The sequence below is a fragment of the Drosophila miranda genome, chromosome XR (genome assembly GCF_003369915.1).
Source record: "Drosophila miranda strain MSH22 chromosome XR, D.miranda_PacBio2.1, whole genome shotgun sequence".
Taxonomy (NCBI): Eukaryota; Metazoa; Arthropoda; class Insecta; order Diptera; family Drosophilidae; genus Drosophila; species Drosophila miranda.
This window is the reverse complement of record NC_046674.1, coordinates 28,706,238-28,773,805: the sequence shown is the minus strand read 5'-3', so window position 1 is coordinate 28,773,805 and position 67,568 is coordinate 28,706,238. Positions and strand designations below refer to the sequence as shown.

Here is a 67,568-nt window from a genome sequence, read left to right as displayed (position 1 = left end):
AAACAAATCAGCAATAACGCACACAAGAAATAATCGATCGGCTTAATTAGCTCTGGCAATTCCACAACAAACAAGAGCCACGCCGCCCCACAGTAAACATTGCAATATGTATATACAATAGATAAATAGTACATGTATCTGCGATATACGTACAAACACATACATATGTGTGCGATATTTGTAGCTTTGGCAACGAAGTCAAAGTCAAAATCCATTTAAGGTCGTCACAAATAAAGTTTTTCGTTTGCTTTTCGTTCTTTTTTGTGCCGTTTTTTCGCTGGTGTCATGCAGAAAAGCGAAATATCATGGCTAAAAACCCTCCGGCCATCCTCCCCCCCTTTGGGGTTTCTTTTTATGTAACGGTCCTTGTTAAGAGTCAATGCTGTCCGCCGCTTCTCCTCCTCGTCATTGGCCAAAAAATACTGTCCGTCATTCAATTAGGCGCTCGATGACAGATTCGTTCGTTGTTGCTGCTTTGTTCTCCAGCGGTTCTTCATTAGAGCTGCGAAGATCGCCGACACCCTGTTTATTCGCGGAAGCTGGACATGCCGAGCTGAGGCAGTAGAAGGGGAAGTCCCTTGGGTACTTGTTGAACGCTATTCCATGCAAATCTCTCCGAAATACTACCCATCTAAGACTGGGAAGTGTAGATGTGGCGTGAGTCAGAAGAGTAACGGACCGAAAAGGCAACAAAAGGATCCCAGAATTTCCCTTTATTTACAACATATCCTAAAGTAGCGAAGAGTGGTGTTCCCCTAGTCGGAATACTTCATGTTATTTCGTGCACCATTTGGTGGCACATGGTGGCCCGTTACACTGGCCAGTCGGTACTCGGCAATCATTGATTAGGGCCTATGCTTGATTCGCCAAATGTCGCTTGGCCAACGAACTCCGTCTCCCTCTCCACTGCAGGGTTTTACTCCGTTTTACTCCCTTGTTTCACTCACCTTTCGGCTGGGATATTCGTTGTCTCCGGCTCAGGGCTTGGTCTTTGGCTGCAAGGGGGAAAGAGAGACGACACAGATTAGTTTAGAGGTGCATTCCCCCTCACTCGGGGGCACTGATTAATGCAATCTTCTCGTTAATTTCCCATTTTCCAATTACAAAATTTCCATTTCCAAAGGAAAGGGTGCTTTTTTTTTGTTGTTGTTGTTTGTTTGTGCCAACTCATCAGCCGCGAGCGAAAGCCAAACGCCAGACAAGACATAATTTCCCATTAGCAGGTTTTTAATGGATGAATTATGGATTATGGCGGATGGCGGATGGCGATGGGAAAACGTGTGGCGGCGTGGAAGAGGAGTGGCAGAGGAGTAGCCTCGCTCTCGGAGAACACCCCATTTAATTTCCCTGGAAACTCCGCGCCTAATCAGATTTCTGTGATGTCTGCCACTTGCCACTAGCCACTCCCTTTCCATCTATCCATCTTTCCATCCGCTAATCAGACGATGCACTCTGCCCATCCTCCTCTTGAATCTTAGATCTTTCGAAATTTGATTTATGCCTCCCTCTGGGCCGGCACTTCACTTGGGATTCCACACGAAAAACCAACTAAAAATTGCTCCATAAAAGCAGTTGAAAGTGAAACTTTTTGTCCACTGATTTCTGTTTCTGTTTCTTGTTTCTGTTTTCTTTTGCATTTCAATTTTTGTTGTCTCTTGTTTTCAATTTCACTAGAAAGCACAAACACTCCTCCCCCCTCCCTCCCGCCCTATCGAAATTCTCAAAGGGAAGAAATCGGTAGCGGCGGCACCTGATCCGCATGAGAAACAGAATGCGTGGAGGCCTGTTCCTGCCAGAAGAGAGAGGCACGCCCCATGGCCTGACAAGTGGTCACGAGGGAGGGAGAAAGGAACAGTGCCAGAGAAGACAGAAAGCTAAATATGATCTCCTGGTCTCAAGCTTCGCCAATCCCAGAGATATCTCCCGAAACTATGTCTCAGACACAAACAAATAACTCGAGCAACAAACTTTTTGCCCGCAACAAAAGGTATCGATCTCTATCGTTTATCGATAACATTTTAAAGCAGTAAAAACAAAAATGGAATGCTTGGAAAAGTAAGCCAAAAATCGATGGCACAGTTTACCGATAATTCGCTAAGATATTGATAGCTAAAATCGATAGGTAAAACTGATAATTAAAAATATCTCTCAAGACTATTTTTGTGACTAATTTTATTGACAATTCATATCGATAATATCCATTCGATACATTCGATGTGCAATTCTTGAATCAACGATAATTTCACTTTGTTTACTGGCTTTATCGATTGACCATTTTTGTGTAGCTTTTAGATCTTCCAACAGTCGGCCTTTTGGACCTTTTCCGGCCTACGAGTAGCGGCCTTTTTTCGCCAAAAGCGGATGAATAGAAACAGAAAGAGAGAGAGGGAGAGAGGGAGAGAGGGAGAGGGAAAGAAGTCTGACACATTGATATGCGGACATTCGTACATTCGGGCACTCCGGGGCGGGCATTAACATACGATGCGATGTGTCTTATGTGCCGTGTGCCTGCCTCAATTAGCGATTCCGCTCAGCTAATATCGGTTTCACCCACCAAAATAAGGGGCGGGTGTACTGCCAGACCGTCGAGGAAGGGGGAGTGGGGGGCGTGGCGTTGCTGGTGGACGGTATTTCAAATTGTTCGAAGAAAGTCTGCCACCGGCCGCTTCCCCGCTTCTCCGTTTCCCCCCGTTTGAAAGTTGAATCCAAGTCTGAGTCCACGGGTCCCCGAGCCACCGAACCACCGAGCCACCGCGTCCCCGAGTTGAATGACTCAGAAGCCAAAATCAAAATAAGAAATAAAAACTAAATTTGTTTTCGGTTTCAGTTTTTATTTTTTTTTATTTTTATTTTAATTTTGTGTTTTGACGTTTATTTTTCGCTGTTTTCATCGTCTGCCCATAAACTTTTTAGGGGGCGGCAGCAATCACAAGGCCTCCTCGGAGCCCGGCTCGCGGCGGCCGTCTCCATGTTTCGGGGAGTAAAAGTTTTCTAGTTTTCTCTGACATCACCGGTCATCGGATTGTGCACCGATAACTGCTGAAATTTACACCTCACTTTTGGTCTTTAATTTGCAGTGAAAAGTGCCATCAAATTCTGCCTCTTCGGAGGGCATTCAGAAAGGGCGCAGGCATTTAAGGGGCATTAGGGCCCATCGTAAAGGCAGGTCGTAAGTCCCAAAGGGCCCACGAGTGCAGTGGAAGCAGCAGGACATTAGCCCTGCCCCTGCAGGAGCAGAGGGGGACGGAATGCAGATGCCGATCGGCTATCCGCCAAGCTATACAACGGTTCCAGTTCCAGTTTCTATTTCTATTCCTAATTTATTCCCTCGATCAAAAATGCAGTATCTTTTTTCGAATTTAATTTAACTTTGAGTGGTTTTAGGGACAGCCCCAGATACAGCCTATAAGGAGGATGGGTTCTAGTTCCAATGTAAAATTAGTCGTAAGATCTGTCTACGTTTACAGCAGAAGAGCAGAGGGTCTGGCAGCTCCAGTCGAAATAAAAAGGCGGGCAATTGTGGGCACTCGTACGAGCTTTGATGGCAGGGGGTGTGGTATTATTATTGCTCGTTGTTTTTGGAAGTGTTTTTCGGAGATTGCATTAAAAAACGTGAGTGCGTGAAATGCTTACGGCAAAGTCAACAACAAAGCATTATTGCTACCTGCCTCACCGCCAGCCCTGCCTCCCAGCCCTTTCCTGCCCCTCAGATAGCGGTTTTCTCAGTGCTTGTTTCTGTTGATATTTTTTTTGGGTAATCATTACAATTGTTGTTGCTGTTGTTGTCGTTATTATTACGAGTGTATTATTGCTGGGGCCTTTTTTCGGGGTCAACCCAAAAAAATAGTATGTCAATGCGGGATGAGCGCCGGATCCAGAGATCACAGAAATGGGAAACGGGAATCATTGTCACATCATAATCTTCCATTTTTGGAGTGCTTTTCATCGAAACTTGTAATCGATAAACGTTCGATATGCGATAATATAATCGACATGTTCGATATTTACGATCCCACGATGTACAACATTCTAAAAATCGATTTTTCGATAATAAAAATCGCTTAAAATCTACAATGCTAGGGCTTCTTCAATTGATCGATTTGTGAATCTTTGAATCGATAGTAAAGCCGTTTAATACATCGATTCCCATTGAATGCTATCAATGAGTAGCGGAGAAAACTCCCAACAGTTAAGGCCTTATCCGGCACGCTGCATCTGTGTACATTCCTCCTCCTTTCGCCTGGCTCTCTTCATGGCACTCTTCTCCTTCACGCCACATGCCACACACACACGTCCCCCCCCCATTCCCCCATCCTATCCAATCGCACTCAAAAAAATCATATAAATCACCCATCCGCACCGTTAGACACGACTTTCTGGGAACGGGAGAATGGGGGTATGGGGGGGATGCCGATGACCGAAACAAATAATCTATTACTTAATTTCGCTAAAAAGAAAACCGTTTAGATTTCGAGTTCCGAACCGAAGACCTGCCTCTGGCTGTGGCTCCACCTCTTGCCCCTCTAGGCTCCCATTTCTTTTTGATCTTCGATTTCGAGGCATTTCTTTATGTAATCGCAGGCGTAAAAATAAGACAAAAGCCAAGACACGAGACGCCGCCGCACTCCTCCTCTTCTGGGCCACACATTAGAAGCAAAATCGAAAGACAAGCCGAAGAGAGGAGAGAAAAGAAAAGGGGATAAGGAGAAGGAGAAGCTGAAAACAAAATCAAAAACCAAACGCTTTCGATTTCTATTTGAATATGTAAAAACCAAACCAAACGAAAGACCGGCAGCAGGCGGAGGCCCTCGGACCCTCGAACCCCATGCCCCACCAACCAATCGACTAAAAAGAAATTCCCATCAATTAATTTTCGCCCCTGCCCCCCCGCTCTCCGGTGGGGGCATACAAATTTCTATCTAACAATTTTTTGCAAACTTTAAATCCCAACAACAAAAATAAAGGGAGACAAAAACGTAGAAATAAAATTTGAATTATAATAAAAACTAAAATGATCGTAAATTACGTTCAAAGGCGTCCGAAATCGCATCTTAAGTCCCTCAAGAAATATCTGCAGAGTATCTTTTATCTTTCAGATGCACATATTCGGAGTGGAGCGTATCTGTGTGCGTGTCGAGTGCGTGTGTGTGTGTGTGTGTGTGTGGGTTGATGATGGTTAATAATTTGTTATGGCTGCTTGTGTTTTCTGTGTTTTGATTAACATTTAAAAAGCGTATCAATTAATTTGCCAAAACGAAAAACAAACAGCCAGAAAGACGGACGGACGGAAGCTCTGTGGGGCAAGAGGAGGAGGGGAAAACCAAGGGGAAAATCTCCCAAGAGATGCAGGTGGAGATTTTTGGTTAGATGAAATACGAGAATGTGTCACAGTCACAATCCAAAGAACAAAATCGTATTTCAATCGACTCTGATGCCTCGCTTTCCCACACATTTTCCCAGACAATCTATCCCCCATTCTCCCCACTCCCCACTCCCCACTCCCCACTCCCCTGCTCTCCCTCTGTTTTGCTCTCTTTTTTCTACTTTCTAAGCAGAAGATCTACTCATGCAGTGGACGTGCATCGCAGACACTCAGACACTCGGACACTTTGGGGCAGTGCCACAAATCAAATTGTTTTTGAGAGATCTTTAACTTCAAGTCTAGGTCTAGGCCCATGCCCATGGCCATGCCCATGCCCCTCTTTCCCTGACATTCCATTTGTCAGCCGATTTTTAATGTGTGTCTTCTGTCTGCACTCTCCTTCCGCGCTCTTCTGCCTTCTGTCTGCTGCAAAGTGCCTCTGTTTGGAGGGTGGGGGGCTTTCTCCACCAGCAGCGGCAAATGCATGTTACAGCCCGAATGTCAACAGACATCACGTATCCGACGGAACGCCCGCCGCGCCCAGCCTTGACCTACAGCACTGCTTTGGCTATGGGTTTGGACATGGCTTTGGGTTGGGTCTCTGGGTCTCGCGCTGTCTCTGCCCCGAAAGGGAAGAAGCAGGGACGTGGGGCAGGCACTTGACTGCTCGAATCGCTGACGCAGACCCCAAAAGCTTTCTAAAACGAAACAAAACAAATGTGCTGCCCGGCTCTAGGGCTTTCCATCTCTTGGAAACTCTTTGTTGGTCTTTAAGTGCAAATCCGTCTCCAACTAGAACTTAGAATGAGTTTCGCTCTTTCCCAGTGTTGCTTAGCCTTGAGGCAAAGTTACCCCAAATGAGGTTGCAGATCTTCCAGTGTCTCTTGGAATTTCTTCGCCGTCTTTCATGCAAATTAAAAGCATATCCACCGACGATCTCCATCTCCATCTAAATCCCAATCAATGATCGCCGAATGATCATTTAATGAACACCAAATGTGGAAGTCAGAAGCCCAAAGAAGAAAGAAAAAACCTGCTAATTAGCCAACAGTCTTCTGTGGAGGAAGGGTCCCTCTCACAGTCGAGGCCCTCTCCCTCTCTCTCCATTCTGTTGATTGCAATTAAGCTGTCGGCTGTTGGCCAAACAACACCCACGGATGGTCCCTCCACTGGCCACCTTGGATGCTACGCATATCTATGTATCTGTGGATGGTTTGCCCCCACATCTAATGCTCTTCTGGCACATAATTAAAATCAATAAGACCCCGCGAGTGAAGAAAAAACAGTCGAATGCAAAGCCAAAAGGCAGACAAAAAGAAATATTTGCTTTAAATATTTGGACGCGCATTTGCGTTGGTGGCTTGTGGCTCTTCCGGAGGAGACGGAGACGCTGATGGGGGCAGAAAACAATAAAGTGGATCGCTGGCGAAACTCCAGAAATTCGCCTGTGGAACTTCAGTGAATTATCAGGGGATCTATAGTCTATAGGATTTGTAGTAGAATCTCCAACGAATCTCCAGTGAATCTCCATACATATGGCAGATCTGAAGGTAAACTTCATTTAATCTCTCCATCGGGGATCGCCATTGAAGCTAATTCCATAATTCTGACGAGGCAAAAGCAAATCCCCAATGGGCTCATACAAATATCATCCATTGATAGATCTCTTGTCCAAGCGAACGAGAGAGAGAGGGCAACACTTTTTGCGGCAGAGACAGAGGCTTCTGGTGGGATTTCTAGAGCCTCCAACTGCTGACACATTTTCCAACGACCTGACGACCTGGCCACAACCATTAAACGGCGAATGCCTCCCACCGCTCCCCCCGCTCCCCCCGCCTTGTACTGCAAATTTGTGTGTGCAACAATTGCGGCAGCGGTTCGTTCGGGGCTGCATCTCCTCCGCTGTGCCAGAGACCAGAGCTCCAGCAGCAGCTCCAGACGGGAGCCAGAACGTGTTTCATTTTTGGAGTCTCGGGAAACGGGTTACGCAAAAACGCAGCAACAACACAACGAGGCAGCAAATAAAAGGCAAGCAAATGTGTGGCAACGATCGCTTGAACTTTTGCGGTACGGTACTCCTCGCTCGATCCATACCATGCCGCGCGATGCGTTGCAGCAGCGGCAGCGGCAGCAGCAGCAGGCAGCCACCGACTACTGCGACAGGAGATTGCACCACAGAGATTGCGGCATCCCGGGCAGCAAGATCCAGAGACCAGAGACCTCCTCCTCTCCCCCAGGCTGCTGCTGCTCCACTGGACACATACTTTGTTGCAGACTGCAGTGGAGGGCGACTGCAATCGGTTCTGGATTCAAGAATGCCACATAAAATATTCCCAAGGGATTTACTACTTTTGGAAGAAGATTTTGTTGGTTTAATTGCCTCACATGATTACTCGATTTAGATCTTAAAGCCAATTCGAATGGATCGGAATCGGATCAGCAGAAGCCTCCAATTGGCATTTCTACATCATATTTACATGAATTCTACATGACACTATAAATTGGAAATACGCCATCTGGTGGCAGACTATAAGACTACAAGCTGCAGATTTCATGGCATACTTTTGGGCGACATCTTGCACAGCTTGCGCTGTTAACTAACAGTGGCGGCGGTTAAAAGTTATTACGCCAATTTTAAGGCCTGTGGATCAGTAATGGGTATTTGTGATTCGATTCTTGGCCTCAAAACAAAACCAAAATAAGTGGTTAAAATCGTGTAAAATTTTTGAAAACTAGATTTAATAGATTTAAGTTGTTGAATAAATAAATAATTAAAACTACAGAAATTCAAAATGGAAAATACGTGTGTTCTTAAGGGTTCAGATGTAAATTACATATAAATTTCAGAATTGCTGAGAAATTGAAAGAGTATTCTTTCTCTTCCGAATCCACCGGATATTGGATCCCACGGGATTACATGGAATGCCGGTAATGACAGAACAGAAACTACAGGAAAACAGAAGGAAAATCGAGTGCTTTCTGTGGGGGAGAGTGGGAGGGGGAGAAAACAGACACCCAAGGACAACGACACCGACACTTCATCAGCTTCACTTGAGCTCTCCCTCCCACTGTCACCCCACTGTCCCATCACACATTCTGCTGCATTCTCATTTGTATCTTCTGCACTGCTTGTCAAGCAGTAATAATGGAAGGAGAGATAATGAGAAGAAGAAAGGGTAGCCCAGACAGGCGGCTAAGCGTAGTGTGTGTGTGTGTGTGTGTGTCAGTGGAAGAGGTACACAGATTGAGTGCGTCTGAAGGGGATCCTCCACGGGAAGACAACCACAAGAGCCACAATCATCCCTCTTGAATCGTGTTGGGGGAAACCCTTAAGGCGTACCCCTTTCTAAGGCAGAAACCAAAGGGTGCCAAGGACAATGCCATTGTCACACCTCCGCACTCTCCCTCTCCTCTGTCCCTTTTCTTCTCCATAAGTAGCTCTTGCTCTTCGCCTTTCCATCCCTTTCTTTATCCTTCCTCTGCCACTCCCACACATCCGTTCATCGCTCTTCAATTGCCAGTTCCGCATTTTTTCCCCTCATTCGCTGGTGACTTACCTCCGTTACCGTTACCGTTCCCGCTTCTTTTCTCTCTCCTCTCCTTCGCCGGCCTTGTTTACCGCTAACTTTGGAATGCTCCTTCTCCAACTAGAGAGAGGAATGGGCCTGCAAGAAAGAGAGAGGAAAAGTAAAGTACGGAATGCAGCCGAAACTTCCCAGAGAAAAAGCCCAAAACTCATGACAGATGGGAATTTAAGGGGAAAACAATTTTTTTCTGTGCTGAAATGGTATTTTCTGCATAGAAGGGTATTTTTTGTATTCCTTTGGAAAGGGTAGAATATGCTGCTTATTCCATCGAGAATCTTCTCCATTCGCCGCTCAAGCAACAAACCATTGAGTGGAAACTCAAGCAGACCCCATTTCGCCACCATCTCCCCCAAGAGCCCCTCCTCTATACCGATCGATGCCCCACTTGAGCCCTCTCTCGTCTCTCGATCGGTTATGCCATTGATTCCGAACAACGATCTACCGACGGACGATCTTTAAGAGTCAGGCCAAGTGCCCCAAGAAGTGGGTATTGTCTCCGGAGGGAAAGTGCCACCGACACGACGCTCGCATGAATGAATGAAGCAGAAATCAAAGCAAAGCAAAGCAAAGCGCAAACAAACAGTAAAACACTTTCAATGAAGAAACAACTGCAATAACTACGAGAATTGTTTAGACAACAGCAACAATGAAAAATGAAAATAGCCAATTGAAATGTAGGGGAGTGGCAGCACACGAGCCGCGACATTTTGATAATAAAACATACACTCAAAGAAATAAATGATAATGTTGTACATTAAATATTATATATTAAGTATAGAAAAGAAACATTAAAATATGTCTTCTAAATATACAATAAAATATTTAAATATTTCTCCACTCTTGGAGAATATCTATTGGTATACATCTTTAAGTTCCATGGAGTCTATGATTATACGATTATATTTCTTAAATATTCCTCTGCTCTGACAATCCTCTCTCTACCAAATGATCAATATTCTAGCCACCACACATATTTCCATACGGCACCGTTCGGTGAAATCTCCATATCCCTGTCTGTTTTATTACAGGCATCCAAATCGCCAAAATTCCATTGGGTTCTATTCCAAGATCGGGGTCCATGTGTGTTCTCCCTCTGTTGTTTCAGCCCCTTGTGTTTTGTTGTCAAAACATTGACATTCCGCCCGCCTCGAGGCAGACATTGACCCGAGACCACGCGACCCGCATCTGGCCAGACCATGCCCTGTTTCTCCCCCTTCCACTGCTGCAACGTTCGGTTGCAACATTACAGGGGTGGCTGGAGGTCATTGCTTGCTCAGACAAGAGCGAGGCAGAGTGCGTCCTTTGGATTCCGTGTTGCAGTGTTGCAGTCAACAGAACAGACCACTCCTGTGACCACTTCTGTTCCTCGTGCGCTCTGGCACTCCTGCTACAGCTCCTGGCTGCTGCTCCCATTCCAGCTCCTCCTGTGCTCCCGTTCCCGTTCCCGTTCCCGTTCCCCTTCCCTTTTTTTTTTTTCTTCTTAGTGTCAATGACAGTTTGTCAACAGTCCCTGGTACCCAGGAATCGTCCCACCAGCCAACAGTCGTTCTCTCATTAGCGCAGCTTTATCGCCAGCTAAAGCCAAAGGCAAACAGTGGTCCAAACCGTCGCCAGGCATCACGGGAGACGAAAGGCACGCAAAAAGCAAAAAAGCAAACGGCAAAAAGCGGCCAAAAGCAAAAACACGGCCTGGGAGCTGAATGCCTGCGACCAAATGCCAGAGAGCCAGAGAGCCAGCCGCCAGCAAATGAGAAATGTTGTCAACATCTCCTCTGGAAGCTCAAACATTTACCCATGCGATAAGATTGCGCATGGCATCGCACCGCCGCCCTGCCATCTCCCTTCCACCTAACAACACCCCCCCCCCCCCCCCCTCTCTCACTCTCTTATGTAAATATTTAGAGATCCGATAAAGCTAGAACCTCAGTCCCCCAGACCCCAGGCGTCGAAAAATGGATAACATTCGAATGCGAAAATTCGAAATGAAGGAAAATTACGCAAAAAAGAGTTTAATAAATCGATATTTATCGATTGATCTGCTAAGAGATCAACGCTGGAGATCATAGATCAAAACAGAGACAAAGGGGACTCGAAATGCATTTTAAAAATAAAATAAAAATTTTAAATAATCGATTAAAGATGGCACAAAAGAGAAGCGAAGACCTTACAAAAATGCAATAAATCGTGTTTATCGATCAAGGATATTGCCACAAAGATCAAATAAATTCCCAAGTGGACAATCCAGCTTTATCGATCAATTCAGCAATCAATATGTTGATATTATAGACGCTCTCTGCTGTCCTTGTGTTCTGCATTTCTGCCCAAGGCTTAAGATTTTGCGTGCTCCAAAGAGAGGTTTTGCTGTGGGAGGATACCATTTGATACCCTGGAATATCGGTAGGAGATCTTTGCCCGATACCTTTAAATATTTGTAATTGTTTCATCCACTCAAGAGGAGCTGCACATCCATTGGGAATCGGTCATGGGTATCGACGAATCTCCTCTCTTGCCGGATACATTTGAATTTTTTGAGCGATTGACGCTTACGCTTATAACGCCAGACACAGATCGCGGGATTCCAGCAGCAGAAGCAGCTGGAACTGGGGAGGGAGGAAAGAGCAGGGGATCGGCAGCAATCGAATGTCTATTTTAAGATCCCTGCCGCACTTGGATGCATCCATCCCATCCCAGTGGATCCTCCCTCGTCCTCGCCTGCTAATAGATCGTAGCAATAATTTAATGGACATCTTGTCCCGCTCTCCGCTCCCTTCGATCTCTCTCCCTCCCTCTGATTATTCCACGGATCGACAGGGACCGGGACAGATGCCGGTCTCTGGATACATGTCCATATATGTATGTAGAGCGTGCCCCAGCCCCTGCCCCTGCCTCTGTCTCTGTCTCTGCCTCTGTCTCTGCCTTAATGCCTCAACCCACATATGGCATGGCCCTGGACTTGGATTTATATTTAGTTTGCTTCCTGCTTTTGCCACTTGAGATGGGAAAAATGTGGAAAAGAAAGGAAGGGAGTACCAGGGAGGAGGCAGGGCAGGGCAGGGCAGGGCATGTCTGTCGATCGTTTCGTTGAAAATTGTATCGATTGCACTTTAATTCTACTCTGCACTTGGCTCTGCACTCCTCTCTCTTTCGACTCTCTTCCTCTGGGTGATTTATGGTGAACATTTCCATCCCACACTCTTTCGTTTCTCCCCTTCGTGCGTCAAATCATAATTTCGTGCACCATATATCATACAGTAGTGTGTGTGTGTGTGTTTTTGGGGTCTCCAAAATTAGTCAACGGAATCATCTTTATCTTTCTTTTTGTTTTTTTCTTAATAGATGCCCCAAAGCGGAGTCTGAGCAACATGCCCCTGGGGCATGTGAGGCCTTAATTAAGAAAGAACATCAAATATAATTCATTGTTCAAAATGTACAAAAATAAACCCAAACAAATAGAGCTTCCCCCTGCAGATTTTTCCATGGGATGACAGATAATGCTTCTTTCCAGAGCATCGATCGATACTCCGCGATAACTGTAATCGATCGATATTCCGCGATAGCTCACTTATGGCAGGGCATGGAATAGCATGCCCTGGACTTGGATTTTTATCTATTTTCGAAAACCTGTTGAAAACCATTTGAAAAACAGTGGAGCCAATATTGCGAATATGTGGAAAGTGAAAAGCGATGTTTTTCTTTCTTTGGGAGAGACACAAACCGCAGTAACCGCGAAACATGAGAACCCCGACAGGGGGATGGAGTGGGGCTGAGGCTGCGTAATTAATCAAATCTGTTTCACACACAATTCCAATTTCAATTGCCATTCCAATTAAAGGCCCCCATCCGTTTGAATGCTAAATTAATAGAGACAACAGCTCCACACAAAACTATCCATCTCTCTCTCTCTCTCTTGTTGTGAGTGTGTCGTCTCCCCAAGGGCCGCCACGAAGTATCTGTGTATCTGTGTGTGTTTTCAGTCTGGGTGTCAGTCGGTCGGTCGTAGGGCTTCTTTTCCTTCTTTTGCTTACAGGAACCATACATACAGTATACAATGTATCTTTAGGTGGGGTGGAAAACCTCTTAACCCCAAAGATGCGATGATCTCAAACATATTTTGTCATATGCTAATTTCAATTAAGATCTATCTTCTACCATTAAAAAGTACTGCATTCCGTTGTTGTCTGATCCCCAATTGTATTTTGCACTTTGAAGGCAATCGATATGATGGATGTGCCGCAGCAGGGGTTGCCGCTCTAGTTTCAGGTTCCTCCACTCCACAGCACAGCACTGGCATGCCTTCCTCTTGCTTCCCTTCCCCATTTGGAGGGAGGCCTCTGCCAATCAATTGTTACCCCCTTTTACGAGCGAGAGTTATTTTATCGCAGATTTCGCAGATTTGGAGCAATAAACTTTTACGAATAAATAACGTAGGGTGCGGGAAGTGAACAGAGGGAGAGACGGAGAGACAGGAACAGAGAGAACAAGCGATGACAACAACCGTTTGGTCACTTGGTCACTTTAACAGTTAGAGAGGGAGAAAGAGCAGAGGAGTAGAAGAGCAGAAGAGCAGGCAGAGCTAACAGTTTGATAGAGCAGAGACAAGCAGAGGCAGAGGAGAAGCAGAAATGAGCAGAGCAGAGCAGAGACAGCGACAGAGGCAACGGAAGAGGTAGAACGAAGTTTAATTGACGTTTGAAAATGCTAATTAGGTTCGATGGCTGCTTGAAGAGAGCGCGAGAGACAGGGACGGAGACAGAGCCAAACCGTAACAAGAGAAGAACCCAAAAAAGTAGAGCCAAACGGTTCTTTGCATATTTCGAGAACATAATCACACATAAATACATACGTATGTATGTATGTATGCATGTGTGTACATCTTCATCTGAGATTTTTCGAGTTCCTGGACAGCAAATTTGGCGGTGCAAGCGCCCGCCCCGTGCCCGGTGAAGGAGGAGGGAAGGAGATTCAATTGCTGATGACTCTTGCTTATGTTTTAGCTTCGGTTTCACTAGGCAACCCGTCATTACAGCTGTGGGAATGTCTGTACATGTGTAGGCACAGATAATACGATGGATGTATCAGATAACGGCATTAAGTTTGATGTACCCCAAAAGTGCCCTTTAGCTTTAGCTAAAGCATCAAGCAGAAAAACCATAGCAAACAATACTACTAGAACAAAAATTATAGTTGACGTTCGTATGCGCCCAAAATAAACAATATACAAGCCCCCCATACGGCCTGTAAGGGATATCCGCACTCTGATGCGCTACATATATTTTGCCTTCGGCCTCCTTCCAGCCTTCGCCTTCGCCTCTGCCACTGCCTCTGCCTTTGATGCTGCTTTGCTGCTTTTCTCTCTCGTCTCCTCTTTAGCAGCAGAGCGTAACGCGACGCACGCGCCGCTTTCGGGCAGCAGCGACGGCAGGCGACGCAAAGGAATTTTATGCGCAGGCGCAGCCCCAAAAAGGCCAGCGACTTTTGTCTTCTGCTGCTTCCTCCGCATGCTGCGCGGCTGTTGTTGCTTTTGTATTCGTTTTTGTTTTCGAGTAGGAGGACAATCCGCCTCGGATCCCGTTCCCACACTCTCAGCAGGAACCAGGCGAAGAGCAGGATGGAGACGGAAGGGAAGGGAAGATCGACTGCAGATGGTCTCGGGTAGATGATAATTCGTATACCCTATACACCTACTCGCAGCATCTGAGAGAGCGGCTCCCACAATAGTCTGCCAGTAGTTTAACCACTCTCTGGCACACAGATCAAGAGAGCAGGGTATTTTTATGCAAGGTGACGCATTCCAAATTTTGCTAATAAAATTCAACTAAAGGCCCCACCTTGCATTCATGCACCCCGCACACTGACCACACCACAAGCAAAAGCAAAAGACCCGTAGCAGAAAGGAGAGAGCAAAAGGCAGAACGAAGAGCGTGACAGAGCGGGCCAGGCAATCCTGATCCGAGTTCAATGTCAAGTTCAGTGTCGTTCATTCGACAAATTTCGTGATTTCATCGAAACTTAGATCCCTTCGCCTAAGACTTATATCATTTTCGGGTGCTCACAGCTATCAGAGCCCTTGAAAAACCTAGAGCCTATACAAAAAATAATTATACAAAATTATTTTTTCAGAACGTGGGGGGGGGGGGATGCCCTGAGGTCAGAAGTTATAGCCCTATTTCAACCCAACAGAACTTGTGGCGGATAACACATTCCCTAAAAGGAACACCGCGCCTATTGGTGACTGACTAGAACAGGATAAGGCGAAGAGTAAGTTTGAATTTTATTTAATTTGTTGTTGTTTTTGTTGTTGCTGCCATAATGTTGTCATCGGGCCCAGCCGCCCGGCAACTGCTTTCCGCGGTCCCTCAAGCGATAAGTGCCACACTATACAGATTTATATCTCGCGGCGTCCCGTCCTGTCAAGGACGACCTTATGCCGTGGCGAATCTTGATGCGGGGAGGGGCCTGGACAGAACCTGGGTAGGAGGGGTGCGTCACGCTTATGACGTGAGTCATCCAAAAAGTGGTCAGAAAGGGAACCCTGGTGGAGCGGAACGAAAAGAGCTTTAAAAGGGTTATTAATGATGGCAGGGGGATTAATGGCGGGGGAGGGGTCGTTATGCAAGAACTCGTGACACTACGGATCTGCTGGATCGCGGCCTCTCCCTGTCTCTTTCCGTTTATTTTTTTTTTTTGCGAATTTTGTCATTTCCTTTTGTTTCGTTTTCTTTTTATCTACAAAAAACATCCGCAGGGCGCCATTAGGACTACGCTGCCGGCGTCGCCCTGCTTGCTCTGCTGGGACGCTCCCGTTAGTGGTAGGACGGTTTTGTTTCATGGTGGTGGGCAATATGCCGCCAACAGCAGAAGGGCAGATGCGAGAGGCGATGAGGAGGGAGTTTCATTAGCACACATTTTAAACTAGCTAAGTAATTAAACACGCGAGATTATCTTAGAACCAGTCTAGTCTCTATCCCTATCGCTCTCCTCCATGGCCTACACAGCACGCAAATTTGTGGCCAGCAGCAACACCGCCTACAGAGAGCGAGCGTCCCTGGCTGCTGCACACACACACACACACGCACTCGGAAATTTTTATTGATTTTTCACACACAAACACACACTGACACACAGGAGTTTCGTGGAGATAACGGAGCAAAGGCAATACAAATGGACAAACAAATAAAAAACTACGATATGCAATTTCTCAACCGTTTCACTAAGCCCCGCTCCTCTTCACACAGAATAAATAACACTTACTGCACTCGTACTCTTCGTTTCGTTGGGTCTCCTCTCTCTCTGTGTTTTTTTGTTGCTTTCCTTTGGCTCCTTGACAAAATTTCAACACACGCCCTAATTTGGCCGACGGAGGGGGCTGCGGCTAGCGCCAACGAGAGGAACCACCGGAGGACACCTATAAACAAAAAGAGACGCACACACACTCGCAAAAAAGGTGCAGGACACTCCCGTTACCGTGCCCGCTGGCTCTCACGTTTTTCTCCGCTGTTGAACGGTTGTTGGAGCGGCCGCGCCAAATCACTTTTATTAGATTAAACAATTGCACAAAGTCATTTCTATTGCACTTTTCGATGCGCGGCTAAGGATTTGAACCCACGTATAAGCGAAGTTTTTTTTTTAAGTTCGAGCGAATTTCGTAGTTTTTAAATTTGTTTATCGACGCGCGCATAGCTACCGCTCGTTTCATTTGACGGAGGATTCGCGTTTACCAAGCATCTTCCTGTGGGGTGTGTGGGTTGTTGCGGCCGCGGGCCGAGACAGATTGGGGCGGCAAGGCCGTGTACCAGTGTGACCGCGGACTTATCGATAAGAAAACGAACTTAGCCCACATAAGCCCCCTCTATTTAAAAAGTTCAACCACTTGAGGTAAATGGCGGACTATATTAACGATTGTAAATTCTTCTTGTAGATTCATGCCATCTTTCATCTGAACTTAAAAATAACCACGCTAACTTTCACCTCAACTACGCTAACATTATTAAATTTTCATTATTTTCGGTGGAAAATTGAAATACCCCCTTGGCTTGCAATGGGTTAATCGTGCTCCGTCGAGTATTGGAAAGCATATTGCAATTTTGATGTTCCGTCGAATATTACTAGCTAGATAGAACATTTAGTCATACCCACCTAATGTTATCCGATTAATGAATCAATTTTCTACCTGATTGACTACTTTTAAGTACTCTTTTTTGTTGTATAGTGTAGAAAACAAGGTTTAAACAAAAAAGGTCAACAAAAAAACAGTGGCAACGTAAGTGAGTATGAAATGTCACGCCCACCGGAGTTTGGCACAGCTATACCCTATTTCGTTAATATATATGAAGAAACTGTTTTTCCAAGCTGTTTTAAAACGTAATTAATATAGAAATGATCTCAGATTGTTGTGTTTTGGACATATTAATGCATATGATTAGGGTCTTGTAAATATATCTCGATCCCGATACCCATTATTGGTTTCTGTGAGAAGACTAAAACCTTCAAAATATCGTTGAAATACCTTTAAAACAGAAACTGAATAGTTTGGCCTTTATCATTAGATGACAAACATTCTCTCAGCTCTATAATATCCATTTCCCAGGGTATGCAAAATGTTGCGCAATCCGCACAATGTTGTGGAACAGTGCTGCTCGATTTGACGGCACATGAGTCTGGCCCATACAAATTGAATGTTGCCAGCAGCATAACATGTAAGAAAACTAAAGTGAGTGTGGAGCTGAAAAGGGACATTGTGGCGAGGAAAAATCCCTCCACGAAGAGAGGATATCCCATCACAAAATAGAGAGTAAGTCCCAAAGAAAGGAGAGCAAGTCCCAATTAAATCTACGGTCTCACTCTAAAAAATACCGAAAATGTATCATATTCCGTCGAATATTACAAACTATACAGAGCATTTTACTTTCCAACCAGTGTGACCGCGGAATTATCGATAAAACATATACGGTCCGACTCTCAGATATATATTAAAATATAGCTTCTCGTTTAAAAAATATACCGAAAATATACTGACGAATTCAAGTTATATTTTACATATTAATCGATTTTGTTATTCCGTCAAATATTACTAGCTATATAGATATCTTAGCTTGGCCCACTTAATTTTATCCCATTAAAGAATACATTTTCTACAATATTAACTACTTTTAAGTACTCAAATGTATTGTATTTTGACTAAAACACGGTTTACAAATTAGTGTTACCCGATGTTAAACGTTGTTTGCCTTTTGACTTATCGAAAATAGCACCTAACAGAAGGGCGCAAGTTAAAAATGTCAAGGACAGATTTTAGCTACCGACAACACAGTGATCAAACCTGTTAAGAAGAATTTAATAAGACATAAGAAGCTATCTTAATTTAAAGGAAATACTCAGTGGGGCAGGGGTTTGACCAAGTGGCAGCGCTGGAATTCGAAATGTATTTTGTATATTTGAATGTTTTAAGTAAATTTATAATTGATTTTAGCTTCAAACTAAACATTAGCAACTTTACAACTTTAGTTCAAATTGAAATTTATTCGAGCTCAAAATCATAGTTTAAATAATAATTATTTTTCTAGCCAAACCTTGATTTGCCGCCTCAAGAAATGATAGCTGCCTTGAGTTTACGATGTTAAACGATGTTTGCCTTTTGACTTATCGAAAACATCGATAGCACCTAACAAAAGGGCGCAAAAGTTAAAAATGTCAAGGACAGATTTTAGCTACCGACAACACAGTGATCAAACCTGTTAAGAAGAATTTAATAAGACATAAGAAGCTATCTTAATTTAAAGGAAATACTCAGTGGGGCAGGGGTTTGACCAAGTGGCAGCGCTGGAATTTGAAATGTATTTTGTATATTTGAATGTTTTAAGTAAATTTATCATTGATTTTAGCTTCAAACTAAACATTAGCAACTTTACAACTTTAGTTCAAATTGAAATTTATTCGAGCTCAAAATCATAGTTTAAATAATAATTATTTTTCTAGCCAAACTTTGATTTGCCGCCTCAAGAAATGATAACTGCCTTGCGTTTACGAACTAGGAACTGATACAGTGACATAGTGAGGAGAGATTGCATTGGTGGGGGCTTCTCAGAGGTCTAAAGTATAGCTTAACACCCAACAGATCTACTAAAATTTATACAATCATGGATTCGGAGGAGAATGGCGGCTACATGTACAGCTGTGAGTCGTGCGAATCAAAACACATGCTCTCGAAACAGGGTACAGGATCGGTTGGATCTGGGTCCGGCTCATCGCAATCAAACAACGCGGTGCATGCATCATCTTCATCTATATCAGATGGGTGCGCTTCAGGGTATTGCATGCAGGATAATGAAACAGATTCGGATAATTCAGACGAGATGGACTTGAGGCATTGGAACTTTGTGGAACACTTTAAACAGGATCCGACTGGTTTCCTCGATGAAATTGTCGAACGTTATATACATCTGAACAATGTGGTCAAGCTGAAAAGTAATGCGGCCAAAAAAGAAAAGCAGATTCTGTCGAACGAGAAGAAGATGAACAGCGATCTGCGCCAAGAACTAGAGAATTGTAGAAAGAGTCTGGAGAGTGCGAGCACCTCCTGCCGCAACTTGGCAGCTGAAAGTCAACATTTTATGGTGGAATTGGAACGTGCCACGCAGAAGTTTTACGAGCAGCGCTCTGAACAGGTGCAGAAGCACAACGGAGTTTGTGCCGTCCTCCGAAGCGAATTGCAGCAGGCCCAAGAGATGTGCCAGAGCCTGGCCGATGAAAAGGAAAAGCTCGTCGAAGAGGTAAACTTCTACAAGAGTCTGGGAGAGGGAGAGAGAGCGGCCGGCGGCCCCAATCGGAAATACAAATTACTTTGTGCCGCTCTTAAAACCGAGCTCCACCAGAATCAAACTGTTATTCAGGACTTGGAAAAGTACAACGAAGAATTAGAGGAGAAAGCCATCGGTGCGACCGAAGAAATGCAGAATCTGAGCGCTGAAAATGAAAAGCTTCAAGAGGAGCTGAAGTTCTACAAGAACCAGTACTTTGACGAGAGCTCCGAGGAAGTGCAAAAGAACAAAGAACTCCAGCAGGAACTCACAGAGGTGCAATCAAATTCCAAGCGCCTGGCCACTGCCAATGAGAAGCTTTTAAAGGAAATAGAGCTCTACAAGACTGTCTTTTACAGAGACAAATTGGCGGGGAATGAGAAAGTCAAGGAATTCTGTCGTAAACTCCAAAACGAGCTTCACGAGAAAAATAAAACTCTTGAGAAAGTTCGTTCTACGAACGAAAAGTTACAAGACAAAGTAGGTCACATGAAATTAATGTTGAACCGCTTGGACCTCCATTCAAAGGGACTCAAAATAGCCCTCGATGAGAACTCTGAACTTGAAAAGCGGATGGTTGTGCAAAAGAAGGCCATAGAGCTACTAGAATCTCTGAACGCAAAGTTACGTGCGGATGCCACAAATACACGCGATTGCTTCAAGAAGCTGAAGGAAAGCTTTAAACTTGAACTGTCCAAAAGACAGGTCCACAGCTGTTCAGAATGCTCACGGCAGGGGGATGGCGAGGGCGATGGGGCTGGTGCTGACCACGAGCATGGAAAGAACCAAAAACTGCACTCCCTGCTCATGAAGATGGTCCGTCATGTGGATAAGCTGTCCAAAATAAGCCACACCGCCAACACCAGTCCCAGCAGCTCCAGCAGCAACATCTCGATGTCCCAGATTCTAGGACGGAACCACCTGAAGATGGACCCCGAGGAGGTACTAGAAGATGTGTTCAAGACATTCTGTGACTTGTCCACCGACTACTGGGTGACCCAGATGCATCCTATGCAATCGATGGAGGCCAGGCCATCGACTGGAAGCTGTCGTTCATCAAACGATGAAAATTAACTAGAAACTTATCAGCAATAATGTAACCTACAGTACATCCACTATACACTACACTACATACAATACATATATACAACTAGAGTTTATCTATATATGTACTATTGTTATATTTTTTACGATTTATGAACGGGGACATCTATTTACCCAGACACCACACTATACCAGCAATGTATCATTCAAATTCACAATTGTACTATTTTGTACTCACACAGTTTTTCAAAATTAATTATCAAAATTCAACGCGCCCAGTGAGAAAACTAGTTCCAAAGAACCAGAACTTGCTGGTGGGTACATATACATATTGAATTGCAATACATTGAGCTCTTTTCCTGGTTAAATTGTGCAACCGCCATTTTATTGTACAGCAGTTCCTACAGTTCAAGAACAACCATTCGGTGCAGCGTGGCTGAGTGGTGCTCCTATTCATCCTGAATGCCCTTGAGAGCACTATTGTCGTCCGAGGCCTTCTGCTGCAGTTGAATGCGGATACTTGAACGTACTCCCAAACAATATTCTGCCCAGAATTTGGTGGTGAAAATGGAGATGCCAGGTCAAGGGAGTCTTGTGGGGGAAAACCTTTGATGGTAAAATGGAGGCTGTCTCAATTAAAGAACAACTTCTTCGATGGTAACATAGGTTTTTGAACCGATTGGAATTGGAGGAGGCATTGGTTTCCCTGTCGGGAATTGGATTCCCATCGATTCCAATAGAAAATTGGTAGAGACTACTGTGGTCTTGTGGCTTATTTCCCCATAATCCACTCAACTCATTTTAGTTAAACATATTCTATACCAGTCCAATCATATTCCGGATTCCGGACTCGCTCGTGTGTATCTGTGGGTTCTCTTAACTTTATCAATAAATCTTTTATTCAAAAATTCTAGTTACAATACAATACATATAGATATACATAGTACTTGTATCATAAAACCACGACGACTCTTTATGTTGGTTTCTTGACACCGGATGACTGACTCTTACAGCCTATGCCACACTTATGACTACGGGATCTGGATCCCTGGAAAACACCACCACTCGATCCGGATCCTGATTCCGGTGGAGGAGCAGAGAAAGAACAGTGACTACAATAAATACACACACATACGGATACGGATACGATAACGATTACGATTACGATTAGGATAGTTTGGATACCCCCTTGGTAGGGGGACGGGACAGAGGGGAAACATATGTACACATATTTATATTTTTGTCTGGTGTAAGTATCTAGGAGGAAGGGATCTTGACGGGCAGGAAGAGTCGCGGATCGCCGATCTTGGGACTCAGGCGCACCACCACTTGATCATCGCCGTCACCGACCTCGAGGAAGGAGTTCCAGTCGGCCAGGAAGTAGAAGCCGTTCTTTTTCTTTGCAGGCGGCGGATCCTCGGTGACTGGATCCGGCCCAAAGGAGTCCGCGAGATCATCGAGCGAACCATTGCGTGACTCCTCCGTGGAGTTGTTCGAATCGGAGGGAGATGGCGATGGCGACGATGATGATGATGATGATGATTCTATAGTGGATCCTGTGTCCATGTCTCCGTCGTCCAGTCCCAGACTCAGGCTGATCCGTGTGGGGGCATGGGTGGTGGTCTCTGCTTTCTCTGTGGTGGTGTTTGCTTCGCTCTGACGCCTCGACTTAAAGGTTTCGTTGCTGTGGCCATCCTGCAGCGACTGAAGATAGACGGCATCCTGAGACTGTGGCTGTGCCTGTGGTTGTGGCTGCACCCGATCCAGACTCACGTTGAGCTGCTGCAGCTCCTGGAGATTGCTAATCAAACGCTGCAGCTCGCTGAGGTTCGCCGTCTCTCTCTTCTCCGGCTGTGACTCTTGCTCCGGCTTTGCCAGCTGATAGTTGAGTTCACTGAACTCGGCCATGAGATCGCCATCGAGGACACCCTCCCGTCCACCATCCTCTATGTCCAGATCTTCGGCCGCCGCATCCTCATCGTCGCTGCGTCGTCGAAATCCCTGCCCCATTCCCATTCCCAGGGGCGGGGGCTGCTCTGTGGACACACCTATCCGGTTGGCCGCTCGCTTGATGGCTGCCTCTATGATCTTGGTGGCACTGAACACGGGCAGCTCCACGCTGCTTTCCGTCGTGTGCGTGGCTGGTCGGCGTGGTCGGGGTGACGCCGGCTTGATGGTGGTCAGAGAGAAGACCGCCGGCGAGGAGGAGTCTACCGTCTGTAGTGGTGCTGGTGTCGTAGTCGTGGTCGTGGTTGAGGTCGTCGTCGACTGCAGCTGGCTCTCGAGCTGCTGGGAGAGCTCATGGGGCAGGGACACGCCCAGCTTCTGGAGCTGCTGGGTATTATACAGCAGCTTCTGCAGCTCCTCGAGATCGGCCTGTCTTGGGCCGGGTGTCGTGGGATTGGGTCTCCTGGCCGGCACAAAGCGTGGCGCTGAAGGAGTCACCGGCAGAGGTGTGGGTGTTGCCGTGGGCGTTGCCGTGGGCGTCTTGTAGATGGGCTGCATTTGGTGGTAGCTCTGTCGCTCGCCCGTATCCTCCAGACTGCCAAAGAACTGCTGGAATTGCTGGCCAAAGGCCTGGTCGGTGGAGGATGATCCTTTTTGCGGATGAGCCGGCTGTGACATGGCCAACTCGCGCAGCTCCTCGCTGGAGCTCTGCTGAGCGCTGGCTGCAGGCTTCTGGTACACTGGCAGATCCAGCTTCAGCTCCGGCTCTGGCTCCATCTCCGCCACGGACTGGGCATACACGATGTGGGCCCCATTCAGACTCTTCACGTTCGGAGTGCGCACAGAGGCGGCGGTGGCAAGCTGTGGAGGCGAACTCTGGTGGTCCGTCTGGAGCTGCACTCGCTCTAGCTCCTGGACCTTGCTGAGCAGCTTCTGCAGCTGCACGTAGTCCTGCGGCTGCACTTCCTGCAGCAGTCCGTTGCTCCTCTCGAAATTGCTCAGCGGTCGCTGTTTGGATGTGGAGGCGGCTGTGGAGATCTCTACCTGGCCAAACGGAGTCGTCGATGTGGGTGAGAGCTGCTGGATTTGAGCAAAGTCGTTGCTTGCCAGGCCAAGGCCTCCGGATCTGTTTCCTTCTCCTGCAATGGCCTCTGATCCGGCCACGTTCCGGGTGAGAAAGTTCGGGGTCGTTGGCTTTGGCTGCTGCAGTCGCTCCAGCTGCTGGACCCTCGTGATTAGCGCCTCGAACTGGGCATGGTCCACTGATGCTGTCTTGGTGGTGCGCGGTGTCGTGGTGGTGCTTGTGCTTGTGGTGCTTGTGCTCGTGGTGCTGGTGCTGGTGCTGGTGCTGGTACTGGTGGTGGTGCTCTTTGGCTGCTTTCTTTTTGTGCTTCTTGCCTGCTCGTAGAGTTTCTCCAGCTCCCGGTCGTCGCTGAGGAGGCGCTGCAGCTGGAGAAGATCTGCGGCGCCCAGGGAATTGGCCTGACTGAGGCCCAAACCCAGACCCAGACCCAGATCGAGGGGTCTAGGCTTCACGGTGGTGCTGGTCGCTGGTGTTCTCATCCTCTCCAGCTGTTGGAGCTGCCGCAAGATCAGCTGCAGATCGCGAGCATCACTAGCTGGTGTAGTCCGTGGCGGAGGAGGTGGAGGAGGAGGCGTTGTGCTGGTGGTGCTGGTGGTCGAAGAGAAACGGTTACTGAGGGTCTGGACACCCGGATTGGAATTGGTTGCCTTCAGCACGTTCTCCGGATTGATCTTGAGCTTCTCCAGCTCCTGGAGATTCTGCAGCAGCTTCGACAGCTCGTCTGAGCGGCTGCCCGTTGCCTGGTGGTTCCCTGCATTGGCAAAGTTGATGTCAATGTTGGGATCGATGCGTCTTCTTGGCTTCTTCGCCTCAATGAGCAGTGGCTCCCCATGGGTGATGAGCTGCACTGGCGCTGGTGTCGTTGTTGTTGTCGTCGTCGTCGTCGTGGTGGTGCTGGTAGTGGTTGAGGTGCTCGGTTTGGTGGTTGTCGAAGCCTGTTTCCTTTTGGGCTGCGACTGTAGCCGCTCCAACTCCTGCAGATTCTCCAGCAGTTTCGCCAGCTCTGCATTGCTCTGCGGCGGCAGACGTGCCGTCGCCGTCGAGAGTTCCGTATGGGCGCCGGCTGGCTCCTCCGTTGGCGGGGCACTCTTCTTCAGGGACTTGGGTGCCTTCTTCACAATCCCGAAGCGCGTGAGGTAGCCCTCAACCTCGGGCTTCACACGCAGCTCTTCGCCGATGTTCAGGGGCTTGAAGTTGGAGTAGGCATCCGGCCGGATGCGGGCACCCTGGAGGCCACGCAGATCCGCCACCGCCACCACCGCTGGCTGTGGGGCACTCTCCGACGGATAGTAGTCATCCATGGCGTACCGCTTGTGGGTCGAATCGCCTTCCGCATGGTGGCCGGACCCGGACACAATGCCCAGGCTCTCGAGAATGTCCGCCACGGGCTTGACCGTGCTGGATGTGGGCTTCCGCTTGCGCAGGAACTGTGCATTCTTGGCGCTGTAATGGGAGCTGAAACGCTGCGAGCCGGACGGACCAGGGGCCGCTAGAGACGAAGGAGTGGAGATCACCGGCTGGAAGTCCTGGTACATCACCGGAGGTGGCGCAGGAGGATGATAGGTGGTGGCCGAGGGCATAGGCCGGAACTGCTGCTGATGCTGCTGCTGCTGCTGCTGTTTTATCTGGGAATGGGGATAGAGGAGTGCTCCGGCATAGGCTGGCTTGTAGGTGGTGGCAGCCACACGGGGATTGCCGCCAGGCACCGTACTCCGGGGCACGGCATTCGGGTCGGGTGTGAGGAACTTAATGGGATCCGGGGGGGTGTACGCATCGATAACCCTCGTGACTGGTGGTCGGGTGTACAGCTCTTGCAGATTCTCCTCGGTGTTGTTGTCCGTGTTGAAGGGCAGCACGAGCATCAGGGCCCGCATGCTGTCCGCCCGGCTCATGTCGCCCGCTTCGATGCTCTTCTCGTACTCCTCGCGCGTCACCTTCTCGTAGAGCTCCTCGATTTCGCCGCTGGGGTTAGAGGGTATGTGTCACGTAAGTCCGGAAATTACCACGCATTTACTTACCGCGTCAGTCGTGGCAGGGCCGGATCGTTGGCCAGTATCTTTTGCACTTCATCGATCGTCTGCTCGATCTCTGGCGGCTGAAAGAAGCTCTTGTCCAGCTGTTGCTGCAGATAGTTCGTGCCCTTGTTGGCATTGGCGGTGCTGCCCTGAATGGTCGGCAAAGCCCTGACACCCAGGCTTCCCAGCTGCAGCAGTAGACACAGTGCCAGGAAGCACTCGAAGAAGCTCGGACCTTGTTGCATGATGCCGCCCCGGAGAGCTAGCCGAAAGGAGAAGAAAAGAAACGATTTTTGAGAACTATCTATCTAGGTGTTCAGCATCATCCGAGAACATCCCACGGACAACCCATGGATTGCCTGCATGAAAACATACAAAATGGAGGCGCACGTGCCCCAAAACTACGATGCCCCCACACATAAAGTACAGTTTCCCTCCCAAAGATATTTTATTTAAGCCCTTATTTTGGCCATATGATAGACGAAGTACTCGCTTGTTTCCGCCCATAAGTAGGTTTCTATTTGATCTCCCGCTTCTCTGGCCCAGGCCCAGCTCTCATTTCACTCGAAACCACTTCCAGTTGAGTGGCTCCCTCAACATTCATCTATCCATTCATCCATTCATCATACAAATAAATGTATACATTTGTGTAAAAAGATCAACGGAGTAGTACGAAAAATTTCCGCCCAGGAAAAATAAAAAAATAGGTGGAAGCCGAGAGAAATGGCAGAGAGGCGAAATAATAACTTGAAAACGTGAAAGAAATCAAATGAAATGCATGACAAATTTCTCGTCAAAAGACAGACAGACAAACATGCGGACAAGTGTACAAAATTTATTGTACCAACAGAAAAAAAACAAGACAAGACACAAAACGAACGCCGCTACTCGTAAAAAGTCCGAGAAACATTTGCTTGAAGAGCACTAAGTGGGGGGGGAATGGAGAGAGAGAGAAGGTGGGAATTACCATCATTTGTTATGATTTTTCGATGCTCCAAGATTGGGGATTATGCAAGCGGCAGCGTCACCGATTGCCGACCGTAAAGAGAGATCCTCAACAGGATGAAAGAGTGATGCAAGAGACAGGAGGCAGAGAGAGATATGGGAATGGAAATGTAGTTTGGGCCACAGGCTGTGGCGGGGATCTGTCCCAATTTATTATAGATTTTTCCTCATTTAAGGAAAGGGAATGAGGCGTACGATTGAGGAGCGCTGGGAGTGAGTACTCCATCTATCGTAGCCATCGAAGCGTTTAATTTTCACTTAATTGCCGTAGTTAAATCATAAATTTAATGAGAGTGCCGTAGAAAGCGATGACGAAGACGTTAGCCATCAACAGCAGTAGCAAGCGAGAAGCCGTCCGGCGAAGCCGTTAGCGAAATGAACTGTTAGATAATCTGGTCGAAACGTGTGCCGGGAGTTGGAGCAGGGGGGTGACCAGTTTATGGCCAAGCTATGCGACTCTCCAGCTCTTTAACTGAACTGAAATGAACTGGAAAACCCATTCGACAGCTACGTGCCGGGCATTCTGAGTGGAGCAGTCAACTGCAACTCGCGGTCTTTTAAATGGTATTGGAATTGGAATGGCCAGTCTCTAGTGCTCTAGTGGATATGCAGGCATCTCGGAGTATCTTGAGCTGGAATGCCGTCAGATGACATCTGACGGTACAGAGACAAAGAGAGAGATCACAACACATCAGATCACCTTTTTGAAGACTGAAACTCGTATTACATTTCTTACAAGAACCAAAGCTACCATTTATATTTTATCCATAATCGTGCAAATCATCAGTCATCCAACCAATAATCAGAGTACTGTACTTTTTACAAAACCCCTGCTATGGGCTGTGGATCAATAGCATTCTTTATACAAAATTCTATTTATTCTAATGTATTCTGTTATGTTCTTTTTGTTTGGAAACAAAGCTACTTAACGAATGCAAAATAAGAAAAATACCCTTAAAAAAAATCATTTGGAACGCGTGCCTCGACACTTCGATACCCTCCTCCGAAAATAACGAAAGCCAGGAGTTCAAAGAGCCAAACATCATATGCTCTTCAACTAGTTGTGCTTATTCTACCTATACCAATTATCCAATCGGAATCGATCTTTCTGATTCTGCAACTGCTTGAACATTCGTTTGGATATAAGTACATACACTTTCCTTACCCAAACAGTAGTCATAAAAACATACAATCGACCAACAAAACCTCACTTCTTTTGAGACCATTAAAGCATGCATTATATAAACCAGGCTATAAAATATGTATCTTCCATAGGCCAAAACTGTTCCGTATATCAATATTCATCATTAAAAGATATATTTTAAAAATTACACCATACAAATTTATTTTATGTTCTAAGAATATTCTTCGGTGATAAGAATTATTTACATTAATATTTATCCATAATAATTATTATTTGAGTAAAACAGATCAAACTCAAAGTTGAATAATAAAGAGATGATAACAGGAACCAATTGATAACATATATGTATGTAAATCCTAACTATGAAAATCCTTTGATTGATTTTCTCGGTAATAATTTTGTAGTCTCCCTTAATATAATATAATTATTTGTAATATTTATTTATCATGCCCCCCAAGAGCATGACGACAATTCCGCATTGCGTATTTCGCTTAAGGGAGGAAAAATGCATTTAAATTTCATAATCCAACAGCGTGGCTCGGCGCCGGCGCCGTGTGCGCGACTGTCTATAGAGAAGCCCCGTACTCGTGCTCGTGCCATACCCATAATCAAAACGCAAATAATTTGCTGCCATTGCGGCAGGGCGGCAGGCAGGCAGGCAGGCACGAAATGTGAGTCAATCTTTTGTGAGTGAGTGCATTCCCAATCCAAGACAAGACCACAGGCAAGACTATGACTACGACTATGACGACGATGATGATGATGATGACGACGACGTCACTGGAGCGCATTAAACATATTGTTACATTCGTGTGTGTTTGTGTGTCTTGTGTGGCAACAATTAAATTTGTGTTAAGTAATTCCAAACGATTATTAACATTACATTACACACTCAATAACCTAGTCCCCAAACGAGTGGCAGTGGGAGTGGTAGTGGGACATTTCCACGACTAATTGGCGGCATTTCTCTTCACTCATTTGCAGCATTTCTATTATATTCCTTATTTTCATTATTTATAAATCTTGAAATTTCAATTTTGAACACCCCATGCGTATACCCCACATTGTACGTGTGCTTATGCGGAAGCTCCGACAGACTCCACTCAGATATCCAGATGTTAAAGGCCTTGATCTCATAGTTGGAATCGGAAATGTAGAAAATGTTGTATAATTTTGTTGTTGCCCACTGACTAATGTTACACGACTTCTGGTCGTTAAACTTTGACAGAAGCTGACAGAAACGTACAAGTTTTTGCGAAATCTTACACGCAAAGATATCAAAGTACAATCCCCCTTCAGAAACCATTCGAAAATGTCTATCAGCGGTCGACTTCTAGGCATGAATGTTGTGACTTTTGTGGGACCACAAGGTTCAGATTCCACCAAGTAATCAAGTAATCCATTGCCCACTACCCACTGCCATCATCTTCGTTTTTTTTTGTATTTGACGTCACCTCGAGCTCTGCAAAATGCCCGAGTGCCATTAAACTTTGGCATATCCATAGATCATGTGAAATTCAGCAAAATTATAAGACAAAAACATGGTCTAAAGCAAAAAGTGCACCCTTAATTTGGTCGCAGGCCCTTGACTTGAATGACTTTAACCATGAATCTCCGGCATCTACCGCATCTACTGTACTGCCTCTCCCTCATTTCTGGGTGATTGCCGGGCAATTTACAATAAAAAAGGCAGCGCAGAAAAGGGGGACACACACAATAAAAACAAAAGGCAATTGTTTAGGCCGAAGCAGCCACTTCATTAGTGCATTAGTTGGGGCCTAAGAGCCATGAGAGCAATGAGCAGAGACTGGTTGGCCAACAGAAAGGTCATTCAGGCATCGGACATCACAAAGAGAACGGTATACCTATGATTCTTGGAAACATGGCCATGCATGGGCCATGGAGGTGTGAGATCACAGAATTGGGTCAACAGAGCCTCTGGCACTCCCTCTTTCACCGAATCTGAAGGTCACCTGTCTGTCGCTGTCGTTTGTTGTTTGTTGTTTGTCGCTTGTCGTGTCTCATCTTCCACCACACCATTTCCGGATTTGGCGAGTCGAGAAAGCGCCTCGGGGCGGCGCGGCTTGGCTCTCACTTTGGCCAATTAGTCAGACGGACGGCGACAAATCAAGTCACAAATTCGTCAGTCAGCCCACAAAGCGGGTTGAAGCTGGAATTGGAGTCGTAGTCGGAGTCGGAGTTGTGGCCTCATCATCGCACCACTTTTACTCGCAGCTAAAGCTGAAGCTGTGTGGCTTAAACTAAAGCTGAATGCCTGATGCCTGTGGCTTTGTGTGGTTTTTGTGGTAATTTTCCTTGTTTTACAGGCCACCAGACTGGGTTTTTGGCCAGCTCCAGTGTCGAGAGTCTCTCTGGTGGTGGTTGTGCTGCTGCTGCTGCTGCTGCTGCCGTTGGTGGTAAATTCTATTTAAGCCAGCTCTTAAATGCTTATGACAAGTGAATGTTGTTTTGGGCGGCCAGGAAAAGCCAGACCAGGCAGCTGCTGCCACCAGTCGCAGTCCCAGTGCCAGTGCCAGTCCCACTGCCGGTCCCAGTCCCAGTAGCAGTTGCTGCCGCTAACTTGGCCAACTGGATTTGGTTTTGTTTTTGGTCGGGCTGATGTATTTTTATGGGATATTTTGATCTGTATTTGGATCTATTTATTGGCAACACTTTTTCTTGCCTTGGCAGATGCCCCCCCTAATTATTGTTTATTTTTATTACGAGTATTTATTTGTTGGCCCTCTTTCGTTTCGTTTGTCGCTTTGTTTGTGGTCTTTTTGTCAAGTGGGTTTCGGCTTTTGTGGCCTGTTGTTTCCCTTTTTACGGACACTTTCACCCAACGTATAACGTATAACACATTCGCATCCACAGAAAGAGAGCCTCTGCCAGCAATAATTATAATAATAAATATTAAAACACTTTACGGGCGTTCACTTTTGCTTAATTTTCCAAATGGCTTTTTGTTTCTTTTAGTTTCTGGCCTTTTAGTTTGCTGGCCCTAAATGTGAAGAGTGTCGCTGGAATTGTTGTTGCATTCGTTGGATAATTGTTTTTGATATTCCGGCGGATTATTTCACTGCCAGTCGCTGTTATAGAAGTAGTTTTTGACAGTGGTTTCTGCTCTTGTATTTGGGCACTAAAGAGAACTAAAGAGAACAATTTGTTTTGGTTCCCAGATAGATGGGACAACATTTTCATAGATATTTCAGGAGATTTGAGCACTTCATTCCCCTTCAAAAATGTGGAAATTTTAAATTCCTTCCTGCCCCCAAACGAGTTCGCGTCTCACTGGGATAAAGCAAGGCCATAGTATTTTTGAGTTCTCAGATAGATTATACTACGTTTTAATAAATATTTTAAGAGAAACAATCATTCCTCTTTCGACTGCAAAGAGTCGCTGTTTAACTTTTGAAAGAGTACGAGTATCTCACTAGGATAGAGGAGGCGTGGAAGAGAGGTGATGCGCTTCTCTCTCTGAGAACAAGACAGAGTAAGAGTAAAGGGATTCCCTTCTTAAAATTGCTATCACCCATAAAAGCGTAAATAATCCCAAAGAGTCCCGAATTCTTGAACACCACTTTTTGGGGATGTCACAATTCATATTTTGATCCGAGAATTGCCTTCTTTACTCAATGATTTTCGACCTGGGATAGAGTTAGCGGTGAAGATACTTAATAAATATATCTTCTAAGTCAATCAATGGAGAATTAAAAGTTCCTTTTCAATATAATTTCCACAGCACTTTAACACCTATTATCATATCAATATCATTTCCTAAGTACTTCACCCCTACCGTTTCCACGCCCATTTGAAAAATCTGTAATCTGTGGTTGCCCTTGTGTCAAGGTCGTTTCAGTGGCTCCATTCACCGTCCCACAGTCCCACACTACGGCCGACACGCCGCACGACAATTGAATCAAGTTCGTTGCTGCAGTCTTTTGTTTTGCTTTGCCATCCACTTTCCCGGTTTCCCCACAATACAACCTGCAGCTGCCAGGGGGAACCTGAACCTGTCACACCCCGTCCTCCCCCCTCCCATCTGCCAGACCCCCTCCTATTGGCCAGCATTTTCCAATTACATTTTCAATATTCGGTGCTTGTCCGATGCTCTCCTCTGCCGTTCGATCGATCGGCTTCCACTCCGCTCTGCCGCTCTTCTGCCGCTCCGATCCAATATATAATCGAAAAGCCCCAATCCAAAATCGAATCGAATTGCTCTCTTTTTTCACAACTTTTCGAGGCGGTGCACACACAAAAAATTCACACACAACAACAAAAAATATATAATGAAACCAAAAATTAAATGGCAGCAAAATACGAGCACGCGACTGGAGCTGGGCTTCGGGCTTTGAGTTGATTTTCGGTTTGATTTTGATTTGTATTTTTATTTTGGCTGCGACTGCGACTGTGGTTTCGGTTTCTGTTTTTGTTTATGTTTCGAATCGGTTTCGGAATCGGTATTGGGGCTTGGCACATGCGCGGCCTGCAGACCATTTTCAATGAGCGCTCGAGTTGTACTGAAGCCAGAGCTGCCGCTGCGGCTGCCTCTGCGGCTGCCTCTGCGGCTGCCTCTGCGGTTGCGTCGTCAACTTTGAAGTGCGGCTGGAAAAGAGAGCGGTAGCAACAGCAGCAGCAGCAGCAGCAGTAGTGCCTCTCTAGAAGCTGCCACTGGGTGGGACTCCATTCGATTCATTTCATTTCGATTCTGTGCCAAAGTCTGCATCCGAATCGTTGTCTATTGCCCCCGAGGCGTGACCTGTCATCAGCCGCAGATTCGATTCATAGCTTAAGTGCCTCGCTTACCTTGACCAAGTACGGATCGGATGCGATCGGATCCGACCACGATCGGCTCTCCAATGCTGCGAGGGGGAAGGTGAACAGCATTCTGTGGACAGGTTTTGGGTCCATCTTCACTCCAGACATTTCACTTTGGTCAGCAGCAGCAAGCAGCATCATCGTCGCCTTTCCCCCAATTGACAAATTCAAATTTCTTGGGTTTTCTTTCTCTCGCACGAGACGCACTTTCGGGGTGGAGGGGACCAAATTGATTTGGTTTTTGATTACAATGCGTCGATCTCATTGTGGTCGCTGCTCTCGTTGCATAATAAACAGACAGACTGTGAAGTGGGGGACAGGGAGATGGTGGAGCTACTGCAATATGTCGGTCGTATGCCTCAATGCACTTCCACTCCCCGTCGAACAGCCTAACTACTGTGATCTGATTCATGGGGAAAGAAAAAATTGTGGAAAGCGCGGCTTGATTAACCTATGGGATCCAGATCCTCAATGGAACTTCAAAGATGTTTCACTCTTTTATAATTTTTTACAATTTTTATTTAAATGTACATTCATATGTATACTTCATGAATTGCACTTCATCTTCATGAAAGTATAGATTCCTTGAACAACAATCTTTTTTTTAGCTCCCCGTTCTAGTTTTCATATCTAGAGCAGCGGATCCCATTCCATCCCATATTCTTAGAAAGCACAAACAAATAACAGACGGAGTTGTGTGCGACCAAGACTCGGGATCGCGTTGTCCGCAACCGAGAATCGAGACAGAAGTTCGAGCGAAGTACGAGAAGTACGTAATGTGCGATGCCGAGCCTCCCTAGTAAGGATTCTTTTTGTTGCTTTGTTCTTGGATTATTTTTAGATTATCTCTCTTTTTGCCCTCGCAATGGTTTGGGGTTCGTATTGGGGTCCGTTGGTAAATCTCTTCACTTTGACGCGCTTGACATATGGAGTAAGTAAAACGATTATTTGGTTGGTTATTTGTAACATTTGCCATTTGCACAGAAATATGGTTACCCAAAGATGAAATGGTTACTCCCTTCCGAGGGGAACCCTCTTTTTGTCTGTGACAACATTTGACACAATTTAACGCTGACGCGACAAATTTCGTCTGCGGCTTTTGCGTTTGGCTTGAGTTGTGCCGCACTTAAATCATTTTTCAGGGGGAGCAGCCCAACAACTTGGTGTGGAGACAAGAGACCTGGCGGGGCAGAAGAGGCTTGTGCTTAGGGGCTGCGGACTGTAAGGTTTTTCCAAGTGCTTTATATTTGGTGCGCTTGCGCTTTGACTTTGCCTTTTGCACACACTCCGAATTGCAACACAAAATAATACAAGACACTGCCACAAAAAACTTAAAAAAAAACAAAACTGAAGCTTAAATAAAAACGGAAAATGACAAAACCCATAAACTCTTGACATGACATGGCCAAAATGCTGGGGAGGTGGATGTGGAGCGGAATGCAGGGCTGTGTGTCATGGAATGGAACTTTGGAGCATCGCAGGGGCCAAAATGTGAAGTGCTGTCGGTACTTGCAAAATTATAGCCACTGATACGAGTACCAAGCGTTTATGCGTGGAGGTCCCCCGAGAGTTCTCTGGCAGTCCATCATGCATCTGAAATACATTGTGTCATGTCATGCCGTCAAATCTTTCTGACAACCTGTGTAGCTCTCCATTAAGAGCAGAGTTCTCTGTGTTGGTTGTGATAAGGCGTTGGCTGTGTCCGCGTTGCCGGTGCTCCCCTCCCTCCAATATGTGCTGTGCCTGCTTTTACTTTATTCGGCCATTCACTTTCTCCGTGTGTTGTTTGCTTTGCTAATTTCGGATTTGACTTTGCTGCCGTAGTCTCTCTCTCTCTTTCTCTCTCTCCCGACCAGCAACAAAAGCGGAGAAGTGAACGAGAGAAAAGTGAAACAGACAGAAAACAAAACGGACGCAAAATCGCTTTTTTCTATACCATTTTTTTCGAGGTGTAAGAGTGCTATGATTTTGAGCAGAGGTTGAACAATTCAAAGAAGGAAGCACCTCTTTCTCTATCTATTTTTTAGCAGCATAAATAGTCGAGTCTATGAAACCATTGCACTTCAGGGAGAGCATTTTAATATTATATTAGTGTATCAAAAGCTTCGGCTTTGCTGCCTTAGGGGAGCGCAGTATGCAAAAATTCAAAAGAAATTATTCAATCGCGTGGCTAAGATTATTCAATCCAATCCAAAACCAATTCGTTTCCAACCCAACCCAGTCCGCATATGCATATGCATGAAATGGTTATACGAAAACCAGATCATTCCTCTAATTATATACTGACGTCACATTCATTAATTGTGCCAATTCTAGCCCGTGAATTAGTGAGCATCACTATTCAGCTTGCGGCGCAATGCCAAGTTCGTTGCCCAAGAGACGCTCGTCGGATTGAATTTCACTCTGCAATCTCTGTCTTTGGCAGCCATTTATTGTCCGTAAGAGTAAGACCCCCAATCAATCGATCGTCAATGTTGTTCGGCTTGTTAATTAGCATCGAAATTAGCTGCAAATTGTATGCAGACACGCGGCCGCAGGCATGCCGCGCCATGAGATTGTGCAAGATCCTTTCTGTGAGCCGTTGTTAAATTATTTATGTTTTTTCCTCGACCGATTTGAAGAATTTAAGTATACTCGTCAAAAAATTGACAAATTTCCCATAACTGAAAGACTCCTCCTCCCAGTTCGCTTGCATAACAGCCGAGACGACCACGACAGTCAGGCCTGTTCCAGAGACAAACAACACTTGAGCCGACACTTGAGAAGAGAGGAGGAGGGAAAGTCAAAGTCCCGCCCCGGCAATGTGTGTTTGCTGAACACCAAGGCAAACAGGAAGGAAACCCAAGCCAGCCTCACCCTCTCTCCCATTCTCCTACTGGCAAGCAAAATAAGATTCAAAGATTGGACCGGAGGTCCATTTGAATTAGATTTAATTTGGAAGCTGAGATTTATGAGCCGGCCAGGCATGTAAATGAGTTGTTGGTTGTGGCAAACCGAAAGTAGGCGAAGGTTGAAAAGCAGATAATTTAAGCGTCGCTCGAATATGAGTCAATTCAAACGCTTTTAATGTGTTTGTATTCTAATCGGGAGTTAAACCAATTTGAATTTTGATTTTGAATCGGTTAGCGGGTACAACGCAGTGGTGGCAGTACGGCCAGCTATCGATACTCTCGGTATATATCGATGTATCGATACAGCTATCGACTGTTTTGTAGAGCAGACAGCTGGTCGCCCCCGTGCATGTGTTGCCATGTATGTGTGTGTGAGTGGATTTATTCATAGCGAGAGAGATTCCAAGGAAAATCAGAAGTTTTGGGGATGTGAAATAGGTTTTTATATAATATTAGTACCCATTTACACACACATTAGTCTTAACGAAACGAAATTATCAAAGCAATAGCACCACACACCTCAATATAGACGAGTGCGGGCGAAGAAAGGCAGCGAACGACAATTTTGCATTTGTGTGTGTGTACTAGAACACTATTGCTGCTGTATGTGTGTTTGGTTTTGTGTGTGAATGAAAAACCTGCAATTGTGAAAAAATATAACCAAAAATAAAGGCAATTCGGGCGGCGGCAGCGGCAGCGCCAACGACGACTACAGTTGTGGTCAGTGCGAAAGTGCGTTGACTTGGTCGCAATCCGAAGCGCAGCAGGAGCAGCAGGGCGGGTGAGTGCATCTATATGCCCACACTTGGTTTTGGCTTGAGGACGAACCAAAGTACCATTCACTCCGCCGCACTCATTCACTCCTGTCCTCTCCCGCTTTCTTCCCGCAGGATGGCGGACGCTCAGCGGCAGCAGCAGCAACAGCAGACGCAACAGACGCCAGCGGTGGCTACTACTACAAGTGGCAAGAAAAAGTGCAAAAACAAGAAGAAAACTACTGAAAAGCAGCAAGAGCAGCAGCAGTCGCAGTCGCAGCAGAATAAACAGCCAGTCGCCAATGGCCATGCCGGCCATGAGGCTGCAGAAGTAGTGTCGAATGCCGATCCAGAGCTGCAGCAGAATGAGCTTCAATTTCAGGCGCTGAAACTTGAGTTCCAGCAGTTGCATATCTGTAATGGCCATGGCGATGGAGAGGAAGCAGAGGCGTCTAATGCCACGCCCCTACCAGCACTGAATGGCCATGCACATGGCCACAATAACAACACCAACAATAACAATCACATCCGAAGCAGCAACACTAACAGCAGCAACAATAGCCATCACGACAACAACGTGGACAGCAGCAACAATAATAAAGCGAAAAGGAACAACAAGCAGAAGAAGCATCAGCAGCAGACCACCACCATAACATCCACAATAGCCACAAGCGACACCACTGCCAACACACAAACAACCACAGCAACAACCACAAAGACAACGCCGACAGCAATCGGAACGGGGGCTGAGATGGCGCCATCGACCTCAGCTGAGGCTGGAGCACCAGGTGTCCCAGATGCAGATGCAGTCGCCTCGCCCACAATTGAGCTCCAGCTTGAACCTGCCACATTAGCCACGGAGATTGTCTACAAGGAATACGAGGCCGAGCATCAAATGCACGTGGGTAGACTCAATCTTTGGCTTGGATTTGTAAAACGTTTGACTACTTTTTCCCTCCCCCTAAAATCCTCATTTTCATTCCAGGACATTATGCGTCTGATCCAGGCGGAGCTCTCCGAGCCTTATTCGATATACACGTATCGGTATTTCATTTACAACTGGCCAAAACTGTGCTTCCTAGCCTCGCATGATAATCAGTACGTGGGCGCCATCGTATGCAAGCTGGACATGCATATGAACGTGCGACGCGGCTACATAGCCATGCTGGCGGTGCGGAAAGAGTATCGCAAACTCAAGATCGGCAGCACCCTGGTAACCAAGGCCATTGAGGTAAGTCTGAGAGAGCAGTGCCTGTAACTGAACTGAACTTTCGTTCTTTCCACTTTGTGCAGGCCATGCTGGCGGACAATGCCGATGAGGTGGTGCTCGAGACGGAGATGCGCAATGAGCCGGCGCTGCGTTTGTACGAGAATTTGGGCTTTGTGCGTGATAAGCGACTGTTTCGCTACTATCTAAACGGCGTGGATGCGCTGCGCCTGAAGCTCTGGTTCAGATGAGTCGAGCCGGCGGCTGCCGTTGAAATTGTCGTCTAAAAGTAGCCGCCAACGCCAACACCCTCGCCGAATACGACGACGACACCGCCAGCAGCATCAAACAGGAGCAGCAGCATCAGCATTACTTCCAGGCCACTGTTTTGCAGTGTGGTCCAATGTCCCTGCTCATCGGCGGCTAAAGATATCTTTTTTTTTGTACCTATTCAAACTTAGGTTCACCCCATCCTTGCTCCCTGACCATCCTGTCTGCCTCCCACTATATTTCCGTTTTGTCTCACTCTCTCTCTCTCTCTTTAAATTGTAAATTATTTTACGTACTCTTGCTTCCTTCCTTCCTTGATTCTTTGTTCAAACGTATGGCTTATACATATAAAAATGGGTCTCGACTCCCGGTACAGCATTGAAGTACTTTTACAGAAGGCAATTTTTGTATGGAAATACGTGATTTACATGCATAAAAGAAAAACTATACCTTAAGTTCGTATGCGAGCAATTAGTTAATTACGTTTAAAGCTACCTTTTAATAGGCAATAGCCATGCGGCATTTCGTATCGAATATGAGAAGAAAATCATCATGTAAACGCCACCCACGATTCAGATGCCACACGGAATGCATTCATATATACCCCACACATACACAGAGAAAAAGCTATACACCTAGAATCAGATTTTTTTGTACAAAAGATATCCCAGGAGCCCAGGAGATCAGGAAGGAAATTCTACGAACAACTCAACTGTATATCAAAAAAATAAAAACAAATTGGAACAAAATTAAGGGAAAAAAACACACAGAACACACGCACGCATATTGTAGCGATATATACATAGATATATTACATACATACCTGTGCGGCTGTACAATTGCGAGTGTAATAGGTTTATCGACGGATCGATAGATCGATCATGCAAGATGGAGACTACTAGTTCAAAATAGTGGCCCCTCCCCCAAGTGGATGCCTTAACTCATCTTCGACTCTCATCCCCGGCCCGGTCCGGTCCGGTCCTGGTCTCGGTCTACAATCAAAGTGTCATCATCCATCTACCCATCCCGAGACCATTGGCCGGCATTTCCCTATCGGCTCCCCCACGCCCAAGTTTTGTTATGGAAAACCCCGCCCCCACACCGCCACACAGCCCACACATAAATGAAGATGAGGTGAATCAAACCCCATAAAAACTAATATTGAAAGAATGCAATAAAAAATTTCAGCAATTACGACCGTTTTCTGGGAAAATTACTTGGAGGGAAAGGGGCAATCGAAAGATACCAATCGTTTTTGCTGGAAAGAGACTCGAAGATTCACTTTTACGTTGGGGCTACAGCATGTAAAGAGTGATCATTCATACATAAGAAACATTCACGGATGCAGACTAGTTCCAATCGATTGGATATATTTAAAGCCAAACAGCTTGTTCGTAAGCATCCACTTTATTGGTTGAAGTAAAGTTCTTAGACTGACCTTTGATATTTCATTACCAGCATCCATAATTTCGATGCGCACAACAGGTCCTCGAAGTTATTCCCCACATTTCAGTGGATACGGTCTATTGCAACTTAATCTATCGGTTGGGTCGGATCTGAGGTGTAGCGGAATATATATGTAAGTGCAGACAAACTCCACTCCACACAAAAAAGATCACGTACAAATATACGAGTATACTCAGATACTCTGCAGCTCGCTCAAGTCTAAGCCTGGGCGAGAATTATATAAAATCAGTTCTCTCATACGCAAGAAACCGTGCGATCATTCATATTCTGTTCTGTACAAAAATGTCACTTTACAGAGGACCCAAGATCTTATTCTTAAGGATCTTGAGCTAGAGTTTTAGAGTAACAATACTTGATAACACAGCTAAACAAAAGAACAATTTTGGTTCTGATCGGGGGGTCTGACTATGTGTACCTTATGTCTTGGGTGTGGCTGAATCCGAATCCCAGATGCATTTGTCAACAGGTCCTCAAGATTTTTGAATAACTTAAAAAAACCAAAATGGCGGAAACTTATTTGAAAAATTCATTGGATTCGATTGAAACTCTTGACGAATATTTCTCTGACCTTGTTACATCTAAATCTGCCTCTTTTAAATGGATCTTTTGGAACTAAGGCCTCAAATCTTAGTCATAAGGATCCACTTGTATGGTTGGGCTACAATTTTTAGAATGATATTTGATCTATGATCGTCATAATAACATAATCATTCCAGCATCGCAACTTTTCGATACACAGAACACTCCGTCCTCGAAGGTCTCACATAATTTTACACGACGACTAGGGCCAATCGTTTGGATCGAATTGGGGTGACAGAACATCTTGGTCCTAAGGATCCAATCTTATGGGTGAGCTCTGATCTGTGGTCTTATTCTACTTATGTGGGTTGTTCTGTGGTCGTTATTGAAGTCCCTAGATCTTGCACCTAAGAACCTGATGGCTGGGACTACAATTCGTAGACAGAGATTTCTGGTATTTCATCCATCTGTTCATCCTCGCCGACATGCCATATCCCCGTAGACGCAGACGAGCGCTCAACAGTTGGATCGCGGTACTCAGGTCCCAAGATCTTGATCTAAAGTTCGTAGAGTGATAATATTTGAGTCATTAGCATTATCCATATTATCAAAGTCCCAAGTTCTTGGGACCTAAGTTCGGTTTTCCATCACAAAATATCTTCGATAGTAATCTGATAACGTTGGTTTTTATTTATCATAAAAAATTGATTCAAATACTCAACATTTTGCTTTTGTTAAGTGGATCCTAGACTTACGAGCGAGTATGCTACCTTAATGGGAAGATTAACAATATTGAACAACATTTAGTTTCAGTTTCTGTTTAGCCGGCTGCTTAAGCTAATTGCCAGGTCAGTGGTCAGACTAACTCTACGTATGTACACGGGTCTACACGACGGGTTGTAGACAACGGTGTCCTATCACCTGCTGCGCCTGTTCTTGGTGCTGGGACTGGGGGCTGCCGTCGCACTAGACGAGCCCCGCAGCTGCTTTAATTCTGTGCGCGTTGCGGCCTTGATGCTCTGCACCTGCTGCCGCACCGAGACGTTTTTATAGGCCACAGACGGAGCCGCTGCCGCCACCGCTCCTCCAGTCGAGGCCGGACCTATCGTTGACTGTAGCTGCTGATGCTTCTCCTCGAAGAGATCGCTGACCTCCACCATGCGAGGCTTAAAGAACATATTCGGCCGAATGATGGCCTTCTCGGGATGCTTGAAGAGGTTGAGCAGGCCCCAGGTTTCCTCTTGGCGCTCGCTCTGCGGCAGCGATGAGTTTTCCACCTCAGACTCGAGAATCCAGGCGGCATTCCGCACCTCGATGCGCACCCGTTCGCACTCCTCCAGGCTCACGTTCTTGCTCACGTTTAGGAGCTGCTCCAGCGGATTCACAATGTACATGGCCGAGTGATCCGGCTTCGACAGCTGCCGGCCCTCGTTCAGGGAGATAGCCCGGTTGTGGAAGTCAAACTGCGAATAGAACTCAAAGAACTGCAGCAGCAGCTCGCTCAGCGAGCTCGTATTCCGGCTCTGGAAGCCCACACGCTCCAGGTCCCGGCCGAAGGTGCAGTTAATCCCGTCCTCGGTGACCCTCACATCTGTCGCTTCAGCCGCCTTCACAAGAGCCCCAATGGTGGGCAGTATGGGCTGGCGCAGCTGCTGCAGAAAGTACATGACCAGGCAGGTTAACGAGAAGTTGCTTATCCAGCGACCCGGCGATGGATTCGTCAGTCCGCAGGCCTGCGCCCAGCGTCGAATGCTGAAGGTAAGCGGACGCACTCGAGGATCAATCTCCCCGAACATATACAGCAGCTCGGACATGTAGAAGCCAGATCTGAAACGAGAGAGAGAGCAACACAGTCAGAGAGGATGAGTACTACGCGGTTCATTGATAGAATAGAGAACTGACCCATCCCCACTACCACCAGCACACTCCGGATGTGAGTGCAGTCCCCTCCCGAAACCCCTAACCGTCGGTGAATCATGGCCATCGGCATGCCAGGGGAGGACAGACAGCCCGAGAGAGAGAGCTGATTCACCTGCTGCTGCTGCCCCAAAGAGAGACGCAGAGCGAGCGCCTTGTGTGGCAGTGGCATTTGGCAATAGCCACCTGTCGCTATCTAATCTTATCGAGGCTGGGGCCAAAGCTTTTGCCCGTTCTGCCTCGGGGTATCTTATCTTAGGTCTCTCCCAGCCTAGGCCTGGGCTGCCATGGTATGTTGTCACCAACGTATCTCTGACTCTGGCTCTGGTTCTGTGGCCTGGTCAAAACGATTTCAACGAACGAACCCAACGGAGCACTTCCTTTTGCTGCCACGCAAGTTTATTTTTTTTTTTGCTGGTGACCAAAAGAAAATCTACCAAAACAAGGTGAAAAATACAATAAGAATTAATCCCAAGAGTTTCTGGGAGAAGTGTGAATCCCAAACGATTCTGGGAGAAGTGTGCAATGGATATCCAAAAGGATCTGCGCGATTAAGTCTTTGCATGGCTAAAATATGGTGAAAGTTATGGCTGGAAAAACGAGATCCCTGAGGTTTCCTTCCGACCAAAAACTATCTTAAAATGTATGCTCTGAAGAGACGTTTCCCCAAGAAAGGATTACAGACACATTTCCTTGAAGGAACGATCTGTCTTTGCACAGTTTCTACATGGCTTACATGACCATTCCATGGGTTCAGTTCTGTCATTCCTGCTTTTGGTTTGGGAGTGTTGCAATTGGAACTGGTATTAATCATCTAGTGCGTGCGGGGCGGCTCCTGATAACGCTATTTGCTAAACACAATTCCGATAAGGCGGCCAACAGAGAGAGCGCCGAGCCATAAACCAACCAACATCGTGATTAATACAAAAAAATGCTGCTAGGGCAGGGCGGGAGCTTTTGGTATGTGACTCAAGAGAGAACCAAATCAAAAGGAAAGGGTAGATTAATCACTTGAGGATCACTTGATTCCCAGGGAATACATGGGACCTCTTGTTCAATCATCTCTTAACTGTTTCTTTCCCGTATTTCTTTACAGCCTGCCACATTATGGGTATTGGTTATGGAGCCTCTGACGAACAGCTGGAGAAGCAGATCGGTTGCGTCAAATACACGCTATTCTGCTTCAACATTGTGGCATGGATGATAGCCACGGCCTTGTTTGCCCTGACCGTTTGGCTGCGGGCCGAGCCGGGCTTCAATGATTGGCTGCGCATCCTGGAGGCGCAGTCTTTCTACATCGGTGTGTACGTGCTGATCGGCGTCAGCATCATCATGATGGCGGTGAGCTTCCTGGGCTGCCTGAGCGCCCTCATGGAGAACACCCTGGCCCTGTTCGTGTTCATTGGCACGCAGTTGTTTGGCTTTGTGGCGCTTGTGGCTGGTTCGGCTGTCACGATGCAGTACAGCACGATTAGCTCGAGCCTGCAGCCGCTGTTGAATGTGTCGCTGCGTCGCTTTGTGTCCACCTCGGAATACACCTACTCCAACTACGTGCTGACCATGATCCAGGAGAATATCGGCTGCTGCGGCGCCACTGGACCCTGGGACTATCTGGATCTGCACCAGCCGCTGCCCAGTTCCTGCCGGGACACGGTCAGCGGCAATGCCTTCTTCAATGGCTGTGTGGATGAGTTGACCTGGTTCTTTGAGGGCAAAACTGGTTGGATTGTGGCCCTGGCCATGACCCTGGCCATGCTCAATGTCATTTGTGGTACGATGAGCTTCGTCCTAGTGCAGGCCGTCAAGAAAGAGGAGGAGCAAGCCAGCAACTATCGCCGCTGACCCTAGACACGCACATACTTAAGTTAGAAGTACAGATTACACACAAACGGCAAGAGACCCTGCGGATAGTTAGTACTACATTACATCCCTTCCCCACTAGATAGATCCTAGGTTAACCCCACCCACATCCAATTCGAACAATAAGCTTACAAATAAAGATTTAAATGCGACTCGGCGACGCAACCCCAAATACTCACAGGTTGCTCATGGAGAGGTCCACCTCCAGGTTTAGATGCTCATGATGGTACTTGATGATGGGCACCCGTGCCTGCAGGATGCGCCGCACGTGACAGACCCCGGGCAGAAAGAGGTGCAGCATGTCGCCAAAGCATTCCATGTGTCGCTGCGTCTGCGATCGTCCGTTGCTCAGGTTCTCCTTGGTGTGGTAGATGAGGCGCGAGGGGGGCTCGCCATTCGACTGTTTTCTACCGCCAGTCTCCCCATCGAAGCGTAGGATAAGGTCCAGGTCGCAGCCCATCTTGCCGAAGCCGTTTACTGAGGAGCCAAACGGATGGGCCTGGGCTGCGGGGAACATCCCGGAGATAGCCTGCTGCACCTGTAGGGCGGCCAGAAAGCGCATGCGTACGCCGAGGTCGTTCAGCTGGGTGTGCCTATGCAGTAGTTGCACCTGTTGCTCGATGCTCTCCGCGCCGCGCAGCTGACTGAGCAAAGCTTCCTGGTCGAGCTGCCTGGTGCCGTCCACTGATTGCAGACCGCTGGGCGGCGGGTGGTGAATGTTGTTGTTGTTGTTGGGGGCGAGTTTGGGGCCACGCTTGCCGGGTGCCGCCTTGAACCAGAGGAAAGGCGAGCGTACGGGCACACCGCTCAGGTCCCCATTGGTGGCACCCGAGTCAATGGCAGCCGCTGCCTCATGGGCCGTCGAGTATTCCAGCAGGATGTAGTGGAGATCGTCGTCATGCCGCACACAGTAGTGATGCGCCCCCACAATGGAGCCGAACCGACTGCAGTAGTTATACAATTCCGAGTAGGACTTCTCCGAGCTGACCTGGACCACGATGCTGCGCTGAGCCTGGACCTGACGGCCAGCAATGAACTCGTCATAGTTGGGCTTGCCTGGCGGGGAGAGACGAGAGGATAATTACGATAGAAACAAGCTGCTGGTGGCCCTACCTCTGGACAGGGCAGCCGATGCGGCTTCTGTGGTGTATTGTTTTACGCAATATTTTCGCCAGAGCTGCACGTTTTGGGCTCGGCGCATCAGATTGTTCATGGCGGGTATGTGTGGCTGACTGGTGAAAATCCTAGCACTACTTCATGCGTCCTGCAAGTCCGGCGTTTAACTTGAACAAATAATCCCTCGAATATTTGGTTGCACTTGCGTTTGTGAGGTTAAGGCAAATGCCCAGCTGTTCGGCTGCCTGCACCAGGGCTGCAGTGATATCAATTTCTGATTTAATGCGAAATTTGTCTGATTAATATTAGCTCTATTCTGCACTCAAATCTAGATAATTAAGCTTGAATTTAAATATGAAGGCTCTAATAAAAACATTCATTTAAATGAGCAGACACATATCGAGGCTGATGGCAGAGTATCCATCCCTGATGATTTAAGTGTTACATTTTTTAAATGAAATTCCACAATAATTGACTATATATATGTCTATATGTAGCATATTATTCTCCAATCAGTGCTTTTTAGCTACTTTCATTCAAGAAGACTTTCTTAACATAAAACTTTAAGGTTATCGATTACTTCGATTGCCGATGTGCTGGCGCGAATATTTAAAATCTCGCTTGAATTTTTCAAATACACATTTATTGAGTTATTATCGTTAATACATTGGGGAATATCCACATTCACCACTGGGATGCCCAGTTCCTTCGTATAACCATGTTCAATTATGCTATATATGTATATTCACGTACAAAAATGAGACACCCGGGCTATATTTTCGAAATATGTGTAAAGGGTCGTCTTGCACTCTCCTATCCTCTCCTCTCCCTATTAATTGGGGATTGTTTTGTTACATTTAAACAACATGTGGTGTATACATATATGTGTGTGTTGGTATATACATAAATACGGTGTGTATATAGATTGCGGTTATTGATTATATCTGCTGGGGATCTGATTACGTTGGAGTGAGTCCATAGAACAGCATGTTATGTATGGTTTATATTAGATCTGGATCTTAGATTTACTTTTACATTGTTATTGTTCATTGGGTTGCGAATACAGTTGGAGTGAGACTTATGAGCCTAAGGATCTACATATAAGTAAATTTTGTGTGTTTTGAATCCTTCATTTAATCTGTATTTTTTTGTGTTTTGTGTTGGGTTGTGTGTTTGTGGGTTGTGCTTCTTCGCTTCTTTCTTTCAAATGCAAAGTCGTCGATCCTGAAATTTGATTTTGTTTTTCTCGTGTTTTGTTTGTTTTTTGGTTTTACTTATTATCTCAGTATCACATATGTTTCCTTCAAAATGCTGTCGGTGTGCGGTAACATTGGAAACATATCCATTTAGCAACAATTTTACACGCTCTAGCTGTTTTTTTTTTCTCTCTATCTAGAAATAACTACGCGAACAAGGAACACATTAAAAGCGTGCCAAAACTTAAGATAATTTAATTATTATTAATTTAAAAAAAGGACTGCTCTGAGCTGTTCTCATTTTGGGCGCTGTGCGTGTGTGTGGTATGTGTGTGCGGGTGCCAGTATGCTGCTTGTGGGAGGACAAAGGGGAATCGGGTTGAAAATGCCTGTGCCTGGACTAAACATTAATACATACATATATCCTTAGCTCCTAGCTTTTACACACGAACACGTACACATCCATACATTGAAATACAAACATACATATCGCATAGTTATGTAAGTATATAGTTTAGTTGAGTTTTTTGTTTTTCAGTTTAGCTTAGTTTCGATTAGTTTAGCTCTAGCTCTAGCTTGGCAGAAATGCACTCAAATATTGCTTGCCACAGCTGCACAGCCACTCCCATGTCGGCCACTTCCACTTCCATCTAGATGTCGTCGATCAGGCGACCCTCGATGACGGACGAGTGGTGGTAGTTGGGACGCGGCCTGAAGTCCTCGTTCTGCTCGTTCAGCTGCGTCGGCGATAGATCTACGCCCGGACATGAGGGCGTCACCACAATCTGTTCATACTCATGTATGCGCTTACTGCATGAAACAAAGAGAGATGGCTATGGTTAGATCCTCTTCTTCGAACTGCAAGCCCTACTTACCCAAAACACCTAAATATGACGCTCTTGAGCCAGGCGAAAAAGTTGAATTCGGCTGTGAGGCCTGGTTTAACGGCTGGGTTGGCTGTGCCCACATAGAACCAAACAACAAAGACCACCAGAAAGCAGGTCAAAGCGTAGTACCAGTTGACTAGCAGCATCACCAGCAACTTGACAAAGGCCTAGCGAAAGCAACAGGTAATAAAAAGATGCCAATGAGGCAGAATCACCAGCTTACCCCTCCCAGCGAGAACCAGCGATTGCAGTAGCCAGAGTACCAGTTTTTCGTCTTGGAATGAATGGGTGGACGGATGGGAGCAATCGGTTCATTCTCATCCTCGCTACCGCCCTGTGTGGCCGTCTGCTCCACTGATAAGGCTGTGGCATCTTCTGTACCCGTTTCTGCGGCTATCGTCGTCGTTGAGGCCCGGGCTTCCGCTTGGCTGGGAGCCGGCGCTGTCGAGGAGGTGCTGGGCCCCTCCAAGTCGAACTCCATTGGCGCCGCCTGGTGCATGGGAGAGTTCTGAGGACTCTGCAAATTCTTGTGGCGCACTCGATCGGGGAAGAGCAGGTCCAGGTCGTTGCCTCCATCGGAGACGCTGCCGTAGCGACGTGTCTCGTAGCTGGGGCTTGAGGCCTGAATGCGGAATCGCTCCTCGCGCTGCTCTTGTATGTCAAAGGTCTGGGCCAAGGCAAAGTAGGCGTAGTTGATGCAGGCGTAGGTCAGCAGGAAGGGCATGGTCACGATGGGGGCCAGGAAATTAATATCGCCCACAATAATGAAGGTGACCGTCACGAGTGCCACAATGGCCATTGCATATAGAGGGACTTTGTTGGGTCCGCGCTGCAAAGGGAGCGATGCGATATTGAATCCCATATCTAAATAAATAAAGATTACTTACACCTTTGCCCAGCACATCGATGCCTGGAATGACGCTTTCTTTGGCTATGCTCTGGAGAACGCGCGGAGTCCCATACATGGCGCCTAAACAGGAAGACATGCTGGAGACGTAGATGCCGGCTAGGAGCAGGAAATGCACGGCCGACACTTTGACGGAGATCATGAAGTCTTTGTAGAGTATGGCCCGTTGACAGGTGGCCCCCAGGAACAGAACAAACACCAAGTACAAAAATGTCCTGCCAAAGAGAGGGAGAAAAAGAGTCACTATTTGGTAACAAGGGTACCCTTTTTGGGGAAGCCTTACGAAGTGCCAAAGGCAGCGAGGGTTCCATTGGGTATGTCTGTCGAGGGAGCGCGCAGGTCGCCGCTCATATTGATGCCAGACAGAACGCCGGTGACAGTGGGAAAGAAGACCCCAAAAACGCGGAACCACGAATATCCGTCCTCGTAGCTTGGCCAGAGATTTTCTGCAAAGTTGCCGCTCACCCAGCCATCGAAGCCATTCTCTGCGATGAGAATCAAAATGAGCAAGGGACAGACCCAGAAATAGACATGATCTTACCTGGATCTACTCCTACAAAGCTGCCCACCATAAAGTCCAGCGCCGAGATAAGCAGGATCATCAGCAGAATGAACTGCAGCTTGATAACCCACTTTACGCCGGCCACATTGATGCAGCCCAGGAGCAGAACAGCAGCGGTGGCAAAGCCACGAATGGCCCACTTGTTGCCTTCCAATCCGACCAGTCCGGCCATCGACTCGCCGAATCCCATCACATTCAGGGCACAGCCCACGGCCTGGCCGAAGCAGTAGAGCAAACCCAGGGCGCCACCGAACCGGGAGCCCAAGGTGTGCGCAATCAAAAAGTAAACGCCGCCGCTTTCCACGCGACACCGTTCGCAGATGCCGATGGCCGAGAGGACGCTCACCAGGGCTATGAGGACAGTGCAGACGATGATGGCCACGGCATTGATGATGCCCGCCTGGGCCACGATCCAGCCCGAACGCAGGAACACGATCACACCAAAGACGTTAATCAGACAGGAGGTGAAGACCCCATCCCAGGTACCGAACAGGACCGGCTGCGATATAAAGAAGTTCGAGCGCCACCTGTTGAGTGTTGGATGAAACGAAGGATGTGCTGTAGTCCTGGGGCGGCAACAGAAGCCGGGGCTATCCATTACTCACCATGGCTTATCGCCCTGCTCCCCGGCGAATATCTCGTTCGCCCCGGAGGCATGGTGGCCACCGGCCGCGTATGTGTACTCGTTGCCCAGGTCCACGAATCCACCCGTGTTGTTGTTGGTCCGCTGGCGAAAGCTGGCCACGGCCACCTCACCGTCATCATCGCCTCCAAGACCGAAGCGCTGCCAGTCGACAGTGCGCCGGTTCCCGTTACTTTCCGCCGTATTACTCATACTTCGCTCCGGTCTGCGTGCGTGTTGTGTATGTGTGTGCGGGAGAGAGAGAGAGCTGTGGGTTTTTTAGGCGCTTGTTGTTGTTGGAGCCGACTTATTCCTGGCCTCTGTGATGGGACTATCTATCGACTATTTTGGCCTAATCGCGGCAATTAACTGATTGCTATTTATTGGCTTCTTGACTGGCTCTGGCTGCGACGTCGCAATGATGATGATGGATACCAAAACACATCCACGCAGGCAAGCGAATGAAATTTTGGGCATGTGATTTAGCAGAAACTGCGCTCCAAGTCTGTGGTCTGGCCCCCTTTTCGCTTACTCGCAGTTGGCACGCGAAACAGCGGACCTCATCATTGGAGGCGGGATGTAACGAATGTCGGTGGTAAATGCGCAAAAAGTTAAATAAAAACACACTTTCATATGTAAACTATACGCAAGTCGTCATCGATAGCTATCCGTACGTGCTGCCATACCGTTAAATGGGCGACCCGATTATTCCTGAGCTACCAGATGATGGCCGGCGCGCCAATTCAAATGAATGAAAATTGGGAGACAACAAATGTGATTCTACAAATTCCTATACCCATGGGTTTTATTTTTTATATATTTCCATCTTCTAGTCCTTCTTGGTGATGGCAGGCTATCGAATATCGACTAAATCTGTTGTTTTAATTTAACATCTGTTCGAGCTCCGACTGGGTGGCAACTCCACAATGCGGTCTCTGCACGTGTTTACATTTGGCGTTCAGTTTTTATTCTCAAGCTGTGCGGAAAATGGTCAAAAAGAAGGAAAGGTCAGCTAAGGGGCAAAAGAAAGCCGACAAGGAAGGGCCTTCTACATCAGGATATGCCGCCAAGATCGCCACGTCTACCCAGGGAGATGCAGAGACTGGGATTTGGGGCGATGCGCGCTTCCAACATTTGCTGTCCGATCCCCGCTTCAAGGGTGTGCCCAAGGTGCAACGCAAGGTGAAGATCGACAAGCGCTTCCAGGGCATGTTCACGGATGAAAAATTCAAGGTGAAGTATACTGTGGACAAGTACGGTCGACCGGTCAACACAAGCAATGCCGAAGATCTGCGCAAGTTCTACGAACTGGATGAGAACGACAGCGATGATGGTGAAAAGGAGGCTGAGGCAGAGGCGGAGGTGGTGGCTAAAAAAGAGGTCGAAGAGGAGGAGCAGAAAGAACGCCGGGCAGAAGAGCTGGCCATTGCTTGCGTGGACGTTAAAGAGGATATTTTCAAAAACGATTCCTTGGACAGCGACGGCTCCGAAGTCCCGGAGAACCTGCGCGAGCGCCTGACCAACCCAAATGTTGATTATGCCCGAGGCGAAGGCCGCCTGATGACGGACTCCTCGTCGGACGACGACACCGACGATGACGAAGGTGCCGAGGGGCCCGAGCTGCAGATCGACCATGTCTGGGGCGAGCTGGACAATGATGCCGAGAGCACCGAGGTGTCTACCCGACGCCTGGCCATCTGCAACATGGACTGGGATCGCATACGCGCCGAGGATCTGATGGTGCTTCTGAGCTCCTTCCTACCGCTCGGTGGAAGCATTCTCAGCGTTAAGATCTACCCCTCAGAGTTCGGCAAGGCACGCCTGGCCGAAGAAGAGATTCACGGCCCGGCGGAGCTGGTGAAGCGGGACGAGAGGGAGCAGGAGGAGGAGGACGACTCCGACGAGGAGCTGGTCAAGGAGCAAGACAGTGACGCCGAGGAGGGTGACGACTACCATATGGAGAAGCTGCGCCAGTATCAGCTGAACCGACTCCGCTACTACTACGCTGTGGCTGAGTGCGACTCCGTCGCTACCGCCGACAAGGTGTACAAAGAGTGCGATGGCATTGAGTACGAGAGCTCCGCCACGCGCGTCGATCTCCGCTTCATCCCCGACGACACCTCCTTTGAGGAGGATACGCCGAAAGACGAGTGCTTCGAGCTGCCGGATGCCAGCAGCTACAAGCCCCGCCAGTTCACCACGACGGCCCTGCAGCAGGCCAAGGTGGACCTCACCTGGGATGAAACGGCGCTGGACAGACGCGAGCTGGGCGACAAGCTCTCCAGCGGCCAGGTAGACAAGCTCACTGACAAGGAGCTTCGCCAGATTGTGGCTTACAGCAGCGAGGAGGACGAAGACGAGGATGAGGAACAGCCCCAGGCGGAGGAGAAGAAGGCGCAGCAGCAGCCAGAGCAAAAGCAGCCTCAGCCTCCCAAGAAGCTTTCAAAGCAGGAGCGCATTGCTAGCTACAAGAACCTACTGGCCGATATCCTGCAGAAAGAGAAGCAGGAAAAGGAGCACAAATACGAGATGGAAATGTCCTGGAACATTGAGCCGGCTATCGAGCCAAAGGAAGAGCAGGAGAAGACGAGCATAGCCACATCCGGCCAGCCATCCGAGCTGACCCCCATCGAGAAGGTTATTCAAAAGCGTAGTGAAAAGAACAAGCTGCGCAAGGAGCTGCGGCGGAAGAAGCAGAGCGAGGCACGGGGTGGCGATCTCGAGGACAGCGACGACTCCTCAGTGCCCGATGGCATCGACATGAATGATGCCTACTTCGCCGAGGAGTTTGCCAATGGCGACTACGAGCCGCCCAAGACTAAAAAGCAGGCCAAAAAGAAAAACAAGAAGCAGGATCAAGTCGAGGATTCTGCGGCGGAGCAGCAGCACCAGCAGGAGCTGGCCCTGCTGCTAGACGACGGCGACGGCTTGGAGGAGAAGCATCACTTTAGTCTGACAAAGATCCTCAAGGAAGAGGAGCAGAATTCGGGCGGCTCCAAGCGCAAGCGTCGCAAGCAACTCAAAAAAGCCAAGCAGCAGCCGGAGACAGCCAAACCTGACGACGACTTCAGGGTGGACCTGAACGACACGCGCTTCAAGGCCGTCTACAAGTCGCACGAGTACAACATTGATCCTACGCACTCCCACTACAAGGCTACCAAGGGCATGCAGCAGATCATTGGTGAAAAGCTCAAGCGTCGCGAGCGGCAGGTGGACGGAGTTGAGACAGGGGACTCCCCCGACGAGTCGCTGGCTCCCAAGCGCAGCAAGCAGCAGCTGGAACAGTCTGCGCTGGTGAAGAGCCTCAAGCGGAAACTCCAGCAGCAGCCGAAGGTCTAGGGGATTACCGTGTATTTGCTTAATGTAAATTATTAAGTTAGAAAAGTAAATGCTAAACATAATACGCGTACAAAAAAGGTCTTCTTTTCGCTGGGGGATCATAAATTAGTTGTAGTTGTAATTGAAATACTGCTTGTAGAGGAAGGAAGTGATGCAGGGATCCAGCCGGAAGATATCGGGCACACAGATGCGGCGCTCCTGTTCGTAGACCACCATCAGTTCGCAAATACGGGACCAGGTGGAGTTGTGGAGGCGCCGTATGAGCTGGCAGTCTAGTTTGGGCCGCGTCAACGTGACCACCACGGTATGTACCTGCTGGGGCGTGGCTCCGGGATCGATGAGCGCGACAAAGGGGCTGCGGCCTACGCACAGCTCGTAGAGAACCAGCCCCAACGACCAGATGTCAGACTTGTAATCAACCTTTCCATTACCGGACATCACCTCCGGGGCCATGTACAAGGGGGTGCCTACGCCCGCTAGGTGCTGCTTGCTGGGGGCATGGACATTGGATATTCCAAAGTCGGCGATCTTCACCCGGTCGCCAGCGTCGAGGAGCATGTTTTCCGGCTTGATATCACGGTGGATCACGTTACGTATGTGCAGGTACTCCAGACCAATCACCATGTCGCCGAAGTAGTGCAACAGGCGCTCATGCGGCAGGTTGGCCGTGTGCTGAATCACGTCCCGCAGGGTCCCGTTGGGCGCGTATTCCATCACGATGTTGACGGTGCCAGAGTGGTTGAAGGAGCGAATAAACTCGACGATGTTGGGATGACGCAACTGCGAGATGATGTAGATCTGGTGGGTGGGAGATGGAACCATAGTTATTCCACATAGTTCGAGGACAACGCCAAGCTCACCTCCTCCTTGATCAGACTCAGCTCCGTCTTTGGATTGCGCACGATGATGCGCTTCACGCATACTTGACGCTGCTGGCGACTGCCCTCGTGCTGCAGGCACAGGAAGACGCGGCCGAATGTGCCCTGGCCGAGCACGCGCACGGCTCTCAACATGGGATCGCCCAAATTCATTTTTAAAGGCTGGCAATTACCAAATATTGCAAATAGTTTTCCACATAGCCAGTTTACAGTTAAACGCCATTCAGCGCCTCGGGCGCCCATAATCGATAGATCCAGAATCGATCAGAGCAATGAATCGCTGAATTGAACCGCTGAACCCGCACTTTTAAATTCAAATTTAAATTGACAATATTTGCAAGGCGGGCGCCTGCGCTGCGCTTCCTGCCAATTGCGGCTGTTATATAAAGCGATTTATCGCCGAATTGCTAATTAAAAATGTTGCCAAGACAAAGCGACAGGCCATGTTAGACAAGCAAACTGGCGCAAACTGGCATGTTATGCAAATTGTGTTGGGTGAGAAAGCAGTTTACTTTTACTTTTCCCAATGGATAATGTGTCTGCGCAATGCACATGGTACACTTAGCCATCCAAACAGCCAGTCAGCCGCATTTGCCTGCTGCAAGCATACTAACCTACAATAAATCGCCTCGATTGCACTCGAAAAGGCAGCGCGGCTTTGCTGGTGCAGCTGCGCCCCTATTCGCATGCAGGAGACTTCCCCTTCAAATTCGTCTCGTCTCGAATATCAATTTTAGGCTATTTCGAACTTCCTAAGTCGCTCACATGCACGCGGGGCATTATCTAACTTTTGCTGCATTTTAATTGGAATGGTTACTTATATCTCGTTCGATTTGAATCGGTTGAGGGGAAATCTCTGCGAGCGAATGAGAGAGATTGAGAGTAAGAAAGCTCATTAACCTTTCACCTGTGGCGTCAGAGCCCACCACGCCCTGCTGCGTGCTCTAGTTGAAACAATGGAATGCACTTGCATAATGGAGAGCATAAGAGAGAGGCCGCCGGGCCCTTCCCCATATTTAGAGCCCCACGGCAAGCAAATCCCATCATTTATCACTCCACCTGGGGATTTAATTGGGCTCCTGACAGATGAACGCGGAAGCTAGATTTGCATGTCGGTGACCAGATCGATCTTTTATCAATCTTCTAGCGATGTACCTGTACCGTTGTTGTTTGCACCTCTTTTCCGGTTTCTTTTAAAATACCTTTTCTTATTTTTGTGTCATTCCCTCATGCTGTTTTGAATCCTTCTGGCAATGGAATTCCGATAATTCCGATAACACAATCATTTACCGTTTGTTTTTCTAATTGCTTGCTTCTCTCTCTCTCCTCTTTGTCTTTGGCACCTTTTGAAAAATGCCGTTAATGGTACTTGCACTTGCACTTACACACACAGACACCCGGACTGGGACTGGTTTGTGCGTGCGAGTGTGTGGGGTGGGCATGGGTGGTTAACCCGTTGGTGCCGCTATTGCTTTTATTGACAACGGGTTTTTCTCCTCCTTGGGGGGCTGCATTGCCTTGCCTTGCCCCCAGTGGCGGCCAAAATGCCGAATACGTAATATAATATATATTTTAATTGAACCACTATCCCGCACGCATACTATACGCATACGAGTATACATATGTACATATGTAGGTATGTACATATATGTTTTTGTCGAATTTTCACAAACAATTTTGTGGCAGCAGCCATAAATTACAGCAAGAAAAAGGAAGGCAATAAATTGGGGCGTCGCATTATTTGATACCCTCCATTTGCAGATGGATCGAGTCGACATCCACAGCCATATGAAAGAAAATTTGCAGTTTAAACTCCCACAATTTAAATCTCCTTTTATAGAATAATAAACTGCCCCAAACTAAATCTTGTAGACGGCCATGTAGAAAAAACATATAAAAAATTAAAATGAATTAATATTCCTCATCATAATAACTGTTAAAATTATATTTTTAGAATAATGGCATCCCGCATAGAACTTGATTTGAAACATTAAAACAAGCAGAAGTTATGAATTCTGCATCCAAACATCCTGAGATCATAATATGTACAATGTCTCGAATGATAGTGATCCGATCTGATGTTGGACTTTAGATCTAGCATTTACATATGTATATGTACGTAATTATATGTGTACATATGTACTTCATTTTATGGAGTCGGCAGATGCTTCCTTTAAATTCATTGCAAAATATCTGATGTATTTAATAATACCCTCTGAACGGGGTGGGGTATTAATATAACAAACTCCTCTCATATTTGCCCCCTACCAGTCGTGCTGTCTGTGTTTTGGTCTGCCTCGACTTTGACTTGAAGTTCGTTGCCGTTAATCGTTGTTTCGGTTGCTGTTGTTGCAGCATTGCAACATTGTTTTTGTAGTTGCAGCTACTCGTGCTGCTGCCGCACATTTCACATTTCGCTGGCTAATTCGGCGCTGCTGCTGCCTCGCCTTACCTTTCTTTCCACATCTCTCTGTGTGGTGGAGACGGCTCTTGGCTCTCGGCTCTGGGCTCTGGCGGGTATAAATCGAATCTGGTCCCAGAGCTAGAGCCACATTCAGCCTGCCGCCGTCCAGGAGTTCGCTTCGCTTCGCGTAACCAAAAACGATCTTTGGAATATTGCAATCGAATCCAGAATACATTTTTTCCCAGTGACTTTCTGTGTGTTGTTGTGCTCTCTCTGCTCTGTGCGTGTGTTTCGTTTCAACAAACAAATAGAAAAATGCTGAAACTCATTGTAAGCAAATCAAAAAATATGATATAAGTCCATCAGGAATATCTATCCATCCATCCAAAGAAAAAAAATGAAATTTTAAGAAGGTTTTCCTTATAGGGAAAACGAAAGTTCTGTGATAACAAATGGGGATCTACATAAGATCTAATTCTGCGCCCTTACTATCCACTTTTTAGCTGCCCTGCCTGGCACTGGCCCTGCTGGCTGTAAGCGTGCACGCTTTGAAGATCCACGACTACGAGCACCAGGAGCAGCCCCACGAGCAGCAATACGAACACCAGGAACATGCCAGCTACGAGCCGGAGCACGAGGAGACGGAGCTGCATCATGAGGTGGAGCATAAGCATGCCACGTCGCATCAGAGCGTCAAGTTCCATCACTACCACGCCGTGCCCGTGTACATTAAGAAGGAGGATCAGCATCTGGTAAAGAAGCCCATCGAGATCGGCGGCACCAAACAGAAGCTGAAGATCCTGCATCCCAAGAGCGAGCACAATCACAACCACGGCCTGGTGCTGGAGAACCACAGCGAGTCGCATCTGCACGAGCATGGCCACTACGAGGAGCCCGTGCACCACTCGGAGCAATACGAACATCACGAGCACTATGCGCACCATGAGTAGGCAGATCAGATCCTTTTCGGCGCCCCCCTTTGCCAAATAAGTTGTGAGGAGGAGTTATTCTCCCCAAACCCAACCCCATCCCATTCGTGTGTAAGGCTTTTTTTATATGTACCGTCTCTTGTTAAATAAAACGTTTACCTAGAGTATTACCGAAATCAATGAGGGTTCGTGTTTTATCCATTCTATGTACACACATTTTTGGGAAGGTTGTGTCGTATTGTATCAGATTTGTACCATTAGGCAACATTTGATAAAATTTCGAAAAGTTTCTCAAAATTGATTTGGAAAAACTTTTACGCTAAATGAATATTTTACACATTCGGTTAGTAATGTATGTACAAGTACATGTATAAGTAAAATAGAGCTGCCATACTTTTCATTGCTTTGGCGCCCATATGATTTTGAAATGCGGAGCACGCCTGTCCTTTAATGTGTTCTTTATGGAGAGATAATTGAATTTTTAAAATTATTTAATTTTAAACCATTTCATATTTTAAACCAGACTCGGCTTGAGCACTTTATCCTATCCCTATTTTGTAAAGGGATATAAGTATATAGTATGCATTAAAGGACCATCCGCTAAGCGCAGTTGGATCTTTGGAGGGATTTACATTATCGTCCATAGTTAGTCCCCTCCAATCATATTATATTATTCTAACAATAAAAATTATCTCGCTTACAATTCCCTATTATTTCATCCATATAGATCCGCAACTTTTATTTTATTGCTTGTTTTTGGCATTTGGACAATGATAATAATAATTATAGGTTAGGTTAGGTTAAGGCGGTAGCCGGGAGGGGGGGGGATAAGAGCCTCCCGCCCCCAAGCTCACTTGGACCTATAAAAGGTCCGTTGTGTTGCCGCATGGGCATGTGCCCCTTCGCGTTGCCCGAACCGTGAGAGCATACTACTGCAGGTTAAGGGCAGTCCCATCCGGTGGCTTGGATGTATTTGGACAAGGTCCCTGGTTTGATTACGGACAGGTCCGAAATGTCCGTGAGGAAAGCGGCCCCGAGAATACGAAGACGACGATTTCCAAGGGCTGGGCAGTGGCAGAAGAAGTGGGGGACCGATTCCTCCTCCTCCTCGTCGCGACAACTCCTGCAGAAGTCGTTATGAGGGATTGACAGTCTAGAGGCGTGAGTGCCGATCTGCCAGTGTCCCGTAATGGCTCTAGTAACTGCAGAGCACTGTGCTCTGCTGAGTTTATACAGCTCTGCTGAGCGCTTCTTCGATCGATATGGCCATATCAATCTTGAGACTTTACAGGAAACGGTTTGCTGCCATCTCCTATTGGCATTTTGCTCGAACAATTCGTGCGTTAGGAGCCTGCACGTAGCCAAGGGCATCGCTACTTGCTCCCTCTCCGGTAGGAGAGGAATCGTAGTACCCTGCCTGGCTAGCTCGTCGGCGGCGTCATTCCCCTCGATGTCCCTGTGGCCGGGGACCCATATAAGGAAGAGATCTAACTGCTCTGCGATCTCGTGCAGAGACCTGCGGCAGTCATTTACAGTCGCTGAGTTCGACGATATTGAGCCTAGAGCTTTGATAGCTGCTTGGCTGTCCGAGAAGACGCACACTAAGTGCGTATCTAGAAGTAATTTGGAGACGATCGAAATGGCCTCCTTGATGGCTTCAACCTCCGCTTGGAACACACTACAGTGATCCGGGAGCCTGAAGCAATGACTGATGTTCAGCTCGCTGCAGTAGACTCCGCCTCCCACGCGGCCGTCTAGCTTTGAGCCATCAGTGTAGAAGTGGACCGCATTTGCAGGTCCTGGTTCGCCCATCTCCCAGTCCTCCCTAGATGGGATTGATACCTGGAAGGGCGTCGAGAGGTGATCACTGGGGATACAGTAATCTGTCCTCTCTGGTAATTGCGGGAGTCTCATCAGGATTCCCGAGTGCCCAACCGCGGATGCTTTCCACAGTCTGGCTTCTCTCATTCTGAGGGCGGAAAGTGTTGCCACCTTCTTTCCCATGAGATCCACAGGGAGGAGGTCCAGCACAGTATCCAGGGCTTCCCCTGGAGTAGTGCGTAGCCCGCCAGTTATGCATAGCTCTGCCATGCGTTGAACTCTGCTGAGTTTATTGAGGCATGTCCTTCTGTCCAAGGCTGGCCACCATACCACCACTCCATAGAGCATGATTGGTCGTATGATGGCGGTGTAGAGCCACCGAACTATATAGGGGGTCATTCCCCATTTTAGTCCGATGGCTTTCCTGCAAGTATAGAGGGCCACTGTGGCCTTCTTTACTCTATCCTCTATGCTCAATTTCCAATCGAGCTTTCTATCGAGGATTAGGCCAAGATACTTGGCGTTGTTGCTGAAGACTAGCGTTTCCCCACATAGTCTTGGGGGAATCAGTACCGGAACTTTGTACTTCCTAGTGAAAAGCACCAGTTCCGTTTTAGACGGGTTGACGCCTAACCCGCATTTGTCTGGCCATTTCGACATTTTCGTGAGAGTACTTGTCATGCACTCACACAATGTCTGCGGAAATTTTCCGGAGAATGCTATGGCAACATCGTCCGCGTACGCCACCACACGGCAGCCACCCCCCTCTATCTCCCGCAGCAGTGTGTTCACTGCCACGTTCCATAGGAGGGGCGAGAGGACTCCGCCCTGCGGTCTTCACCTGCTGAAAAATCTGGTAGATGTTGACGTCCCCAGTGATGCCTCAACCGTCCTGCATTGTAGCATCTGATCGATCAGGCTCACCGTCCTGGAGTCAACGCCCAGATCAGTCAGTGCGCCCGTGATGGCGGTCGGAAGGATGTTGTTAAAGGCGCCTTCTATGTCGAGGAAGGCTACTAGGGTGTACTCCTTAAAATTAAGGGATGCTTCGATGATCGATGTGATCGAGTGTAGGGCCGTTTCGGTGGATCTTCCCTTCCGATAGGCATGCTGGGAGTCTGAGATCAGACTGGACGGAATGCACGCCGTTAGATGCAGCCCCAGGAGCCGCTCCATCGCCTTTAGAAGAAAAGACGATAGACTTATGGGTCTGAAATCTTTTGGGGCAGTGTGCGAGGGCTTGCCTGCCTTGGGTATGAATACGACTTTGGTCTGAAGCCAGGTGTCAGGAATGCACCCGTGGGAGAAGATTCCCTCGTAAATTATTTTGAGCCAGTTAATGGCTTTATGTCCCGCGTGAATCAGTTGGGCAGGGAAAATGCCGTCTGGCCCCGCGGACTTGTAGGGTTTAAAGCTTCTGATCGCCCAGGAAATGTTTTCCTGGCTTAGCAGTCCCAAGATGGCATTTGAGGCGACAGAAGGAGGCGCGAGGTAGTTGGGTCTGTTTTCATCGCAGCCAGGGAAGTGGGTATTTAGGAGAAGATTTAGCGACTCCTCGCTGGACGTAGTCCACGACTGGTCGGTGTTCTTCAAGTAGCCCAGGGTGGGTGTTGTCTTCGAGAGAACTCTGCGCAAGCGTGAGGCTTCTGAGTTACTCTCGATTTCGCTGCAGAACTTACGCCAGGAAGCGCGTTTGGCTTTTCTAAGTTCTTTGTTGTAGGTTGACAGACTGGCCTTGTATTCGGCCCAGTTTTGCTCAACGTTTTCAGCCTTAGCTTTATTGAAGAGTCTCCGGGAGGCTTTCCGGAGTTCACCCAGTTTCGGATTCCACCATTCAGGTTTCTTCCGGCCTCTGTTCTTGCCAGAGGGGCATGCTTTGTCGAGCGCCTTATTGCAGGCGTCGGTAAAGATCTTAAGAAGACGAGTCGTGGCCTCCGTGGAGAACTCCTCCTCAGATGGGGGCTCAGGGAGAACACGACAGAGGTAATCAGAGTACCGAGTCCAGTTTGTCCGCCTAATGTTTCGGAATCGGACTGGCTTCGGTACTGAGAAGGAGAAGACAGTTTCCACGTACCTGTGGTCCGAGAAGGAGTGCTCTTCCAGGACCCTCCAGGATACAATGTTACGCTGTATCTCATGAGAGGCAAGCGTGAGGTCCAGGACCTCCTTGCGGTTTTTAATGATAAAGGTGGGATCACTACCCCGGTTTAGTAAGACCATCTGAGTGGTCAGTAAGTAACTGAAAAGGTACTCACCCCTTTCGTTTGTGTCAGTGCTTCCCCACTGACAGTGATGTGCATTGGCATCGCACCCCACAATTAGGCCGATGTCCTTGGCCGAGCAGTCTGCGATTAGAGCCCGGAGAGGCGCGTGTGGAGGGGGGTCTGGTTGTTCATGCCCCATGTATGCGGAGCAGATCCTCAGTGAGCGCTCCTGGCCTTCGAGGCTCACCGGTCGCTCTCGTCGAACGCGTAGTCGTCCAAGATATCGTCCGACATCATGGACGCCGCATCCGACGCCGGGTTGTCTTCCTCGCACGAGGCCCCCTCTTTCGGGATCTCCGGCAGCTCCGGGTCTTGCTCGACCTCCGCTTGCTTGCCCTTGCGATCGGACTTGTAAGTGGATATGGTGACCTTCTTGTAGCCATAATCCACTACACCGTCCGACTTTGCGAGGAGATCAATGGATTCCTCATTTAGGACGAGGATAATCTGGCGCCTCTGCCCTTGGATATCCTCCACCTTTGCCACCTTCCAATCGGCTGTAGGAAGGTGGGGGTTGCAGACCTGCAGTAACCTGAGGATCTTCTCAGGCTCTGCAGGCTTAGCCGAGACCCACGCTCTGGCTCTCGGGCGACTAGGGACATCTTCCCACTTCACGGCCTCCAGTTTCGCCCCTGGATAGACCTCTTTTAGGGCCGCCACCGCCTTCATGTAGAGGGCCGCAGAGCGAGCGTCTTGGCAGGCGATGGCTTTCACCTTGCCTTGATGCCACCCTGCGTCCTCACACTTTGGCGGTGGTCCGCCGTTCTCCTCCAGTTCCAGTAGGAACCGGTCCTGGAGCTCGTTCTCCACCAGGTGCCACTTATCGCGAGGGACATGGCCGTCCTCGGCGCCCCTGTCCAGGACACCGATCAGGGTCCTGCCCCTCGCCACCTCAGCGAACGACCGGTTCGTGAGGTGGGTCTTCACCCGCTTGGCTTGCTGGGCTTGGCCTGGCTGATTTGCGGGGTCCTCCGCTGAGCGTTGCCGCTTGTTGGCGGCCTTGGCTGCGCCCTTTCCGGCTTTGGCTGGCTGGAACAGTGGAAGGATTGAGCAGGCCCACAGCCTCTGCTCCTTTCCTTCGGCTGACGCCTTGAAGTTCGGGTCTTCGTTGGACAGGATGAAAGCCGCTCGTCTCCTGTCCTGGTACGACGGCTTTCCACCCCGTGGTGCAGAGACGCTGCCCGCCGGGGCTCCCATGGGTTCTTCGGTCCCGGTGCGCTTACCAGCCGCGATTACGCTCTGCTTGGCAGCCACCCCGGTATCCGCTTCGCCCTTGGAGCCACCCGACTTGGAAGGACCCGATTGGCTTTTCGGGCCCCCCTCGCTGCGGCTGCTGCCTGAAGACGGTGGACCGACTCAGTCTCCTTCCCCGTCTTCTTTGGACCCGGTTTCCCAGGCGCTGGTGCAGAGGGATTGGCTTGTCCCTCCGGTACTTTAAGAGGAGTACCGAGCTCCTTTGCGGCTTTGTTGGTTTTTATTTGTTTATTATTTGGCATAGTAATTATTTACTTATGTAGAATTTTGTTAGCTTAAATTAATTAGAACAAACTCCCTTTGACCGTCCAATTTAAGAAACCCAAGGGGCTGGGCCGCATCCTTTGGTTGGAAAGAATCTTTGTTTAGAAAAAAAACTATTCCGCATGGAGCATCTAAAGTTTGTGGAGTGCTGCATTGCCACCAAGCACAGTGGATGAACCGGCCAATTTAGTTTATGTTAATTATTTATGCTGATCAATAATATATACATATTATTTACTTCATGGGGTCGGAAACGCTTTCTATAAAAAAGTCTTATTTTGTATATCCATTATACGACTATAATGAGCGAATGTGTTGTATGTACATATGTATGTTCGTACAAGGCGATTGCCGATGTTTTTTTTTCCCAATTTTGCCAAATAACCTATTATCGACTACTTAAGCCGGTGTTTTCACCGGGTCCTGACGGAGTTCCCGACTGTGCACTCAGGTACTGCGCCGAGGCTTTGTGTGGACCCTTGCTTAAACTATTCGCCATGTCCATTGATTCTTTATATTTCCTCCCAATTAACATGGGAAGGAATCGTTTAAAATTCCTCTCCATAACAAAGGTAGCAGGTCTGATGGAAAATAATTATAGATGTATATCTGAGTTATCCGCTATTCCTAAAATGTTTGAGAACATAAGAACATAAGGCCATAGGCATAAAAATATCGTCCTTATCTCGGAGATTGGGGGTTGTAGTACCATATCTGGGCAACTCATCCGCTTTCTTTCCGCTCTTTGCCTGCAAGGTCAAGGCGCATTTGGTGTGGTGCGAAGAGCTCCACTGATGCAAAGGGCGGCAGTTCGCTGAACTTTCCGCAGCTGATTGGTGCTGACTACTGCCAGATATATCCATTGGTCTATGCTTGGGTTCATGACTCACTTTAAGCCAATAGCTTTTTCGCAAGTGTAGACTGCTGTCGTTGCCTTCTTCACTCTATCTTTGACATTCAAGTTCCAATTAAGCTTTTTGTCAATGACCAACCTAAGAAACTGGCACTGTCGCTGAAGGAGAGCCTGCATCCACTTAGTATTGGGGGGTTGAGGCGCGGCACCTTATATTTATTTGTGAATAACACGAGCTCCGTTTTCGAGGGATTTATTCCCAGTCCGCGCGATTCTGTCCATCCGGACAATCGAGCAGCTTTGCGGTCATTAAGTCGCAGAGTGTATGCCACTACTTTACAGTCCCCCCCTTCCAGGTCTGACCAGGTCTGAGACAGGACCCTACCTTGCGGGGTGCCTCTCTTGACATACCTTGTCTGGTTGGACAATCCCATCGATGATGTGACTGTCCTGCATATGAGCAATTCTTCAATGAGCATCACCAAGTGGCGGTCCACCTTCAGGTCAGTCAGGGCTTCCGTGATGGCTCCCGGCTTGACTTTATTAACGGCTCTCTCGATATCGAGAAAAGCTATTAATGAGTATTCTTTTAGATGCAGAGATTTTTCACACTCGAAATTACTTTATGAAGTGCCGTTTCCATGAATTTTCCTTTCCAGTAGGCATGCTTGAATGCAGCTGAGGACTTTTGATTTTCCTAAGTGTCTCAAAAGTTTTGAGTAGGAAAGACGATAATCTGATTGGTCTAAAGTCTTTTGGGGCTGAGTTTGAGTCTTTCCCTGAAGACTATCCTAGCCTTAAGCCAAGCTTTTGGTATTGTACATACTGCCAGTATTTTCCTGAAGATACATTTTAGCCAGTTGATGGCCGTATCCCCGGCCTTTTGAAGTTGGGCCGGGGTTACATGGTCCGAGCCTGGCGATTGCCTGGGGTTTGCCCGTTTATCGCCCGTTTTGTGAGGATTTGATCCATCGAGGTTACCGGCTTCTCTCCTGGGAGATGTGCCGGCTCAATGGTAGTGCACCCGGGGAAATGCGTATCTATTAGAATGCGCAGGGACTCCTTACTGGAATTGGTCCACGTACCAGACTGATTTTGTAGCCAGCCCAGTGGTTCTCCTCGTTCGCGCTTTTGGCTCTGTTGAAGAGAGTCCTACAGCTTTTACATAGGATGTCTATTTGTTTTGTCCACCATGGGGGTTTCTTTTTCCACCTAGGTTTGTCAGAGGGGCATGCTGTGAACTGTTTACTAGACGATCTAGGTCGTCCTTTGTGTCCGGCCATGTTGGTGCTTTAGAGGGGAGTAAGTTCTCCAGGGCTGAGCAATATTTTTCCCTGTTGGACTGCATGGGATTAATGTAGTCATTAGGTTTCGGACGATGAAGCTGAACAGTGATTCGCCGCTTACATTTGTGTCCGAGCTCCCCCATTGAGGTTGGTGAGCATTGGCATCGCAGTCTATTAGTACGTCTATGTCCGACCTCTCGCTGTCGCTGGCGAGTTTGCGAACAAAGTCGTTGGAAGGATCATTTTCCTCATGGGCCATGTAAGACGACATTAGCCTTAGATGTGTCCCTTTCAGCTCTAGGCTTGCCGCCGTGTCGTCTCTATCGCTATAATTAAGGAGCAACCTCTCCTTGGAACAGTCTTGTCTCCCAGTAATTTGGAATGAGTCCTACATCATTCCGCTTCACAAAAAAGGTTCAAGATCAAACATTGAAAACTATCGTGGTATCGCAAAGCTTTCCGCCATCCCGAAGCTTCTTGAGTTCCTGGTCACCCGGCAACTGCAACATCTTTGTTGCAGCTTGATATCTCCGTCGCAACACGGTTTTTTCAGACATCGTTCAACATCGACTAACCTTCTTGAGTTTTCTAACCTAATCCACCGTGGTTTTCAAATTGGTTTGCAGACGGATGTAGTTTTTACGGACTTCAGCAAGGCATTCGATTCTGTGAACCATGCTCTGCTTATTCAAAAGCTCTCTTTATTAGGGTTCCCAACGAATCTTCTAGATTGGATTTTGTCCTATCTCTCTAACCGTACTCAACGTGTTTTGTTTTCTAACGTGTTGTCAAATACTGTTAATGTTACTTCAGGTGTGCCACAGGGAAGTCATCTGGGCCCGCTTCTGTTTATTTTATTTGTGAAAGACCTTCCTCAAGTTATAACATACTCTACTACACTAATGTATGCTGATGATGTCAAAATCTGTCTTTCTTACTCTGATTGGTATTTGCACACACGCCTTCAACTTGATCTAAGTGAACTACTATTGTGGTGTTCAACTAATCTTCTTTTTCTGAACCTTTCCAAATGCAAACTTATGACATTTTACCGTCGCGCTCCTCATTTTGTCTCATATGTTCTAGGAAATTATGTCCTTGAGCGAATTTCGAGTTCAAATGACCTCGGAGTCCTTTTTGATCATAAGATGTGTTTCAACACCCATATAGCTGCAACTGTAAATAAAGCTAAGGGTGTTTTAGCGTTCATCAAGCGTTGGTCCAAGGAGTTTGACGACCCGTACGTTACGAAACAACTGTACATCTCGTTAGTAAGTCCTATATTGGAGTATTGTTCTTGTGTGTGGAGCCCGCAGTATAAAGAGCAGCAGCCTGTTATTGAATCCGTGCAAAAGCAATTTTTAATTTTTGCCCTTCGGAACTTTAACTGGGACTCGGGTAGAATCTTGCCACCCTACCGGTCTAGGCTAAATCTTATTGACCTGCCGTCGTTGCACCATCGCAGAATATGCAATGGCGTAATGTTCGTGCACAAGCTCCTTCTTGGGACTGTTGACTCCCAAACTCTCTTGGGTCAGATTGACTTGGCCGTTCCATCCAGACCTACCCGTACTTTTAGGCCTATCCGTCTACCCATATGTAGGTCTAATTATGCTGATCATGAACCTTTTAGGGTTTTATGCCATAATTATAACTCCCTCTGTCAAACCCTATCCCCTGAACTGTCTCTTAAACTAATTGCATGCAATATTTATAATCATTTAAATTTAGCTAACTTTTAACTTATCTTTTTCCGCCTTTAGTAACTAAGTACCATTATTAACAGATAATTTGTTAATTTAATAAATAAATAAAAAATAAAAGATATTAAGTGCTTTCTGGCAAGAATGCAGGTGCGGGTTTAACCTTCATGTTGAGCTACAATCATCTTGTACTCCTTCGACCCTAGTCCACAAACCTTGTCTCCCACTATCCAAGGTTCCTAGACTAGGGCTACGTCCGCTCCACTTGCTTTACAGTGGTACTGCTTAGGACATCCTTAGAATTCTCCACCACTGTGATGTCGGCGTCTAGGTCGTCTTCGACTTCATCGTCGTGACACATCGCCTCGAATTCACGTATCAGCGTTCTATCGGTGGAATAGCCTTCTAGGTCTGTCTCCGTGTAATCCGTGTTGCTACTTCGCGAACACCCGCTGGCTGTCCGGGACTGCTTATTTCGGTACTCTCCCGTAAGGGATGCCCGCTTATTCGCAGCTGACCTACCGAGGTAGGCCGTTCGCTATCCGCAACCTGCGACCCGTCTGGTGGGGTCAGCTAGGCTTCCATTGGCTTCAGACCAGTTAGACATTGCTATAATGAGAAGATAGCAAGAGAGGCAAAACGAAACATTGTTGTTCTTAGCCTTCTGTAAACACGTCTCCCGGTTATCTCTCACTGCATGCCTTTCCCATTAAGCCGTCTCTGTTTTTGAAGCTAGTCAGCTAGCAATTCTAATGTCATAAGGCTGTTCAAAATAAATGTTTTACTTCTCCAGCATGAGGTTTTCCCAAATGTAACTGATTTCTTTAATTTTTTTTTATTTTTTGCTGTCGCCTATCAATTTTAAAAGCTTATACTTATTTCTTCTTACATCATGCTCATATACTTAGAAACAAATTATTTTTAAAACCACTCGTTTGTACCCCCTTTTCGGTCATTTTTACCTAACGAAAGCAAATATGAAATTTAAATAGAAAAATAACTTTTTTACAATCAAAACTAAATTTGTTCCAATAAGGTAATTTGTTTTTTTGTAAATTAATAACAAATTCAATATAATTGAAACTTTTTTTTTTAATCAGTAATTAAATAATATTTTTTGGTACCAATCTTAGAAATGGGGTAAGAAAAGATTGTGTTATTATTAAACGAGCTTTGGAATCGGTTTAAAAATTAATTTAGGATAGCATCAGAACTGTAGCAACGTTTTGCAGATGATATTTCGGCTCGAACTATTTAACGTCGGCCAAAGGAGGTGTCTTTAATAAAAAGGGTACTTGGCAAAAAGCCACTTCTGCGTAGTTGAATGAAGAAAGCTCGCTTAAATTGGTCTAAGGAAAATTCAAATTGGAGTGAATCTGAGTGGTCACGAATCATACTCTCGGATGAGTCTAAATTTAATCTTATTGTACCCGATGGTTCACGCACAGTTCGCCGCAGAAGAGGACAACGCTTTTCCGAAAATTGCTACATTGCCACCGTAAAGCATTCGCCTTATATGATATGGGGATACATATCTAAATATAAAACTAAATCGCTAATTATGATTAAGGGTATGGTGAATGCAAAAAAGAATG

The 67,568-nt window shown here is 47.2% G+C and overlaps 9 protein-coding genes across 12 annotated transcripts; 5 read left to right on the top strand and 4 right to left on the bottom strand.

Annotated features, from left to right (window-relative positions):
• Positions 1-15,075: 15,075 nt before the first annotated feature.
• LOC108151897 (golgin subfamily A member 6C-like) lies at positions 15,076-21,157 on the top strand. Of its 2 annotated transcripts, XM_017280800.2 has the most exons (3): positions 15,076-15,207; positions 18,925-18,999; positions 19,064-21,157. In XM_017280800.2, the coding sequence occupies exon 3, from the start codon at positions 19,086-19,088 to the stop codon at positions 20,817-20,819; it is 1,734 nt and encodes a 577-aa protein (XP_017136289.1). In that variant the 5' UTR covers positions 15,076-15,207; positions 18,925-18,999; positions 19,064-19,085; the 3' UTR covers positions 20,820-21,157. The 2 variants fall into 2 exon arrangements, with proteins under 2 accessions (XP_017136289.1, XP_033244042.1); XM_033388151.1 differs by having other exon boundaries at positions 18,925-21,157.
• A 499-nt stretch (positions 21,158-21,656) lies between these two features.
• On the bottom strand, positions 21,657-32,488 carry LOC108153656 (cell wall protein DAN4). Its single transcript, XM_017283764.2, has 3 exons — positions 32,067-32,488; positions 25,839-26,097; positions 21,657-25,782 (listed from the first exon to the last, which is right to left on the bottom strand). The coding sequence occupies exons 2-3, from the start codon at positions 26,078-26,080 to the stop codon at positions 22,047-22,049; spliced, it is 3,978 nt and encodes a 1,325-aa protein (XP_017139253.1). The 5' UTR covers positions 26,081-26,097; positions 32,067-32,488; the 3' UTR covers positions 21,657-22,046.
• Positions 32,489-36,043: 3,555 nt separating this feature from the next.
• On the top strand, positions 36,044-39,119 carry LOC108153020 (N-alpha-acetyltransferase 30A). 2 transcript variants are annotated; one of them, XM_017282771.2, is made up of 4 exons: positions 36,044-36,474; positions 36,584-37,349; positions 37,434-37,679; positions 37,742-39,119. In XM_017282771.2, exons 2-4 carry the CDS (start codon positions 36,585-36,587, stop codon positions 37,904-37,906), a joined length of 1,176 nt encoding a protein of 391 aa, XP_017138260.1. In that variant the 5' UTR covers positions 36,044-36,474; position 36,584; the 3' UTR covers positions 37,907-39,119. The 2 variants fall into 2 exon arrangements, with proteins under 2 accessions (XP_017138260.1, XP_017138259.1); XM_017282770.2 differs by having other exon boundaries at positions 36,044-37,349.
• A 1,451-nt stretch (positions 39,120-40,570) lies between these two features.
• Positions 40,571-45,043, bottom strand: LOC108153237 (poly(A) RNA polymerase, mitochondrial). Its single transcript, XM_017283074.2, has 3 exons — positions 44,802-45,043; positions 43,868-44,744; positions 40,571-41,738 (listed from the first exon to the last, which is right to left on the bottom strand). The coding sequence occupies exons 1-3, from the start codon at positions 44,899-44,901 to the stop codon at positions 40,829-40,831; spliced, it is 1,887 nt and encodes a 628-aa protein (XP_017138563.1). The 5' UTR covers positions 44,902-45,043; the 3' UTR covers positions 40,571-40,828.
• Positions 42,160-43,860, top strand: LOC108153238 (tetraspanin-2A). The gene is made up of 2 exons (XM_017283076.2): positions 42,160-42,274; positions 42,925-43,860. The coding sequence occupies exon 2, from the start codon at positions 42,936-42,938 to the stop codon at positions 43,668-43,670; it is 735 nt and encodes a 244-aa protein (XP_017138565.1). The 5' UTR covers positions 42,160-42,274; positions 42,925-42,935; the 3' UTR covers positions 43,671-43,860.
• A 749-nt stretch (positions 45,044-45,792) lies between the features above and the next one.
• LOC108152225 (solute carrier family 12 member 8) lies at positions 45,793-49,658 on the bottom strand. Of its 2 annotated transcripts, XR_001774803.2 has the most exons (8): positions 48,962-49,658; positions 48,336-48,883; positions 48,078-48,279; positions 47,775-48,009; positions 47,111-47,716; positions 46,876-47,054; positions 46,419-46,810; positions 45,793-46,349 (listed from the first exon to the last, which is right to left on the bottom strand). XR_001774803.2 is itself a non-coding variant. In XM_017281408.2 (7 exons), exons 1-7 carry the CDS (start codon positions 49,189-49,191, stop codon positions 46,651-46,653), a joined length of 2,160 nt encoding a protein of 719 aa, XP_017136897.1. In that variant the 5' UTR covers positions 49,192-49,658; the 3' UTR covers positions 45,793-46,650. The 2 variants fall into 2 exon arrangements, 1 of the variants encoding a protein (XP_017136897.1); XM_017281408.2 differs by having other exon boundaries at positions 45,793-46,810.
• A 234-nt stretch (positions 49,659-49,892) lies between these two features.
• Positions 49,893-52,387, top strand: LOC108152224 (ESF1 homolog). The gene has a single exon (XM_017281407.2). The coding sequence runs from the start codon at positions 49,966-49,968 to the stop codon at positions 52,315-52,317; it is 2,352 nt and encodes a 783-aa protein (XP_017136896.1). The 5' UTR covers positions 49,893-49,965; the 3' UTR covers positions 52,318-52,387.
• LOC108152226 (serine/threonine-protein kinase Nek8) lies at positions 52,313-53,422 on the bottom strand. The gene is made up of 2 exons (XM_017281409.2): positions 53,178-53,422; positions 52,313-53,115 (listed from the first exon to the last, which is right to left on the bottom strand). The coding sequence occupies exons 1-2, from the start codon at positions 53,346-53,348 to the stop codon at positions 52,423-52,425; spliced, it is 864 nt and encodes a 287-aa protein (XP_017136898.1). The 5' UTR covers positions 53,349-53,422; the 3' UTR covers positions 52,313-52,422.
• A 2,262-nt stretch (positions 53,423-55,684) lies between these two features.
• LOC108150831 (histidine-rich glycoprotein) lies at positions 55,685-56,715 on the top strand. Its single transcript, XM_017279139.2, has 2 exons — positions 55,685-55,929; positions 56,103-56,715. Exons 1-2 carry the CDS (start codon positions 55,915-55,917, stop codon positions 56,547-56,549), a joined length of 462 nt encoding a protein of 153 aa, XP_017134628.1. The 5' UTR covers positions 55,685-55,914; the 3' UTR covers positions 56,550-56,715.
• Positions 56,716-67,568: the final 10,853 nt, after the last annotated feature.

What these genes read in the sequence shown, in the direction of transcription:
- LOC108153656 (XM_017283764.2), bottom strand. Translation starts at nt 26,080, where the DNA reads ATGCAACAAGGTCCGAGCTTCTTCGAGTGCTTCCTGGCACTGTGTCTA. An exon ending in GCCCTGCCACGACTGACGCG is followed by an intron (nt 25,783 to 25,838) that starts GTAAGTAAATGC and finishes CTCTAACCCCAG; the next exon opens with CGGCGAAATCGAGGAGCTCT.
- LOC108153238 (XM_017283076.2), top strand. Translation starts at nt 42,936, where the DNA reads ATGGGTATTGGTTATGGAGCCTCTGACGAACAGCTGGAGAAGCAGATC.
- LOC108152226 (XM_017281409.2), bottom strand. Translation starts at nt 53,348, where the DNA reads ATGAATTTGGGCGATCCCATGTTGAGAGCCGTGCGCGTGCTCGGCCAG. An exon ending in TGAGTCTGATCAAGGAGGAG is followed by an intron (nt 53,116 to 53,177) that starts GTGAGCTTGGCG and finishes CCCACCCACCAG; the next exon opens with ATCTACATCATCTCGCAGTT.
- LOC108153020 (XM_017282770.2), top strand. Translation starts at nt 36,489, where the DNA reads ATGCCCACACTTGGTTTTGGCTTGAGGACGAACCAAAGTACCATTCAC. An exon ending in AGGCCGAGCATCAAATGCAC is followed by an intron (nt 37,350 to 37,433) that starts GTGGGTAGACTC and finishes TTTTCATTCCAG; the next exon opens with GACATTATGCGTCTGATCCA. An exon ending in TGGTAACCAAGGCCATTGAG is followed by an intron (nt 37,680 to 37,741) that starts GTAAGTCTGAGA and finishes CACTTTGTGCAG; the next exon opens with GCCATGCTGGCGGACAATGC.
- LOC108152225 (XM_017281408.2), bottom strand. Translation starts at nt 49,191, where the DNA reads ATGAGTAATACGGCGGAAAGTAACGGGAACCGGCGCACTGTCGACTGG. An exon ending in CTCGCTGCCTTTGGCACTTC is followed by an intron (nt 48,010 to 48,077) that starts GTAAGGCTTCCC and finishes TCTCTTTGGCAG; the next exon opens with GACATTTTTGTACTTGGTGT. An exon ending in GCTGGTTCTCGCTGGGAGGG is followed by an intron (nt 47,055 to 47,110) that starts GTAAGCTGGTGA and finishes TGCTTTCGCTAG; the next exon opens with GCCTTTGTCAAGTTGCTGGT.
- LOC108152224 (XM_017281407.2), top strand. Translation starts at nt 49,966, where the DNA reads ATGGTCAAAAAGAAGGAAAGGTCAGCTAAGGGGCAAAAGAAAGCCGAC.
- LOC108153237 (XM_017283074.2), bottom strand. Translation starts at nt 44,901, where the DNA reads ATGAACAATCTGATGCGCCGAGCCCAAAACGTGCAGCTCTGGCGAAAA. An exon ending in ATCGGCTGCCCTGTCCAGAG is followed by an intron (nt 44,745 to 44,801) that starts GTAGGGCCACCA and finishes TCTCCCCGCCAG; the next exon opens with GCAAGCCCAACTATGACGAG. An exon ending in GACCTCTCCATGAGCAACCT is followed by an intron (nt 41,739 to 43,867) that starts GTGAGTATTTGG and finishes CTCTCGTTTCAG; the next exon opens with ATCTGGCTTCTACATGTCCG.
- LOC108151897 (XM_017280800.2), top strand. Translation starts at nt 19,086, where the DNA reads ATGGATTCGGAGGAGAATGGCGGCTACATGTACAGCTGTGAGTCGTGC.